Below are 72,089 nucleotides of genomic sequence, written 5' to 3' on the forward strand. Positions count from 1 at the left end.
GGAGGGATGTTCAGGAAGACTGAGTTGTGTGAACTAAAGCAGAGGGGCATGACAGAGCATCTGGAATTTAAAAAGCAGTAAGTCCTTGTGTGATGCTTGAACATAGAGTACTAGAGACAGATGGCAGAGAGAAAGAAATGTCAGAGAGGCTAGGAAGGAGCAGATCTCCTATAGTCTTATACTGCATAATAAGAAATCTAGACTTTCCTTTTATAATGAATAAGAAATTATGGCAGAAAGCTCAAGCAAGGGAGACAAGGAGAATATGGCAAGAAGCCAGGTAAGGAATGATGGGGGCTGAAACTAAGGAGTATCAGTGGAAATTAAAAGGAGGATACAGATACAAGAGAAGGTAACAATCTATGCTTGGAGGTCATTAAAATAAAAAAGTAAACACACATGATCTTCCGATTAAAGATTTTATTTATATGCGAAGTTTCACAAAATTATTTAAAATATGAAGTCATGGTTATACATTTAGCTATTTGTTTATTGATAATAAAAGATTACATGAGATTAAGACTTTCCCAGAAAGTGGAGCAGGAGGATTCTTTGATCTGTAGCCCTGGAACCCGGCAGAGACACTAAGCCTCTGGAACTTTATTTCTACGGCAGAGGTCAGCATTGGTCTAGGAAGCTCCTAGATAACCTGATGTAATATGTGTACATATGGACTAGTGCAGAATGAAATCCCTATCTTTTAAAATTAGGATTCATGTTCTAAGTAAACTCTAGGTAACTCGGTCAATTTCAGGTACTTCTTTAATTTCGGAGTTCTGATCATGTTAAGGAGCACATCTATGAACAAGTGATTGGCTTAAAAGAGTTCCACAGAACCCCATAAATATTGGAACAAACAGTATTCATAGGTACAGGTTAAAAGTACCCTATGGTCTATGTTTTTAAAGCCACATTGCACTGTCCTGACAGATAGGGATTTGCATGACACCAAAGTTGTCATTTGCTGGATCTCTTGCTCCTCCCTGGGTCTCAAAATTCTATCCTGGCATTACATTCTCCTGTACCAGTTAAGGGTTTATTTATTACAAGTTAAAGATTTAAAGAAGCCACCCAAAACCAAAACAGCAATAATAAGAGTCAACTTCCTATATATCAAAGCACCACATCTAAAAGGTCGAGGATATAAAAAGTGACCTTTTACATTTTAAAACACTATACAGTGTTTAGTTATTATTTTCAAGAAATTATCAGAAAACATAGAAACCTTCAAACAATAGTTAAAATGGATAGGAAGTTTTAAAAAGTGTTTATTCAGAGTTTAGTGAACACTTACAAATCTATGTTACTATAAATTTCACTCTCCATAACTGTAAAAACAAGCTAAAATGTAGGAGTACATGTGATCTAATTTAAATTCTTAGCCTTACTTAATATGTAGCTATATGAAATATATGAATCTATGCTAAAGTGAAATGTAAAAGGATTATTACTTATAATATTTTTTAAAAGTAGAAAACATATAACTGGAATAATCTGGTGCCAGTCTGTTGCAGTATACTCCATTAAGAAGTATAGTGTCTCTTAGCGTGATGTCTTGAAAATAATGCAACTAGTTAAAAGACTGGTCTTGGTTGAAGAGGAAAGCCTAATAAAAACAGATATAAAAAGCAATTAAAAAAAAAAAAAACACTTCAGCATTTGTCAAGGAAAAACCTGGACCTCCAAAATTATCATTCACAAGTTCTTGTTAATTATAATTTGAGATAAATTCCCAGTTACTTCTAGGTTATGAATGTCTGTCCAATGACAGTCTTGTATTGATAGACCAGAAAAAATGGGGGGGGGGGGCAATTCCTGACAGTCACTAGAACAGTGAGAAAAGATTACATTAAGAGGAAAAATCTTATTTTGCTAAAGCCATTCAAAGATAATTCAAGGGGACCTCCAACCAAGTCGCCATGTATGCAGCCATTCCCATGTTTAAGACACAAAGGTCTCCATTTCTCTAAGGGAACTGCTTTTTCGGCATGACACACTCTCTCTCTTGCCTTGGAGCCAAGTAATTGGAACCCTAAACACACGGCGGAGCTTCTGTTGGAACCGGTTTCCAACAAAACAATACAAAAAGGGATTAACGCAGCTGTTAGTGAATCCCAGGAGGATGGCAAAAGGAAGTGCCAGGTCAATGACTGCTATAACTTCACAGCTATTAATGACACCCATCCAGGCCAGAGCATCCAGGAAGGTCAGAACATGGAAGGGAAGCCAACAAATAATGAACGCCAGAACAACAGCAGCTGCCATCTTCAGGACTTGGTCTCGAGTAATTCTGTTCTTCCCATAGCTATTGGTCTTCAGCAAGTGTTTTCTGATTCCAAAATAGCATGTTGCTATGAATATTAAAGGGATAACAAAACCAAGGATATTTTTCATTAAGGCAATCCCAGCCGACCATTGGGCATATTTCTCAGGTGGGAAAGCCATAATGCAAGCATTCACCCCTAAATATTCAACGGTTCTGACATCTCGAAAATAAAATGTTGGCAGTGAAGACAGACAGGCCATACACCAAACAAGGGGAACTATGTAAGACGCTTGCCAGGGATTTCTTCTTTGAGACAGAAAGGGATAGATAACAGATTGGTACCTATCAACACTCATGCAGGTGATAAAAAAAATGCTTGCGAACATGTTCAGGGTCAGGAAAGAACCAAACACTTTGCACATCACCGGTCCAAAAAGCCAGTCATATCTGTAAGAATAATAGGTTGCCCAGAGAGGAAGAGTAGTCAAAAGCAGTAGGTCAGCCACAGCCAGGTTGAAGATGTAAATGCTGGAAACCTTTTTAGGACCCTTTTGACAACAAAACAGTGTAACCACAATAGTATTGACAATAAATCCAATCACAAAAATAATGTAGTAGAGAACAGGAATTGCATCTAAATGCTTATCTGATGGCTTATGTGAACAGTTAAAGGTAGACTCATTGCCAGAGAAGTTCAGAAATCCGAAGTGAAGACTGCTGGTGACGTTTTTGTTGACAGTGGCAAGGGTGAAGTTGTCTTTCATATTGAAATGTCAGCAGCTCCAAAGTTTTACGGACTTCTGTGAAAAAGAAAAGGAACTCTCAGAACACATACAGAGTTTAGGACCTTGAGTCATTAGCATTTTGAAAGTTTGTTGAAAGCAAAAAAGGTAGGTGATTGTAGAAAAATCAGGAAACAGAGCCATTACATAAAATAAGAATGAGTTTTACTTCTTGGAAAAAAAGAATTTTCTCACTAGTACCAACAAGTTAAGACATTGCAGCATCAGGGACTGAAAATTCTGAAGAAGAAAAAAAACCCTACATTTTCCTCATCTTTTCTATCATATTTTCAAAAAGTTTAAAGAAAATTAGTATTCCAAAAGGTTAGCCAGGATAGGAAATACATGAAACAGACAAGAAGGAACCAAGAAGTAAGAAAAGTTAATATTTCAAAAACACTTGAGCACATATTTGTCTTTATACTTTCTAGAAACCACATTGCTGTCTGCTATTGCATAGAAAAATGCCTTATTCAAATAACTAATTATATATAAATCATTACAGCTATGGAAAATATAAGTAGCATAAGCTATGGAAAAAATAAGTAAGTGCACAAAAGGTTGCAAGAGAATATGCAAAAGGAATATATTGGAATGGGAATGATGCTTGGTTTTTAGTAATTAAAAAATAATGCATTAGTTCTATTTTTCCATTGTTTTCACAATAATATAAATAAGAGGAAGTTATGGAACATATGCATATTTCTAAAAATCCCCTATTCACATTTTAATACAGACTATGAGTTTTAGATGTATTTAAATGTAATCTATTTTTTTAAATAGCCAAATCTGATTTAGGGTCAACTAGAAATAGTTTTAATTGCTTAATGAAATGAGAGTTGAACATCAAAGATTAATCATATATAATTAAATCATTTTTCTTCTGGTATCTTTACAGTTTAACACACCTAAGTAGTAACATTGCTAGATGGCTCTCAAATGTTATACTCAATATTTCAGTTTTTGTGATACTGTTTTTTTAGTAGCGACATAATTTTAAAACAAAAGAAAATTAGCTGAAGGTAAAGACAGTAAGTGAAAAACTGTTACTTTACATAGTTTGAAAATACATATAAACTACTCTATGAAAAATGTAATCACCAAAGAATCTCCTAAGAAATAGCAAAGTTATCATTTTTACCTAAAGCTCATTCTCTCATAATCTTGACCTAATAATTTAACATAAAAGAATTTAAAATAAACCCACTTGAAGACTTACTGGTTGTTGGAGTTTAAAACTTAGTTATCGTAAATCAGCTTGCCTAGTTGTTAAGTGCACTCCTGTAAGAGAAACAGCAGTTAAATAATTTAGGAGTTTTGCAAATACAGTGTTAAAATACAAGGGGAAAAAAATACAAGGAAAAAGTAAAGTTCATCCATAAAAAATATTTTCATTTAATGTATGTTCTACTTTTTAAATACAGTATATATAAGTTGCATAGACCTACCTTAAAATTTCAGGCTGAAGACTGCTTTTAATTCTGTGCTTATTCGTTCTCTAAGACTCAGGAACGTAATAGCACCAGATCTCTGGTTTCCTTCTTATATGTTCGGTCTGTCCACTGGGAGCCTTCAACCTACATAATTCTAGGGCTGACTTATGAACACTTGCCAGCTTTCCAGAGGGCTTTTTTTTTTTTTTTTTTGCTTTTTTTTTTTTTTTTTTTTGCTTTGGCTGCAAAACATTAATCTGAAATTCTCACTGTCTCCAATCATAACAGCTCATTCAAATAAATCTCAAACAAAAAAATGAAGTTTCCACAAATGTGTTAGAGAATTTTGAAGTCAGTGACTTACTTGAAAAGACAAATATAATTATTTGCAGAATTTTCTCTTTTTCCCTGATACTGGCATTCTAAAATGCATTAAGGAGTGGAGACTAGGGAATTTATTCTAGTAGCAGTGTCTTTGCCCACCAATGTCCTTTACAACCTTCATTACTTTTTGAAATTTTTACCCCTGTTTATTAAAGAACAGTAGCAACGTGACTTAAGGTCCACAATTTCTAAAATTTCTCCCTTGCCTTAAGCAATTTCTGTTGGTTTGTTGCTGGAGGGCTGGTGATATGAGGGATATAATTTCATGTCTTGGAAAAGAGGTATTAACATTTAGTGCTCCCTTTCATAGGTCTCTGTCATATTTGTGGTTTAAATACAAAACACACAAGGTGAAGAAGGAGTAGGCAACTACTTCAGCCTAGATTGCATTGCTTTCTCTTCTGGTGGGGGTGGGGGTGGGGGTGACCGACCTTCCACTATCAGTCTAACAGAAGCAAGAATAACAAAAGGCAGGAACAACCATGGCTGGTTTGGCTCAGTGGTTAGGGCGTCAGCCTGTGGACTTAAAGGGTCCCAGGTTCAATTCCAGCCAAGGGCACGTACCTCATACCTCAATTGCAGGCTAGATCCCCAGCCCCAGCATGGGGGAGGCAACCAATTGATGTGTCTCTTTCTCTTTCTTTTTTTTTTTTTTTTTTAATATATCTTTATTGATTTCAGAGAGAGGACAGCAGAGGGAGAGAGAGAGAGATAGAAACATCAATGATGACAGAGTCATTGATCGAGCCCGCAACCCGGGAATGTGCCCTGACCGGGAATCGAACCCCCACCGCCTGGATCCTAGGTCAACGCTCAACCGCTGAGCCACACCCGGCCGGGCGCACGCTCGCGCTCGCGCTCGCGCTCGCGCTCGCGCTCTCTCTCTCTCTCTCTCCTTCTCTCTCTCCCTCTCTCTCTCTCTCTCTTTCCTCTCTCTCTCTCCTCTCTCTCTCTCTCTCTCTCTCTCTCAAAAGCAATGGAAAAAATATCTTCGGGTGAGGATTGAAAAAAAAAAGGAAGAAAAGGCGATGGTAGTGGTAATACTAGTTGACAATAAACTCTATGTGCCAAACACTGTGCTAGATGCTTTATGCTCAGTAATTTAATACAGAGGCAATTTAGCATACTGGTACGAAAATGGCCTCTGGGATCCAACTGCCTGGCTTCACAAGCTCAGCTATACCACTTACTACTTCTATGACCTTGGCCAAGTTACTTTCCCTCTTTGTGTCTCAGCTTTCTCATCTGAAAAATGAGGATGATGTTAATTACCTACATCATGGAGTTATGAAAATTAAATAAGCTAATGTATTTAAGGTGCTTAAACCCGTGCCTAGCACATGGTAGGTGCCATTATAAGCTATTAATATTAACTCTGTTTTACAAAGCAGGAAACTAGGGCTTACAGAGTTTAACTTTTATGTGGTCACATAGCTATTAAATGAGGACATTTGCATTTAAACTGAGGCAATCTAATGCCAGAGGCCATGTTCTTAATCTCCATACTACAGGAGGGAGCACTAACTGATCCTTTAAACTCACCTACTGTCCTGGGAAAAAAAAACAAAAAAAACCTGCAACATTTACAGAAAGTCACTGCTGACATTCATAAACTGTTACAAAAGCAGTAAAGCAAGGGAAAAGCATCTGAAGGATTGTTATGTCCGAGATATTTTTCTTTCTTTTTTTCTTTTTTAATCCTCACCCGAGGATATTTTTTCCATTGCTTTTCAGAGAGAGTGGAAGGGAGAGAGGGAGAGAGAAAAAAACACTGATGTGAGAGAGACACATAGATTGGTTGTCTCCCGCATGCCGGTGCCAGGGATCGAGCCTGCGACAGAGGTACGTGAGTGCCCTTGGCCAGAATCGAACCCGGGAACCTTCAGTCCATGGGCCCACATTCTAACCACTAAGCTAAACTGTCTAAGCCCAAAGATATTTTTCTTAATTCTATTCCCAAAATGGAGACCACAGGTAGACAAAATGAGTAACAGTTTGTTACAATGAGTACAGAAAACCAGAGAACCCAAGACACTTAAATGGCTATAAGGATTCCAGTTATTTCTATGGACCATATCTTTCTGGCAGCAGTCACAGCGACCTTATGCATACTTGCAGGGCTGGAGGTAGAGGGGGAGAGGCCCTTGGGAAATATCTAGGGATTTAAGATACGTATTCAGCAGAAGGGGGGCAATGAAGAAGAGAGGGTAGGTGACAGAAGACAAAATCACAAATGACATGAGACAAAACAGATGTTTTTGACATGTCTGTTTCTCCATTAACACTGAAGTCAATCCTACAGCACACAGGCAGATGGGACCAGTGAGAAGCTGTAGATTCGAAGGTTTGCAGCACATCATTTTAGCGGCTAATTTTGGTAGACCAAGTTTGAATATTGAGACAATGCTCCTAATAGGCATACACACCATTTTATGAAATCTCAAAATATTTTGTTCCTATGCTCTGGATTCAGGTGGAAGCTCTGATGCTTGGGAAACAAATGAACGGGCACATATGGTCATGGGCAGAAGAGTTAATATGGGAACTGGTTTCATTCTTTGTGTAAGCCTGGTTTCTCCCTCCATTTCAAATGTTTGTTTTTGCCGAATACAAGGGAATTTTCCAGGCCAGAGCCTCCTGAGTGGTCACCATGGGTCAGATTCCCACCCTGCTCTATTTCTAGCCCCCTCTCATGGCCCTTGCAAAGAAACAGTCAGGAGGTGAGCTATAAACTTGTGAGAACAAACTGCAGGCTCGCCTCTGGGAGACCTAGCCTTGAACACCCCAGAGGAGCAGGGGACCTTGTCTAGGGCTTTTGTCCTTCATTACAGTGAGTTGTGACGTAAATGAAGTTTAAAGAGGCACACATTTCCCAGAAGATTAAAAAAGGGGCATTTACTCTGTTTCTTCATAATTTTAGGAGTAAAAATTTCACAGCAAAGAAAAATTTTGTAACTGCAGGGAATTAAAGCAAAAGGGGGGGATAACAATAATATTGACACCACTTGAAGCAAGAAATACAGCATGTTATTGATTCAGCAGAGAACTCTAAGTTAATCCAACAATGTAAATACACTTGAGAGTCAAATAAATGTCAGTCATGGGAAGCAGTACAAGACAAAAAAATTCATTCTACTGGGGGCAGCGGATAATTTTTCTTCTGGAAAATTGAATTTAAAAGCCTCAGGTCATTTGAATAAATTATGCAGCTTTTCAGGACAAGTGCAGCTTGGCTAGCAGAATTAAACAATGGTAAATCACACTAAATTGATGGGGAGGTGAATTCCTATTATTTATTGTGAGATTACTTAACAGTATACTTTAAAGGACCAGGCTTTTTTAAAAAAATTAAAAAGGCATTCTTGAGAGGAATTTAACCCCTCTAGAAGGATACACGGTTCAGAAAACAACCTTATTTGTCCCTCTCACCCTCACTCACACACACAATGAGGCTCTGAAGGAGAAAAAGAATTATTAAATGCAAAAGTCTGAATATACATGCCCTGGTTATAAGGGTGAGGATGAGAAGTGCATATCATGGAATGCTTAAATATATATGGGCCTTCCTTTTTAGTTTAAGTTTTTCACAGTCATTTTACTTTTTCCCCACCACAGCCACCTCTCTGAGTCCCTACCCAAACCGATAGCATTTCCACTTCTCCCAACTTTAACTCGCGCGCGCGCACACACACACACACACTTTATAACAGTCTTTCTTCATAGGGAACCCCTATTTTAATTGCCATTGGACTTTTCCAAACCTGGGGGTCCCTGAAAGGAAGATAATTAAGAAGACTGCCCATTATTGATACATCTTTGCAGATTCTTTTTGTGCCTCTCTTTAGTTTCCACTATAATGAGAACAGGAGCATCAGATTGAAAACAAGTGAGAAAAAGATAAAGCTAACAATCAGATTAACCATTTTATAGAAACCAGCCTAAAACTTCAGTAAGATGGCCACTATGAGTATATCAAATTGACTGGCTGCCTAGGCTTCACATAGAAAGTGACTGAGAGGACTATTAAATCAATTAACAAGGTTGAATCCATGTAGTGAAATGAGTCAATGCCTAACTCAGTACATTCTTGAGACCAGTTGCTTCCAGCTGAATCTGGTCCCAAGAACATAAGGAGAGGGAAGAGTTCCAATTTTTTCTGCCCCAAAGGCCTATGCAGGCCTGAGCATCATGTTTAAACCCGGATCTCACAGAAGGCACCCTAATTTCACCAAATAGCATCTCAGTGCTTTGCAACCCAATGGGGGGGGGGGGAGATTATAAATTGAAATTGTCTATATATTTGGTTCACATTCAAAATATTAGCTAACTGATCTGACATTTTCCCCTACTTATCTAACTTGATTATGTAGAGTATCAGAATATGCTACCCCAAAATATGCCACTTTGGTATAAAGATTATTTTGAGCTAGAGACAATTGAGGAGAAACATATGCAAGAAAACTCTCTGCCCTCCCCCACTTGCCTAAAAGCAGAACATAAATTTGTAAACATGTCTCCCTTTTCCTTATCAGAAAGAACAGAACTCTAGACTCTTACCAGCCCAGAGATGGGCACCAAGAAGAATCTATACAACAAACTTTACTAAAGAATCCTTATCTTCTGTTAGTTTCCCCCATATACTTGCCTTCCCACAGTTTGCCACTTTAAAAGCCTAAGCCTGTCTTCCTTTCTCTTGTCATTTCTCTAAAAATATATTGTTCTTTTGTTAAGATGCTATATAAACCCAAGTCTGACCACCCTTTTGAGTTGCTCATCACTGGGTTCTCCCACATGTAACCACAATGCAAATGCTAATAAACTCTGTTTTTGACTACTCAATCTGTCTCTTTTTCTCTACTTAATCTGTACTTTCCAATGACCATAAAGTGTGTGTTCCTTATCTAAAGCAACCTCTCCATCTCCTTCCAATTATCAATGAAGAGAGGAAATCTAGCTTGGTGACTATGCAATCAGACCAGAAAAGCTAGTTACTGGGAAATTCTTAGAGCAGAGATTATCATTCCAGAAGCCAGATTGATGAATCCCCCAAACCATTCCCTCCACCAATTTTGCCCCTCCCAATCCTAATTTCTGGTAACCACCCAATTCTATTGATACATTGTTTTAAATATTACTATTACTAGTGAACTAAAGTCAAGACCCTCCTCCAGAGACTTGACCTTCCAGCTCTTGTTTGGTTAATAAGACAAACTCTCAAAGTTGGAGAATGGGGTAGGCGAAGCAATGCCTCACTGTTTGTGCCTAAAACAAAGAGAGAGGGAATAGGGTAAAATAATATCTCTTCAAAACAGGCCATCAGTTCAGAGAAAATGGTTACTTGGCTTTGTTTGAGGGGCTCATTTGCCCCAACCTCTCCCTCAGGCCCATAAAAGGATAGAAAAACAATATAAAGTTGTACAGCTTTGAATATATTTTGCTTTTGAGGTATAAAATGATTTAGAAGAATTAGCAGATAGAGCAAGATGATAGAAAGTTTGGGGGTAGGGTTCTAGAAGGATCCTGGGGTATTTACTCCAAGGAAATGAAAAACAGGAAACTTATAATTGGGAATTCTGAGACTGCTTGAGTTTTTAGATATTTATCCTACAGATATTTGCATTCATGGTTTTCAATATGGATTTATAAAATCTATAACTAAAAGCAGAATTTTTATTGTAAATAATATGCAATGCATCCCAAAAGAAAACAGTTCATGTTCAGACATACAGAGGTTGATAGAATTCCTTATAATTATGTTATTGTATATATTTCAATATTAACACTCTTGTTTTATATTGGTCTTATTTTACATTGGTCACACAATTGAAATTGTTCACCTTGTATTTATTTTTTAAATTGAGATATGATTCACATACCAAAAATTTACCCATTTAAAATGTATGAGTCAGTGGTTTTTCGTGTATTCACAAATTTGTGCAACTATCACCACTATATAATTCCATCACCTCTAAAAGAAATCTGATACCCATTAGCAGTTGCTCCCTACTCTTGCCTCTCCCCAAACTCTATTCTCCTTTTATTTTAAGGGGGGGAAGAGCTGTAGCCTAGAAACTCCAAAATACATTGTCTAGAGAAAAAAAAAATAACAAATCAATATATAAATGAACTTTAAGAACAACACTGCATTACTATTTTCTTTTTCTAATATATCTTTATTGATTTCAGAGAGAGGAAAGGAGAGGGATAGAGAAATAGAAACATCAATGATGAGAGAGTCACTGATCAGCTGCCTCCTGCACGCCCCCCACTGGGGATCAAACCCGCAACCCGGACATGTGCCCTGACGGGAATTGAACCCCGATTGCCTGGATCCTAGGTCGACGCTCAACCACTGAGCCCCTCCCGGCCGGGCTGCATTACTATTTTCATTGTGCTTTAATTATTTTCAATGGCATGAATCTGTGGCCCCACAGGTTGCAGTAAACTAAACACTCATTCAGTGAACATTTATTACTGTTAGTGTAAGTCTGCTTCCCCCTAACTGTATACATTCTTGTTGAATTATTTGTACTAAACTCCCAGTCAAAAGGTTTCTTTGGCATTAATGCAAAAAATAAATGTTATGTAAATACCTCCAGGGTTGATTCCATCTGAAGGTCCCCAACCTTTTTGGTAAGAGAAGCCACTTTTCATTTCCCCTGGACATGAAATCCCCTGGGGGTTGTTAGGGCAGTGCTGACATTAAAAAATTTTGAATAGAGTATGGGAGAGGACACCAGGCACTGTGGTGGACACTCCACATTTCACGTATACTTCTCAATAATCCTAACAGTCATTATCCTCATTTTATAAATGAAGAGAACTTAAGAGAATGGAGCACAAAGAGGTTAAATAACTTGCCCAAGGTTAACAGCTAGTAAATTATAGACCTGAGGCTCAAACCCCAGCCATTATTTTCGCTATGCCATTCTGTTAAACATGAGGTACAAGACGAATTAATTTCCCCAATTAAGAGGGACTTCTAAGCTTTCTGGAAATCTCTGGGTTAATGTCAATCAGAAAAATATTTTAAAAGATTAGCAGGGTAACTCAGCAAATGAGAATAATTGGTAAATATAATATACTCAGAGCAAATCTCATGGGTAAAATGTAAAAAGGAGATTTTTCTTTACTGATTTAATTCAAAGGTAAATGACCATCCCATCTATAGCTAGATGAAGTCAATAAGGTATAAAGAGCTTGAATTGCAGCAGTTTAGGTGTTTGTCAATATAAAGTAATTGTATAGATCTGTTCAGAGTAGAGAAAGCTTTTTTTTTTAACCTAAAACTGTATCAATATATAATATAAGAGAACGATATATACATAATTTGTCCCACACTTTCAAAATAAATTTATTTTTTTCTATCAGGTTGTAAATTTCTAAAGATTTCTATTTTTCCCCCCTTGAAATTTTGACAAATATTCTAAGAAGCTCTAGGTCCTACAGGCACTCCAATTTAAGACTTAGGACAAATAGGAGTGAAAGAGAAGCGAGTGCTCCATTAAGTACCCAGCTAGCTAACTTAATAGTGTCTTCCACTGTGCAGACAGCAAACCCTGGGCAGTGAAGAGCAGTAGAAGAGACGGTGAAGAGGATCTAAGCTCATTGCTTCAGGTGGAAAAAGTTCAGTTGCCCTGCCCTGGCCGAGTGGCTCGGTGAGTTGGTGCATCTTCCATGCACCAAAATGTTCCAGGTTCATTCCTGGTCAGGACACATACCTAGGTGGTGGGTTTGATCCCTGGTTGGGGCACGTGCAGGAGGCAAATCATCGATGTTTCTCTCCCACATCAGTCTTTCTCTCTCTCCCTTTCTCTCTAAACATCAATAAAAATATATCCTTGCATGAGGATTTTAAAAATAATTTTAAAAGTACAGTAGTCCCCCATATGTGGTTTCACCTTCCAAAGTTTCTGAAAATATTAAACGGAAAATTCCACAAATAAACCATTCTCAAGTTTTCAATTGTGAGCCATTCTGAGTAGCGTGATAAAATCGCAGGTCCTCCTGCCCTGTCCCGCCTGAGACGTAAATCATTCCTTTCTGCGTAAATCATTCCTTAGTCACTTAGTAGCCCTCTTGGTTATCAGATCAGTCGAGGGGGAGGGGGGGGAAGAAAAAGAGAGAAAGACCACATTCACGTAACTTTTGTTACAGTATATTGTTATGTGTTTTATTTTATTATTGTTGTTGTTAATCTCTTACTGTGCTTAATTTATAAATTAAACTTTATAATAGGTATATATGTATAGTAAAAAACCATTATTTTATATATATATATATATATATATATACTATCCAAGGTTTCAGCATCCACTAGGGGTCTTGGAACATATCCCTTTCAGATAATAGTTATTGTAAATCTTTGAGAATAATTAATTGATTTGGGCTGGTAAGTTAATTGTGGTCCTGTACTTGTTTGGAGGTTCAAGCATGGAAACCAGGGAGAAGAATTGTCCTCCTCTCTCTAGGAAGGAAAAACATGGAGAATAAAGGAAGGAAAGGTTTATCTTCTTCACCAACCAATTGGGTAAAATATGGTCAGTACTGAAAAAGTTGTATTCAACATTTTATGCTACCCCGTGTGTGCTCATGTAGGACACTGTTGGCATTATCCACACCATCTTTCTAGCCTGAGCTTCACTGAGGCACTCATTCTTCCAACAAACATTTTCTTAAGGCCTATCATGTACCAAATCTTGGACCAGGTGCTAGAAATACAGAGATAAATGAAACGTGTTCCCTGATTTCCAGGAGTTTCCAATCTAATTTATTTCAAAGAATGAACTTTTCATTCAAATATCTTTCTCTTTTTGACCTTCTGAATATGAGCAAACCTTAGGGGGAGTTTTTAGTATAAGGAGATTAGTGAGAAGGAAAGAAAAATGAGGTTCGCCAGTTGTCTGGAGTGTTTTCTACTAGAAATGGGGAATAAAAGCAGTATCTTTCAGAATCCACAGTAGACTGGTGGCCATTGAGAGGCTAAGGGTAATATATTGTTAGTTTACCGCTGGGAGAGTTTCTTTCATTTTCTCTCTCTCTCTCTCTCTGTCATATCCCTTTCTTTCTCTTTGCCTTTCCTCTTCTCTCTCAGCAATTCATCTTTGTATTTTTGTCCTTGTTACTGTTTTTATAACTTGTGTTGGACAGACTGAAATGACAAATATATTTTTCCACATGTTACATATTCAAAGTGGGGCACACCATGGCTATCATTTGTCTCAAGGACCAGACAGTTAAAATGATTAGATAAACGATATATGGATCATGTGGACAGATCAAGGTAATAATGTGGCTGATTGTCACAGAGGCTGACCTAGAAGGAACAATGCAATTGTGCTATAGGTTTATAGAAACAGGTTATATTACCACTCCAAATGGATTGAAGCATCCAACTGAGGATGGCTTAATGTTCACAGATTAAAAGTAAAATGAATAAAGAGGGGTTTGAAATAGGTTACACCAAATACACTTTAGAAGATTTTGAATGCGTCAATATATTTTCACCCACATTTAGTCATATAGAAGTAGTTAAAAACACAGGCCCTGGAGACAGACGAACATAGTGTCTGTCCCTGTTCTACCACTTACTAGCTGTGTGACCTTGAATAAGTTACTTCGCATCTCTGAATTCATTTCCTTGTCTGGGTTATTGTATGGATTAAATGACATAACGCATATAAAGCATTTAGTATGGTAGATAGAATCTAGTATATTCTATTAATATTTGCTGTTGGGTTAAGCCACAGTTATTGCTTGTCAAAGGAAAATAAGCCAAATAAATCGCTATATTATTGTCACTTTATACCAAAACAAGATAAATGGATAAGTGATTCCTGTTCATGTTTCTGCAAATGTAAAATAGGAAAACTAATAGTACCTCCTCACAGGTACTTATGAGGATTATGTGAAATAATGTTCTATATAGAGAGACTATACAAAGCAAACATTTAGTAAGTGGTAGTATTTATGGACATTGTTGCTATTTTTGCTATTTTTCTTATGATGATGCTTAAAGTTAATACTATTATTATTAAACATAATTATTGTTAATAATAATTATTTAAAACTACCCAAACTGTTCTGATCGTGCTCTTTGACTTCTAAACATGGTCATGAAGTGTGGCCTAGAAATGATTAATAAAGAATTCAGAATGAAAGATGCAACTTACATGGGCAATATGTAAATAAATGTACGATCACGTAACTCCTCTGTTCAAAAGTCCCCAGTAGTTTCTCCTCTCTTAACATGGCTCACAAGGCCTTACCTGATGTAGTCTGCATGCCCCCTCCAACCCACATACACACCACCATCACCACTGTTTCTAAGACCTCAGCTCCTACCTCTTTCTTCAGTTTATTCCACTCCAGTCACACTGACTTTCTTGGTACGCCTCCTATTCCCCAAGCACATTGCCCTCAAAGCCTTCACAAATGTTATCCCCACTACATGACCCTCAGTTCTTTCTCTGCTCAAATGTCACCTGATTAAAGAAACTTTCTCATCCCTCCCTAACTAAAATAGCCCTTATCGCCATGTGATATAGAATTCTCTCTGTCTCTCTTTCTCTCTCATATATATAATTACATTTTGTTTATTCACTTCTTTTCATACAAGAAAGTAATATCTATTAACAGGAACTTTGCCCCTTTGGGTCACTAATATATCCATAGGTCCTAGAGCCAAATCTGACACCAAATGAAACTTTAATAAATATATGTTGATTGAATGATTGTCACTTAAAAAAATGTTCTTTAATTAGAAGTGCTTTTTATTAGTTTGAAACAAAGAACCAGATAGAAAATTCTCATATCAGTCATACCTAGATTTCTGACAACTCTCTATTCAAAAATATGAATTTTTTTAACCTAGTATGGATCTAAAGATTTCTTTGCTATTTGTTTTCATTGGTGTTCCTACATTCAAAATAATACCACCTGTTATGGCAAACATTTGTCATCATTGGGCTTTGATATAATAACATTTCAAAGTCTATTTAAAGTCATGTAATTGAAATGCAATCTGAAGGTCTCTTTTGCCAGACAAATTCATCAGCTGTAGGGCACAGAGCTTTATTTGTACTATTCAAATTTTTAAAATTTTACTCCCAGTACAATATTAAAGATGGATTTTAATTATTCAACTACTAATAAAAGAAATAATACTTTATAGTATGAACTGTTTAGCAAAACTCCTAATTGTTCTTACTGAATAAGGAAAATTGCTTAATATCTATGCTCCAAGGTAGAATTCAACCAAATAATTTCTAGACTACAATATCTATTTATTTCATCTGATGTTATATAAATGCCAAAGAACTTCATCAACTCACTCAAATAAATACTTTTTATTCAAAAAGTATTTCTTGGGCACCTAATTTTATATGTTAGACACTGTGCCAAGCTCTAGTGTGTGATACAAAAATGACCAAGAAGTTCTCAACCCTTAAAAGAAAATCTAAATTGATTGCAGGGAATTAATACAAATATTAGTATTCATCATGCATACAAAGTGTGAAAGGAACACTAACATTGTTTAGGCCAAAATTTCAAAGAGGAAGAATTTGACCCAGGTCATGAAGGACTGGTAAGTCAATTAGGCCTAAAAAGGGGAAGAAAAAAATTTAAATAGAAGAATGCAAAGGTGGGGAGGTACAAACTGAGATGGACTTTTGAAGGAATGAAATGACATTTGGTGGAATGGGCCTTAAGTCACTGTTTGTCAAAGTGAGACCTGATCATCAATTGCTTTACTTGTTAAAAACTTCAATTCTTAGAAACCACTGCCAGATGTCAAAAGACATGGCCCAAGAATCTATAGTTTTTTTTAATGAGCTTCTGACCTGATTCTGATACACACTAAACATAAGAACCAGGTATACAGCAGGGATAGTTAAAGGAGAGGAGGAAAAGTAGATGTAGAGAACAATAAACCTGGAAAATACAGTGTGAGGCAAAAGTAGGTTTAGAGTTGTTTATATGTAAAGTAATGCAATAATTAATAAATAATACTAGAATAAACTATGTGTTTCTTGTACTCCCAACTGTAAACCTACTTTTACCTAACCCTGCATATGTCAAAGCATTATTACATATGGCCTTCATAACCCTACAGTGGGGTTTAGGTTTAATCTACTCATAATGGGGAAGTTTCAGGCAGAAAATTAGCACACTTAGATCCTTTTAAAAAATTATTGGCCAACAATGGGCAGGATGAATGGGTGTGGAAGAAATTAGAACTATGCAGACATCTTAGGAGGTCTGGTGTAAAAGTTTACATTCTATGCTCGTCACCACCTCAAATATGACTTGAAATTCATCATAAAAACGAGTTTGAAAAAAGTCTATGGTCGTGGCATGTACAGAATTTGTTGTTTGGTTTGAAGGAAATGCTGTTTAGGTTAATAATCCACTTGCTGTCACTTCGTAAAAATGTCTGACATTTCCTCCTGTTATGATGCAATCTATAGAAAGACAATGTTGATCTGTGAAAATAAATCGATTCTAGTTTGCATCTGGATTTATTCTGTGAACACAATTGATCAGAAAAAACTTTTGATTTACATTCTCTATTGATTACTCTTTAAGGCTAATAACTTTAACCGGCTCCTCAATCTCATAATTTTTTAAGAACCTTAAGCTTAGCATATTTCTGACCAAATGTCTAGTTATAACTAAACTTCATTCCTCCTGAATTTCTAAATCTTCATGTTTTCTACCTGTGTGAAGGAACCTCTGTGAAGTTTGAGAGAAACGATTCACTTTTCCTCTCTAGTTTGATACAGTTTTACCAGCTAAAGTCCTCAGACTTTGCATTTATGAGGTTCCTTTTCAAGAGTATTGTTCATGGCACTGTTACTTAGGTAACCATCATGGTTACTTCTATTCACGAAAACAGATGCAAATTTCCTATTATACTCACTGACTGATATATTAATACTGCTGCTGATAATAACGGTGTTAATAATAGCTACTATTTCTTCTCTATTTACTATGTGTTAGGAACTGTATTATAGGAACTGAATTAGGCATGTTACAAGCACCATTGTCTCTCATTTAACCCTCAAAACAATACTTTGAGGAAAGAACTACTATGAGTCTCACTTTACAGGTAACTCAGACAATCTGAGCAATGTCAATCAGCTGATAAGTGACAAACACAAAATTGGCATTCAGGTCTGCTTGCCTCAAGAAATGACATTCTTGACCCCCATCCTCCACCACATTGGCTCTAACTCCACCCAGTTTCCTTGTGATAATGAGTCATTACCACGCTTACATTTTTTTGTTCTAAGACGTCAAAAGGTCCTGTGATCCTGACTTCCAAAGATCCAGGTATTAGGGATTTCTCTTGAGACTACTTTAGCTTATTATGAGTTTTTCCCCATAAATATATGCAAACTTTAATTTTCTTACGTGTCCCAAATTGCTTCATGTATGTGTTCTTTCTCTAGGAATACCCTACATCAAAACTCAAATCTTACTCCGCTCTTCACTTTAAATCACTGCTGACATGGAGAGTTCTCTAAGGGAACCATAGCCCACACTGACAGCATCTTAAAATTTAGATTATTAGGGAAAGGGATAGTAGATTTTGGATGACAGCATTAGTTATAGGGATTTTTAGCATCCACTTTTCCTCATCATAACAGTAATAGTAAGAATACCGGACAATAATGTTTTTCAAATTCTGTCACCTCTGTTATTTTAGTCAATCCTCACAAAAACAAAGTGAGGAAGATAGAAATTATCTTGACTTTTACATGCGAATTAACACTCAAGAGCAGTTAAGTGATTTGGTCAAGGTCTTACGACTAATATGTCTCCTGTCCCTATTCCAGTTGTCATCCAGCCCCTTTAGCATTTCTACTCAATATAATTTTTCACAAAAAAATATGATAAATAATTCACACAAAGAAAAATAATAATAGATATTATTCATTTAATCAGTCTCCAAGTTAGGCTTTATATATGCCACATATATGACCATCAAAAAAAACCTTACACAGCAAGTGTTATTATACACATTTTTTCAGCTGCAATACCAAAACTAGGAAGTGACAGAGCTAAATTTAAATCTAGACCTATTTGGCCCCAAAGCACATGGTCTTTTCACTAAACGAAAAGAATAAATGAACACAAAGAAGTGTTCATACCCCGTAATAATCAAATAAATGCCAATTAAAGCAATCTTTGATTTTCTTTTTTTTAGCTTAATAGTCAAAAAATAACACTACAAACTGATGAGATTTTATTAATCAATGGTGGGATTAATAACTGCCACACTTTTGGAAAGCAATATGACCATACTTAGCAAAAGTCAATTATTCTACTCTTAATAATGTTTTCCAGAGAAATAATTCATCAGAAATAATATATACATGTAGGAGGCCATTGTGGCATAATATATAATAACAAAAATTAGAAACTACTGCTAACTGGTTTTCAATATATTACTATTACAATATTGATATAACAAAATATGATTACTGAAAAGCTATGTATAAAATAAAAAATGTTTTAATATTTAGTTAAAATAACATAAGCTAAAATTGAGTCTACTGGGTAGCCACCTGAAAAAATAATACTAAATCAAGTTGGATCCCTAATTCCCAACTTATACCAAAATAAATTCCAGGTGAATCAAAAATTTAAACATAAAAAGCCAAAGTATAAAAACAGTAAAGAGAGGTCTTTTTAAGCATAATGCAAAATCCAGAAACCATCAGATGAAAAACTAATAAATTTAACCACCCAAATGTTTTTGTAATTCTGCATGGCAAGAAAATACTTTTAAAAAGTTAAAAGAAAGTTATACACTGGGAAAATGGATAACTGCAATACACACAATGAAAAGCTAATTGCCTTAATATATAAAGAGCTCCTACAAATCAATAAGAAAAAGAAAACCAAACCAATAGAAATATAGAGGAAAGACATGAACAGAGTTCACAGAAAAGAAAAGAAATAAATGGCAATTAAACAAATTTTTTAAAATCATTGAATTCACTAATTATTACAGTATCACAAATCAAAACTACAAGATATTATTCCTCAACTATACTATTTGAGATTTTTTAAATGTTTGATCATATACTACATTGGTGAATTGGGCACTCTCACACATCGTTGGATAGAATCTAAATTGTAACCATTTCTATAGAGGAATATTTAGCAATGACGTCTACATCTTTTGCACCACCAACTTATTCTAAGGATCTATCTGCATATATATGCAAAAAAGTATGTACAACGATATTCATTACAGTATTGTTTATTTTAAAAAATTGAAAAGAACCTAAGCACTCATCTATAGTACAGTATTAAATGATAAGATATTCATATAATGGAATGCTATGCACCTATTAAAAAGAACAGAGAGGTGCTGAACATTGTGATATGAAACAATTTCCAAGATAAATTATTAACTGAAAAATACATAGGGCAGATACTTCTCATTTCTGGTCCAGCATGAATGGAGCTTGGATGTTGTCACTTCATCCTAACAACTAAAAAACTGAACCACCTAAAAAATCAAATATTTTTCTTACCTCTGTCAGAGAAGTAAGGGAAAACCACTGCCCTCAAAATTGGAGTGGCAGGGAGGCAGATACATATAATCACAACTTATTGGAGCAGAAACCCATATGGAAACAAGTACCAAAGGCAGGAAAATCTGAACTGACGAACTGATGAATTTACAAATTGCAGGAGGCTCAGTGTGGACATGTCTGAGAGTTAAAAAAACTCCAGGGAAGGCCAGTTCATAGGGAAGTCCCCACACTTTTGTGAGTTTTACCTCAAAGAGTTCTACCAGGTTCTCATAGTACATATGAAAGAAAAATCTCCTTGTGCTTCCCACAAGAGAAGTGAAAATGTAACCATTACAAATTATACCAGAGGATTTTGCTCTTTTTAACAAGGCCTTCCCTCAAGAGAAACTATTTATCCAGAGCCTAAGGTCCCCGGGTTTTATCAGAGTCTAACAGAACTGGAGGAGGGGAAATACCCAACTTCTGCTCCCCTGGCCATCCTGTCTCAACTAAGAAGAGGATAAATCTGAGAAGCACTTTTAACGTTCACAGCCCAGGAGCACTGGCTCAAAAAAGACTTAAACCTGATCATAAGACTACAGAATGCTTCCTCTCTCCCCATGCCTTACCACCACATCACTAAAGGTCTATGTACCAGAGTTCCTTTTGCACAATATATTATGTCCACCTTTCAATGAAAAATTACAAAGCATACTAAAAGGCAAAAAACACAGTTTGAGAGATAAAAAAGCATTAGAACTACACTCAGATATGGCAGGAATGTTGAAATCATCAGACTGGGAATTTAAAACAGCCATGATTAACGTGCTAAGGGCTCTAAGGCAAAAAGTAGACAACATGTAAGAATATATGTGAAATGTAAGCAGAAAAATGGAAAATCTAAGAAAAAGAAGGTCTGCCCTGGGAAGCAAATGGTCCCAGCCCCACACTAGGCCCCCCAGTCCAGGGTTCCAGTGCCAAGACAAGAAGTCCCCATTATGTTGAGTTGTAAAAACCAGTAGGGATTTGAGGCTGAGTGAGATGGAGGGCTGCTGGAGTCCCAGGTAGTTCCTTCTTAAAAGGCACCCACACGAACTTACTCAGACTCATTCACTCTGAGCTCCAGCACTGAGGCAGTAGTTCAAAAAATGGGACATCTGTAATACTTTCAACAATAAAGTTAAATTAAATTTAAAATAATAATAATAACAATAATTAATTAATTAAAATTTTAAAAGGCACCAGAGACATACAGGGAGAAACTGAATTGTCTGGCATCAGAATGAGCTAAAAGGGCAGCTTTCTCCCAGAAAGAAGTACTAACAGAAGATATTGTTTCTTTTCTGAGTCCTCCCCTGCCACAGAGCTGGCAGAGGGTTGCCATATCTGAGTCTACATGAACCTGGTTAATGCTGTTCACCCCACCCTGGTGATTCCCTGAGACCCTACCCCAACCAACATCTGGGCCCTCCCAAGCTGTTTTCAGTGGCTTTTCCATAGGAATGGCCTGTCTTGGATCACACTTCAGACTTTCCTAAACTCTCTCAAACAAGCAGACTCTGACCTTTGGGTTATCCCTACCTCTCACTAAGTGGCCCCAGGCCTGGCATTAGCAGCAGCCAGCCTTGGTTCACAGCTTGGCCTCACCTGGGCACCTCCAAGCCCAGCACAAGAAGCAGCCATCTACAGATCACTTTGTAGCTCATGCTGGGTGGCCCTGAGCAGAACACAGATGTAGACTGACTTTGACCTGCAGCTCCTGGGAGGCCCCAGAGCCAGCACACCTGATGAACAGCTTTAGGCCAACTCTAACCGCCACAAGTGACACACAGAAGGGGCAGACTCAGCAGACCCCGTTGAAGTTAGTCCTGCTCTGTGGGTCAGCCCTGCACAGCTGATCCTCCACAATGGTCACAGCCAATCCTCACAGCCAATTGTCCTGGGGGTAAGTCCCTTCCACTGAGGTGCCAACAACAATCAAGGATAACAAAACAGGAGGGTATACACAGCCCACACAGGGGTTTGCACCTGGAGTGCCCAGCTTGGGTGATCAGGGAGGCTGTGGCACTGGACCCAACAGGACACCTACTACATAAGGCCACTCTACCAAGCCTGGAAACATAGCATCTCTTCCTAATACATAGAAACAAACAGAGAGAGGCAGTCAAAATGTGGAGACAAAGAAACATGTCCCTAATAAAAGATCAGAACAAAACTCCAGAAAAAGGACAGAACAAAATGGAGGCAAGCAATCTAGCACATGCAGAGTTCAAAACAATGGCTATAAGGATGCTCAATGAAACTCAGTGAGAACTTCAACAAAGAGAGAGGAAACCTAAAAAAGAACAAATCAGAAATGAAGACCACACTAACTGAAATGAAGAGCACAATACAGGCTATCAACAGCGGAGTAGATGAAGAAGAGGATCAAGTCAGAGATTTGGAAGATAAGGAAGCAGTAAACAGTCAGAACAGCAAAAAAAGAATAAAAAATATAAGGATAGTATAAGGAGCCTCTGGGACAACTTCAAGAGACTCACTTGAGATAGAAAGACACACACAGACTAAAAATAAAGGGATGGAAAATGATATTTCATGAAAATGGAAACAAACAACCAAAAAAGCTGTGGTAGCAATACTTATACCAGACAAATAAACTTTAAAACAAAGGCTCTAACAAGAGACAAAGAAGGACCCAGCAATTCTACTTCTAGGTACTCATTCAAAGAAACCCAAAACACTAAGAGTCCATCAATAGATGAATGAATAAAGAAGAAATGGTGCATATGTGCAATGGAATATGACTCAGCCATAAAAAAGAATGAAATATTTTCACCTGCAACAACATAGATGGTTCTAGAGGGTATTCTGTTGACTGAAATAAGTCAAACAGAGAACGATAAGTGCCGGATGATTTCCCTTATATGTAGAATCTTAAAAAAATAAATAAATAAGCAGCACAGAAACAGACTCATAGATGCAGAGAAGATTTTGATGGTTGCCAGATGGGAGGGAGTTTGAGAGTACAGGTGAAAAAGGTGAAGAGATTAAGAAGTACAAATTGGTAATTACAGAATAGTCATGAAGATGCAAATTGCAGCATAGGAAATATAGTCAATAATATTGCAATAACAATGTATGGTGTCAGATGGGTATGAGATTTATTGGAGTGATCACATAGTAAGTTATATAATGTCTAATCACTGGTTGTACACCTGAAACTAATATAATATTGTATGTCAACTATAATTTAAAAATAAAAATTATTTTTTAAAATGCTAGAGATCAAAAACAATGTAACAAAAATGAAAAATGCCTTTAAAGGGCTTATTACTAGAATAAACACAGCTGAGGAAAGAATTCCTGGGCTTGAGGATGTATCAATAGAAACTTCCAAAACCAAAAAGCAAAGAGAAAGAAGACTAAAAAACAAACAAACAGAACATCATATCCAAGAACAGTGGGACAACTATAAAAGGTGTAACTTATGCGTAATGGGAATATCAGATGAAGAAGGGGAAAAAAAGAAAAATATTGGAACAATAGACTGTGAATTCACACAAATTAATGTCAAGCACCAAACCACACAGTGCCAAGAAGCTCAGAGAACACCAATGTGGATTAAATAAAAAACCCTACATCTAGGCATATCATATTCGAACTTCAAAAAAATCAAAGAAAAAGGGAAACTCTGGAAAGAGGGAAAAACCTTTTACCTTACAGCAGTGATTTTCAATCAGTGTGCCACAAGAATTTTTAAAACATGCAATACCTGACTATTCAATAGCCACCCAGTGTGAATGAATCAAAATTATAGCTTTTTTCATCATATCAACAAAAAATATATTTTTTTGGTGTGCCACAGAATTTTAGTAACTAGTTTATATGTGCCATGAGATGAAAAAGGTTGAAAATCACTGCCTTAGACAAACAAAGCTAAGAATTACATCAGACTTCTCAGCACCATACAAACAAGAGAGTGGAGTGAATCATTTTAAGTGTTTAGAGAAAAAAACTACAAACCTAGAATTCTGTACCCTGAGAAATTATTCTTCAAAAGTAAAAAAGAAACAAGAATGTCCTCTGACAAAAACTGAAGAAATCTGTTGCCAGTAAGCCTGCCTTACAAAAAATGTTAAAAGAAGTTCTTAAGACAGAAGGAAAATGATATATCAGAAACTTGAATCTACATAAAGAAAGAAAGAGCACTGGAGAATGAATGAAAGTAAAATTATGTACATAAACAAAAGAAGGGATAGGAGGAAAGAATGGGGAATATTTTGTTATTACAGGTACTTGCATAGTGAAGTGGTATAATGTTATTTGAAAGTGGATTTGGGTTAGGTGGAAGCGTGTATTACAAACTCTAGGGCAACCACTAAAGAAAGTAAAGAAAGAAGTATAACTGATATGCTAAGAAAGGAGGGAAAATTGAATCATACAAAATACTTTTTGCCACAAAGGCCAAAAAAAGGATGAAAGACAAAGATAGGAACAAAGAACAGGGGCAACCAAGAGAAAACAATAACAAATATGACTGATCTTAATCCAACCATATTACTAATTCATATACTATATGATTCATCCATTTAAGGGCACAATACAAAGTTTTGGGATATAAAATTAAGTTTTAGATTTTAGTTAAATATATGTAACATAAAATTTGCCATTAAAAAAATACATGGTGCAGCCCGGCCGGGCGTGGCTCAGCGGTTGAGCGTCGACCTGGGATCCACGCGATCGGGGTTCGATTCCCTGTCAGGGCACATGCCCGGGTTGCGGGCTCGATCAATGACTCTCTCATCATTGATGTTTCTATCTCTCTCTCCCTCTCCTTTCCTCTCTCTGAAATCAATAAAGATATTTTTTTTTAAAAAATACACAGTGCAGAAAAACATATGTATCATGCTACAATTAGTGTAAACAGTAGATATTTATACAGAAATGCTTTAAAAAGCATGGAATGTCCCTGAAGGAAATTGCAACAAGAGGGAGAATAATGGAAGGGAAAATAATTTCTCATATATTCTTCTGTACTATTTTCGTGGTTCACCATGTTAATATAGTACCTATTCAAAAAACCCCATGAAATTAGAAAAAATAATTTTCTCAAATGTATTAAATATGTGCATTTTTTATTATTCTTCCTTTTCACAGTAATGCCCAAATCACTAATCACTCAGGGTACCCTTTCCCCCTAAGAACCCTGATGAAACTTCAGAATCCTTCTCAACATAGAGCTCCAGGCTTTCACTACCACTGAACCACAGCAATCCCAAATGAAAAATATAATTGCAAATATGTAAAGAAATGTATGCACTGAAAATATATTACATTAGAGATCTCTCTATATACAAGGTTTTCCAGTCAACTTGGCTATTACATTAAACAATGTACCTTTTAAATGGTACTTTCCCAGAAAATATAATTAAAACAAAGATGAATAAATATGCTAAATATGAACCTTGTTGCTACAATTTCTGATTGTATGTTTACATTTCTTTGCCAGATTAAGGACAAGAAAAACAGCATTTAAGAACTTATATACTTACCCATATGTGGAATATTCCAAACTATGTACCATTTCAACATATCCTGGCATGTTATCTAACAATGCTGCAACATTGTTAAAGTAGTTCGACTGCCAAGTCTCACAGTGTGGGATCCAGATGTGGAAGGTATTTGGAAGCGTGTATTTTCTTCTAGGCAAACCCAAGATCAGTTCATGTGAAAGAATTCCAGCTTCCTCACCCCTGGAGTGTAGGTTAGTAACCATGACTGGTATGCATTGCTAGTGGCTCTGGAACAAGTATGATCCTATCTTGCATTTGCAACTAGCCAAAAATTTGTAAAGAGCCCTTCTTGGCAGAAAGTCATTTTCAATCTAAGTCAAATGCTCAAGTCCATGGCATTTCTTTATCAAAGCCAGTAGCGATTATAGTTTTGCAATCTCCAACACGCACACACACGTCCAAGCACGGACAAGAGTGCACACACACACGCACACCCCCTCCATCGCTCTAATCCCATCCTCCCTTTAGGAGAAGCAGAGAGGTAACACTTTCTCAGATTTCATGGGATAGAGTTAAAATTTTTTTGACATGATTTTAATCCAAAGTTTCAGTATTATACCCAGAAGGAAAAACTCATAGCATCATTCAACAATAGGTGTGGTCTTATAAAAAGAGGTGTAGCTTGTTTCCTCATCTGTAAAATGAAATAATTTCATTGGGAAATCTCTTTTGATGCTGCCTAGTTTGGACATTCCTAAATAATAAGAATGATTTACTGTAAATAACTTTACATGAAGAACAGGAGCAATATTCAACCCCTGTTAACAATTAATATACCTTGAGGCTGGGGTGCAAGGACAGGCCATCTTTCATCTTTTACAGTCTCTTTCAACTCTAAGATTCTATGGGCACTCTGGGCATCAGGTAAGGTAATATATCTGCTTTGTAAGGTAACATATCTGCTTTTTTTTTTTTTTAAGAACACTGAAAAAGATCAATTCATTGGAGTTGAACACTTCAGACCTTGCTCTATTCAACAAAACATGAATAGAAATCTAAGTTATTTCTATTAACAGTGGTAAACACTGAAGTTGTATACTGAGGAATGTAGCCATACATTCCTAATAAAAGCAAACAGAGCTTTACCATAGGATAAACCAAAATTTCTATTCCCATCTTATCTAGATCAGGATTTACCTTAAGACCTTCAGCCTCCTTCAGAATCAGATCAATATCAGCTGTCTCAGGGCCACCTACACCCAGAAAATAATATATTACAGAAAGTAATATAAAATAGTTTGTCTGATGGGATCAAAATTCACAAATCCTGTTTATATGGGAAGCAATAAAATAGCTTTAAAGGAAGAAAGATGAGGTTCAGATTCCAAATCTGTCACTTATTAGCTGTATCATCCTGGGCAAGGTATTTAACCCTTCCTGGTCTCAATTTCCTCATTAGTTCAATAGGTATAGTAATACCTTACTCTTTTTTTTCTTCAAGGTGCTCCCTTTATATTTTATTTTTAAATTTTTTTATTTATTGATTTAAGAGAGAAGGGGGGGATTTGATATTCCATTTATTTATGCATTCATAGGTTGCTTCTTTTATGTGCCCTGACCAGAAATCAAACCTGCAACCTTGACATATTGAATGCCTCATTCATTTTTTTAAAAATATGTTTTTTAATTTATTTTAGAGAAGGAGAGAGAGAAATATCAATGGGAGAGAGAAACATCAATCTGTTGCCCTCCTTATCCCCCTGATGGGATCAAACCCGAAACCTTGGCATGTGCCCTGACCTGGAATAGAACCCTCAACCTTTTGGTGCATGGGACAACACTCAACCAACTGAGCCACACCAGTCAGGCTCAAATACCTCATTCTTAAAGCTAATGTTCCTGCGACACTAAAGGCACTCAAGATATAGTAACTATTATACCAATCAATGTCTCCTTCTGGACTGTAGGCCATATATCTTGTCCTACCTTAGCAAATCTGCAGATGCCATTCAGCTCTCTCTCTCTCTCTCTTTGAGCTTTTGTAACTACCCAGGTATGGGATATTTTATAGATCACTTCTACTTATCTAAATCATGAAGCCTAACCTCTCTGGCCAGTTCATGGGCTAGACTGACACTAATAGAGAAAGTCAAAAATGTCCATTGTACCACTTCTTCCTCTGAGATGAGTGTATGTTATTTTATTTTCAATCAATATTACAATTGCTGGCCCTTAATGCAATGTAAAAATTTATCATTCATAACACAAACATTTACAGAAGAAACCTAAGAATGGACAGGGCATTTATCCTAACACACAGTCTATCAGCTGCACCGACAGAAACCAGGTCTGAAGCCTAGAACAAAGATTAAAACTTACAAATTGTGTGTGACAAAACATCTGCCTTCCTTCTAGCAGTAACTTCTCTTGTGGCAAAAAGAAGTATTTATAGACCTGAATTCTATAGTTTTATTTGGAATTGCAGACAATTTTGGAAAGTTGGAAGGATGTGAGTGGTGAGCTTTGAAAGTGCAAGCTTTGCACAGAGGAGAAAACAACCCTTCTCTAAAATCTTGCCTATTTCAAACAATATCTGGACAAGTTCTAAAAATCAGTTGAATACAGCATACCCTTATTTTTAGAAATAAGCATAAAGACAATGACAGGATTTTTAAATGAACATGATGCAGAAACTTTCTGACAACTACTCTCTTTGTGACTCTATCATTGCTTTGTAAAGAGAATGCTGAAAGGTTGGTGGAGGATTCTATTCTAGTTCACAGGGGTATAGTTAACACCAGTCATAAGGACTCCATGTAAACTGTGCAATTTGTAGCTAGAATTTTTTAAAATATGTTCTGGATACAATTTCATTGTGAGACATATGTGCTGCAAATATTTTGCTCCTGGTCTGTGACTAACCATTTCATTCTCTTAATAGTACCTTTCAAAGAGCAAAGGTTTACTGTTCTTACTATTGTGTTGAAATTACTGTTGGAGTCCAATTTACCTTTTCCTCTGGCCTTGGCTAAAGGTATATATATATTCTAAGATATATTTGCCTAACTCATGATTACAAAGATCCTTTCTATGTTTTCTTATAAAAATTTTATAATTTTGTCTTTAACTTTTAGATCTTTGTTCCATTTTGTGTTAGTTTTGGTGTGTTGAGAGGTAAGGATAGCAGTAAAAAAATTTTTCCTAACAGATATCCAGTTGGTCCAGCAAAATTTGTTACAAAATATCAATTTTTCATTGAATTATGTTAGCGCATTTGTATAAAATCAATTGGACTATTCTTCTAGTTCTATTTCTGAAGTCTGTATAAGGTATTTTTGCAATAAGTGTTGTAACTTGGAGATGTAAGTTCTCCAGTGCTTTTCTTTTTCAAAATTGTTTTTGGGTATTGCTAGGCCTTGGCATTTCCATATAAGATATATAATATCTTATTAATTCCTACCAAAAAATGCCTCCTGGGATTTTGTGTTTGACTCTTCCATACATGAATACACTATATATTTCCATTCATTTAGGGTTTTTCAAAATAATTTCTTTCAATAAAGTTTTATAGTTTTCAGTGTACATACCTGAAACATATTTTGTTGAATTTATCTTACATATATACCATTTGTGATGCCATTGTAAATGGCTATTTTTCAATTTGTTTCTAGTATATAATAATACAACTGATTTTTGTGTGTTGACTGTATCCAACATTCTTACTAAATTTACTTCTGATTTCCAGTAGGATTTTTTAAAAATATATTCTATGAGAGTTTCTATGTATACAATTCTTTTTTTCTTTAAATACTAAGAGTATACGTTTTTATTTTTAACTTTATATATTTTAATTGTTTTTCTTGCCTTATTACACTGGCTAGGATATCAAGTACAGTACTGAATAGGAGTGATGAGAACATATATACTTGCCTTGTTCCCAATCTCAAGGGGAAAGCAGTCTTTCAAGATTAGGCAAAACATTAGCTAAAGAGTTTGGGGTTTGTTTTGTTTTGTCTTATTTTGTTTGTATATACTTTTTATCATATTGAAGGAGATCTCTTCTATTCCTAAATAACTGAGAGCATTTATCATAAATGCATGTTCAATTTTATAAAATGCTTTTTCTGAAACTTTTCTGAACATAGTAAGTTTTTACACTTTGATTATTTTTATATGGTGGACTGAATTGATTTTTTTATTCTGCTAAACTATACATAACATAAAATTTACCATTTTGAACATTTTAACTGTATAGTTTAATGACCTTAAATACATTCACATTGCTGTGCAATCATCATTTCCATCCATATCCTGAACTTATCTTCACAAACTGAAATTCTGTACCCATTAAACATTAACTGCCCACTCCTCCTTTCACCTAGTCCTTAGCAAACACTATTCTACTTCCTGTCTCTATGAATTTGACTACTTTTGGTACCCCATATGTAAAATCATACAATATTTGTCCTTTTGTGTCTGTCTTGTTTCATATGTCATAATGTCTTCAAGGTATGCTCCATTTTGTAGCATGTCAGAATTTTCTTTTTTAATTTATCTTTATTATTGAAATTATTACAGATGTCCCTTCCCCCCCCCTTGATCTCTTCTACCCCACACCCACCAACCCCCAGGCTGTCAAAATGTTCTTCCCTTTATAAAGCTAAATAATATTCCATTGTATGTATATACAATATTTTGTTTATCCATTCATCCATTGATGGGCATTTGCATTGTTTATTCTATTCCATTGGTCTCTATGTCTGTCTTTATGCTAGTATCACACTTTAGATTACTGTAGCTATGCAGTATGTTTTGAAATCAGAAAATGTTAGATTTTCAGCTTTGTTCTTTCTCAAGATTGTTTTGGATATTTGGGGACCCTTGACATTTCGTATGAATTCTAAGATGAATTTTTCAATTTCTGAAAACAAAAAGCATCACTGTAATTTTAATAGAAATTGCATTGAATCTGCAGAGCATTTTGAGTACTATTGATATCTTAACAATGTTAAGTCTTCCAATTCATGAAAACACAATGTCTTTCCACTTATTTGTGCCTTCTTTAATTTCTTTCAGCAACATTTTTTACATTTTGGTGTACGAGTCTTTTAGCTCCTTGGTTAAGTTTATTCCCAAGGATTTGTTGTTTTTTTGATGCTATTGTAAATGGAATTGTTTTCTAAATTACCTTTTCAGATTACTCATTGTTAGTGTATAAAAACACAACTTATGTTTGCATGTTGATTTTGTATCCCCAGTCTTTCTGAAATTGTTTATTAGTATTAAGTTTTTTTGCAAGTAGAATCTTTAAGATTTTCTACATATAAGATCATGTCATCTGTGAGCAGAGATCATTTTACTTCCTCATTTCCAATTTGCATTATATTTATTTTCTTTCTTTCTTGATTTTTTTATGTTCTGGCTAGAAATTCCAATACAATGTTGAAATGAATTTCTAGAAGCAAGTATCCTTTCCTTTTTCTTAATCTTAGAGGAAAGGCTTTCAGTATTTCACCACTGGGCATGATGTTAGCTGTGGGGTTTTTAATATATGGCCTTTATTATGTTGAGGTACTTTTATCTTTCCCTAGCTAGTTGAGTTTTTTATTATTATTATAAAAGGATGTTGAATTTTGTCAAATGTTTTTTCTGCATTGTTTGAGATGATTGTGTGTTTCTTTTCCTTCATTCTGTTAATGTCATATATCACATTGATTGATTTTTGTATGAACCATCATTTATAAGTGTTGCTAAATTTGGTTTACTAATATTTTTGTTGAGGATTTTTGCACTAATATTTATAAGGGATATTGTTCTGTAGTTTTCTTGTAGTGTCTTTGTCTGACTATGATATCAGGATAATGCTAGCTTTATCAAGAGTTAGAAAGTGATTCCGCCTCTTCAAAGTTCTGGACACTTTTGAGAAGGGTTCATTTGTGTTAATTCTTTAAATATTTTGTAAAATTCCCTAGTGAAGCCACTAGTGCCAGGGCTTTTTTAAGGGGGTTGATGCTTTTGATTTCTGATTCATCTCTTTACTAGTTATATATCTATTCATATTTTCTATTTCTTCATGATTCAGTCTTAGTAGGTTTATGTTTCTAGAAAATTGTCTGATCTAAGTCGTCCAATTTGTTGGCATATATTTGTTTATAGTACTTTCTTGTAATCCTTTTTATTTCTGTAAAATCAAAAATAATGTTCTCATTTTTATTTCTGATTTTAGTTCATTTCAGTCTCTTTTTTTGTTCTTTATAATCTTAGCTAAAAGTTTGTCAATTTTGTTGATCTTTTCAAAGAACCAATACTTGCCCGGCCAGGCGTGGCTCAGTGGTTGAGCATTGACCTAGGATCCAGGAGATCACGGTTCGATTGCCTGTCAGGGCACATGCCAGGGTTGGGGGCTCTGTCCCCAGTTAGGGGTGTGCGGGAGGCAGCTGATCAATGACTCTCTCATCATTGATGTTTCTATCTCTCTCTCTCCCCATCCTTTCCTCTTCCTGAAATCAATAAAGGTTCGTTTAAAAAACAAACAAAAAAAAACCCGCTTGATTTTATTTATTTTCACATTGTATTTCTACCTTGGCCCCTCTAATACTCAAGCCATCACAGATCTGTTTTTTTATTACTATAGATTATAGTTTCTATAATTTTATACAAATGGAATCATACAATATGTACTTTTTTTGTCTGGCTCCTTTTAGCATATGTATTTAAATATTCATTCATATTATTGCATATATTGATAGTGCATTCCTTTCAATGGCCAAATAATATTTCATTGTATTGATACACCACAAACTGTATGTCCTATCCCTGTTCATGAACAATTGGTTTGTTTCCAGCTTCTGGCTATTAAAAATGATGTTGGAAAAATAAAATAAAATAATACTGCTATGAACATTAGTCCACACATTTGTATGTGGACATATTTTTTGGTTTCTCTTTAATTGGAATGGTTAGATCATATGGTAGGTGTATGATTAGCTTTTCTAAAGAACTGCCAAACAATTTTCAAAAGTGATTGTACTATTTTACCGTCCCATAAGCGGTATTTGAGAAGTTCAGCTTTTCTACATCTTTACCACTTGGTATGGTCAGTCATGCTAATAGGTGTGCAGTGATAACTCATTTTGGTTTTAATTTGTGTTTACTCCCAATGAATAATAATGTTGACCACATTTCCATGTGTCATCAGTATATCTTCTTTAGTGACATATCTATTCAAATGTTTGATGCTCTTAAAATTAGAGTGCTTGTTTTCTTATTACTGCATTTTGAAGTTTCTCTATATATTTAGAATACAAATATTTAGCCAAATACTTCAGGAGAACGCAAATGAAGATCTTGGGAGCTCATTTTCTATATGACTCCTCCTTCTCCAGTACTCTGCCTTACAAATTATAGTCACATGAGATTCCCCTAACTCCAATCCCTGTCTTTTCAACTCAGCAAGATGCTGTATTCTGTTTGGAAGTTGCTTCACACAGAATACAGAAAGCACCTACAGGCAGAAAGGCAGGAAATTGTAGGGTTCACCTTGTTTGTTTTCCTTCTCTCATGGTTCACTGTGTTGTACTGCATATTTCCCAATATATTAAAATGATTAATTCATGTATTTTGTCTAGTTTTGTTGTTTACAGTGGAAGGACAAGTCTGGTATCAGATTCTGTGTCATAGCTAGAAGTGTAAATTTGTTCCACCTATTTTCTTTTATTCCTTTTCTCTATTATCACTTCGTCTTCAATGTAAAATTTTGAGCTACTGCTTTAAGCTTCTCTACATTCTTGCGTTTTCATTAGTTAATGGGGTCTTTGCATGATGCTGAAGGAATTTCACTCTTACCCCCTTGCCTCCACCTCTCTCACCCTTATCCTCTTTAGAATTATTTTTCCATTTTTGTATATAAAAATATATTTCCTAGTGCACTCATACATATAAGAGTTTTCTTCAACTGTACAAATTGAGATCCAGAACCTTGTGTCTAGCACAAGGCTCAGCCCATAGTGGGCATTCAAGAAATGTTTGTCCAATTTTTACAATGTCAGTGTTCCCAAAAGTCATTTTTTTCCTTCCATCTTGCCGGACTTTAAGTAGGAGCATAGGGAATGGGTAAAGTAAATTTGTACTCATCATTTCAATTATTTTCAAAATTGTTGCTGTAATATTTGCAGTAATAATAAAAATAATGATAATCTGGATTATGCCAAATGGTAACAGGTCTGACATAATTGAAGCAAGGATACAGGGGATGGGACAGTAAATGGTTTTAAAATGTCTATAACAATACATCAAACTTCAAGTGGCCTCTTATTCCAAGCTATTTTGTATTTTAACCCATATGTGAGCATTTCCCAAAATGTGTTTCAGCTAACACTAACTTGAGACTGTTTTAATAAACATTCTGTGAAAAAAAAGTTCCATGCTCAAATACATGTGGAAAATGCTGGATCAAATGACAAAAGCAGGACATCTTAGAGCCTTGGATATAATAATATATGAGTCTCTTCAAAGAAAACATAGCATGCAGAATTTCTAAAGTAATTTGCCTCAGAATTCTTTATTTTAGGTGGATCATGCAGTACTGCTCTTCATCAGAACAGACCTTTTATGTAAAGGATGACAGAGATTAATTTTTAAGAAGATAACTCTGGCTGTCATGGTGAGGCTGACCTGGAGGGGAAAGAATTTGGTTTCTAAGAGATCGCTGAGGGGGTTATTAATAACAGCCTGGACCAATGATGACCTGAACAAAAATAATGACACCAGTACAGAACAACTGGTGATCCTTCAAATGTGGTAAAAGTAGATGATGATTGAAGAGAAAATGTTAAAATACTCCCGTGTTTTTAGTTTGGGCTAATAGATAGATAGTTATACTAACAAGGATAGAGAATAAAGGAGAAATGGCTAAGTGGGAAAAGATAATTAGGTAGTGAGTGACTCACAAAACTATATATCCAATCCCAACCTATATTCTAAATTTCAGATTCATTCTTTCAACTGTCCTTCTGAGAATCTACAAGTAGTGTGCTATAAACACTTCAACTTTAACAAGTTATAAACCAACTTCCAAAAAGGGAATATTCTTGCTCAGCCGGAGTGGGCCAGCTGGCTGAGCATCATCCTTTGCACTGAGTGGTCGCCGGGGTCGCCGGTTCCATTCCCAGTCAGGGCACATGCCCAGGTTGCAGGTCAATCCCCAGAACGGGGTGTGCAGGAGGCAACCAATCAATGTTTCTGTCTCTCATCCATGTTTCTCTCTCTCTGTTTCTCTCTATCTCTCTCTTTCTCTCTCCCTCTCCCTCTCTCTCTAAAATCAATAAAAACATTTTTTTTAAAAAAAGAGAATATTCTATTCCTTCAGGGGTCCAACATATTAAGGGCATTCTCCTCATTCTACTTATATCTGTGGGGATGTTCTTTCCTGAAATAAGTAGTCACAGATTCCGGTTGTTCTAGGAAGTCTTAGATCATAGAAACCTTTTGGAAGAAGATTACCTCTCCTGGTGACTGTTCAACATGGCCTAAGAGAGTTTATTGCCTTAAAGTTATCACACAATTTCCTCTAAGGAATTTCCCAGTGTACCTAGACTCTTGAATATGAGTTAAAATCTAGTTGGAGCTATTTGTGGGCTCCTCCTCACCATCTTGGAAGACAATTGAGCTAATCAAAACTATTCAATCCTTCTGAGCCAAAGGCTGCTTGGAAATTAGCAAGTTATACCCTCCTGCTAAGTTAAAAGTTCCATGCAGGAACTTCCAAGTGAGCATATTCCCCAAGTCCCAGAACTAATATCTGTACACTGTGTGCTCTGAAACTTCTTCCGATAAAATAGATCTGCTCTTAAGAAGTTTAGATACCCTTAGAAGTTCCATAGTTAGACTGAAAGTCTTGAAATTCCTGAAATAACTCATACAAATTAAAATACAGGGTGGGCAAAAGTAGGTTAACAGTCGTTCATATGGAAAATACTACAATAATTAATAAATAATACAAGAAAAAACTTTCACATACTCACAACTGTAAATCTACTTTTGTCCACCCCTGTATGTGTAGATGTATAATTTTGTGGGGAGAAAGTCCCTAGTTTTCATCAAATTTTCACCAGGGACTATTATTCTTTTAATACTGTTATTTATAAAAGTCAGGTAACTAAGAGCTTTGCTCTGTCCTGAAATATCACAGCATTGGATCAATTTGCTTTCAAGATAAAGCTTGATGAATCTTAGCTAAGAGGTTACAAATTTTGGTTGTTCTTATGTGTAAAATGCAAGAGATGCACTACAAAGATCTCAAATTTTACTTTCAGTTAACATCTCTTCAGTATTTTCTTAAATAGAAATTAGAACCATCTTTCCAGATGCAGTTTCAAGGCACTACTTTTCATTTGTGTTTAGATCCTTTCCATCTAAAATTGGCATTGACTAAGCTTCATATCACAATGTCCTCTGACCGCTCTGAAATTGAGGTTTTTTTCTCCTCATTACTAGTGCAGAGCTATGCCAAGTGAAGTACTCAATAAATCATTGTTGAATTATTAAGAGTTTGTAAACCTCTTACTATTTTCCTATTATTTTGGAACTTTTACTTTATTGCACAGTGGAATCTCACCGTTTTCTACCTTAAAATACTTTCAAATATGACATGCTTCCATAGTTAACAATAGCTCATTGTAGCAGCAGTGCATACATTTGTGGTCTGGATTCATGGATCAACACATACATCAATTATGTGAAGTTAAAATTTTTTAAAGGTTATGCATAATCCTCAGTGGGTTTTTAATGCCCCCAAGAGGCTCATGTCTCCCCAAAATACATCCTACTGAGAACAATTTTCATTAATCAGTTTCTTGGTCATATACCAGATTATTTCAAAGGCTTGAAATTTGGTTTCCCTTTTGGGATATTATAGGAATTAGAAACATGACCTACATTGAGTGCAGCTATTGGCTGTCCATGTGTGAGTAGTAAGTAGTCATTCCCTGATGCTCACTAAGAAAAGTTGTTCTTTACCTTATGCTTCTTTGTAGGCCCTCTCAGACTCAAAAGTAGATTAAAACCTTTGTGTTGGAAGGCCTGCATTGTTTCTGACAGCTGCTCAGGAGACTTACTGTCTTTTTCCATTGTTTCCCAATCAGCCTTTCTCCCTTGTAAAGGTAATTCCTGAATGCTCAGCTAAAATGTAGTAATACCAACCTCTTATTTATGCTAATGTAAATTTCCCTTTGCTTCATGGTGGAGTATCATTATTTGTACTACCACTATTATTAATCTCATCATATAATGCAACACTCAAATTGTTTCGAAGCTTCAGGAGACCTATATGTGATGCAGAGAAGAACAAGTCAGGAGAGCAGCTACCTGACCAGAGGCCTTTCAGCTGCAGTTTACAATGACTCTGAGATTCTCCAGCATTCCACACATGACATATATTTCTTTTCCTCTCTGAAATAATGTGTTTCAAAGCAGGATCCTCTAGCCCCACACTCAGCTTTGAAGGACATAGTGATCAAATGTGGACAAAAGAGAGAGAGAACTAGAGGAATTGTTTGTTTATATATTAATAATTGCCTGTTTTAGTACAACTGGAAATTTTCATGGCTTTGTGGTATCTTCAGTCTGCCTCCTATAGCAGAAATGAAAAGAAAAGACACAATTCTTGAGTGCAGCTATTGGCTGGCTGGATGCCATGCCAACAGCATATGCCCCAGTTATTGAAGGTGAACAGATGGGGTATTCATGATCATCCAGGGTAGGCTCTACAGCCTCGACCTGGGAACATTAAACCTAGGAAGAAAAACAGAAGCTTTCTTTGGGAAACCAAAATAGAACTAATTTGTTTCTCTGTTTCTAATTACTGCTAAAATCTAAGGAACTGAAACAAAATCAGATCTATGAAATAAGTATTTAGGCACCAGTTCTGTTTTCACAAATCATCTCTTTCAATGAGTGTCATCTACAAAGTGTGACATTAAGTTATTGGGATTCAAATGAGATGCAACATTTGTCACTTACCATTGATTGCTAATGAAATGAAACATATGCCAGGCATATAGGCATATGGTCATTTATTCACCACTTATACTTGCATCACAATGACAACATATTGTGTCCACCCCCACACTTACCCCAATACAATGTAGTTATGTATCCATAAGTAATACACTGTAAATTCATTCTAATGCCATCTTGCAGGTACTAAACAAGGCAGGTCTATCTGAGATCACAGTCAATAAAGTCTACTTAATATTGTCCTGAACAATCCTCTTCTCTGGAAGCTTGGATACCTAAACACCTTCATAGAAATTACCAGTGGACCCTAGTACACTGCTGGTGGGAATGCAGACTGGTGCAGCCACTCTGGAAAACAGTATGGAGGTTCCTCAAAAAATTAAAAACTGAGCTGCCTTTTGACACAGTGATTCCACTCCTAGGAATGTATCCTGAGAATCCTGAAACAGTAATCAGAAAGATTATATGTACCCCGATGTTCGTAGCAGTACATTTACAAAAAGCTAAGATCTGGAAACAGCCCAAGTGCCCATCAGTAGATGAGTGGATAAAAAAGCTGTGGGACATTTACACCATGGAATACCACGCAGCTGTAAAGAAGAAGAATCACATACCCTTTGGGACAGTATGGATGGACCTGGAGAAAATTATGCTAAGTGAAATAAGCCAGGCAGCAAAAGACAAACATCACATGATCTCACTTATACATGGAATCTAAAGAACTTAATAAACTGATGAACAGAAAAGATTCAATGACATGGAAGCATAGATGAGACTGACGAATGTCAGAGGGATGGAGGATGGCAAGTGACTGGTGGGGGAGAGACTAACCAAAGAATTTATATGCATATATGCACAACCCAAGGACACAGACAATGGTGGGGAGAGGGACTGGGGAGGAGGGGTGGGACAGGGTGGAATGGGTCATTGGGGAGAAAAAGGGACATCTGTAATATTTTAAACAAACATAAAATTTAAAAATAACAGTGAATTTAAAAAAAAAAAAGAAAGAAAGTACCAGTGGAGCATAGTAAATAACTGGATATTTGGGCCCGGCCAGGTGTGGCTCAGTGGTTGAGCATTGACCTAGGATCCAGGAGATGGTGGTTCAATTCCCTATCAGGGCACATGCCCAGATTGTGGGCTCGATCCCCAGTCGAGGGTGTGCAGGAGGCAGCCGATCAATGACTCTCTCATCGTTAATGTTTCTATCCCTCTCTCCCTTTCCCTTCCTCTCTCTGAAATCAATAAAGATATTTTTTAAATAAACAAAATAAATATTTTATTTGGGAATCCAGAATGGTAGAGCTGTTAAGAGTTTTGGTGTCAGAGTGAAGGGTGTTAAGATCCATCACTAACTATGAATATTTGGACAAGTTACCAAATATCTCTGAGCCTTACTTACCTCATCCATTGAAAAATAGTACCAATCTTTAAAGAGTAAGTGAGCCCGGCCGGGCGTGGCTCAGCGGTTGAGCGTCGACCTGGGATCCAGGCGATCGGGGTTCGATTCCTGGTCAGGGGCACATTCCCGGTTGTGGGCTTGATCGATGACTCTCTCATCATTGATGTTTCTGTCTCTCTCTCTCCCTCTCCTTTCCTCTCTCTGAAATCAACAAAGATATATTTAAAAAAAAAAAGATATCTTAAAGAGTAAGTGAAATGTATGTAAAATACCTAGCACTATGCCTTGCATACATTAGAAACAAAATAAAGGGGTACCACCCATCCCTTGTCCTGTGGGCAATCAGATCAAAATACAACTCATATGTATTTAATGTACTAGTTATGTACAAATGTATTGTTCAACATGCTTAAGTTAAGATGACTTGCATCACTGAATATAAATTTTTGGGACTCTGAAAGATTCTAAAAAGGGAATAACAAATCACAGAGATTTTACTTATGAATTAGAAGGCTATTTTATTAAGACAATATCCAAGAAGGAATAAACAATTCTGCAATTATATAACTGAGTGGGGTTAATTGTAGAAAAGAAGCTTTAAGTTTCTAGCATCAGATTTCCAAAAGCCTCAGAAGTGGAGGTCTCTGTCATGAATGTGTCTTTATTAATAACAAAAATAATAATTGCTGGTATTTATTAAGTGCTTACAATGAGCCAAGTACTGAGATAATTACTCTACATAAAACTATTTCTTGTAATTTTTTACAATAACCTTGCAAGACATGTATGATCTACACTTTACAAGTTTCCTCAGGTCATCAAAGGCTAGGATTTAAAAAAGTAATATTGACAGTTTTCACTATATTTCCTTAACATATCACTACTCACTTTTGCAGGATCTTCAGTCCTAAAAATCTCATCCCAATATTTTTCATTACTTCTAATAATAAAAGTTTATTATTTGCCAGGTCCTATTTAAGTACTTCACATTTATTATATCTTGTAATCCTCACTATTTCCATAGGAAATAAATTTTCTTATCCCAATGTCACAAATAAAAGAAATTTTAGAAAGAGGCAAGATCAAAATTTGAACCCAAATGTGCTTGACTCCAAAGCACTTGCTCCTAACCACTATACTTTGTCTTTAAATGTGTTTGTGACTGTTAGAAAGTGGAATAGAGTGGGAGGTGATGAAATCACATTGTTGATTGCCTGTCTTTAAAAGGATCTGTACAAAAAAAGAGAAAGAATATAACATAGCCAAGGACAAAAACATAGCACAAACATGCACAAACAATATCAATAAAGCAAAATCTCTATGTGAGCCGAAGCTAGAAAACATGTTAAAGACTAAAAAGGATCTCTTTCATTTTTTATCTACATATGAGACAAAAAGTACAAAAATTGGCAAGGTAACTGCTTGGATCAGATGGTATAGTATTATCAAATGACAAAAAGTAAACAAAATGACAAACTTCTATTTTTCTTCTTCATTTTCCATCAAAGAGAGTGGACTTCAACTTGAAAAGGTAGGAGAAATGTGGTTTAAAAGGTCGTTTTAAAATAGATAAATAGTAAGAGAAATTTGTCACTTTAAATTAGACAAAAGTATGGATTCCAATAAAGTCCATCTCAGTGTGACAAAAAAAATCTTATAGATGTAAACACAGGACTATTCTGGAAATCTCTCAATTCAGTTAAACAAGCATATATGTACCAGGAGCAATACTGATCTGTTTGGTAAACAAGAGATGAATCAACCAGAGTCCCTTCTCTCGATGGCTCATAATCTGTTTGAGATATTTTCAAAACTAAACTACAGAGCAATTTGTGAAAATTTGCTACTTTTGGGTTAAGAGAGAGAAACATCAATTCCTTCTATGAGACCTCAAGAGGGCTAATAGTGAATATCTTATCTAATCTGGATTTTTAAAATAGGTAAGATCTCAACAGGTAGAATGGGGTAAAAGGATGCCCTAAGTAGATGAGAATGCCCCAGTCATGTCATTGGAGCATAGAAGTGGAAGGGTGCAGGGTTTACCTGGAGAAGTGTAAATGGTGTAGCTTTTGGAGAAAATCAAGAATGACAGATTATACAGGTTACTAGAGAGTAAGATAGGAATTTATCTTATTTATTACTGTATGTCCAGCATGGTGCCTAGTCAAGATTAGTACCCAATAAATAAAGGACAGGAAATGTGAATTTGAATATAGGCAAATGTTTCCTTAATTTTCAAAACTGGTTAAAAATTGGATCTCAGAATAGTTAAAACAGATTGATTTTCAAACACTTAAAAAGAAAAGTAGTATTCATGAGGAATTGGCATGGTTTTATCAGTAGCTAATCTTATTAGATTTTCCTCGCTTCTTTTCCCCCCAACTTTCTTATTTTAAAAAATTACAAAATTATAGAAAAGTTGAAAGAATAGTTCAATAATTCACACAGATATTCACTTACATTTTCCCAATGTTAACATTTTGCCACATTTGCGCTCTCTCTCTCCCCCTATATATACATTTATGTTTTTCTTTTCTTTTTTAATGCCAGTCCTTTAGAGAGGGGAAGGGGGAAGGGAGAGAGAGAGAGAGAGAAACAATGATGTGAGAGAGAAACATTTATCGGCTGCCTCCCGCATGGGCTCAAACTCACAACCTGGGTATGTGCCCTGGCTGAGAATCAAACTGGTGACCCTTGGTCCATGGGACAACGGTCCAACCAACTGAGCCACTCCAGCCAGGGCATTTTTTTTTCTTCTCTGTTTTTATATATATATATATATATATAATTTTACTTCTGAACCATTTGAAAGTATGTTTCAGACATCACCACTTCCTTTAAAAAGAATTACTAAACTGGTATTAACAAATCTAATGTATCCGGGCTTTCTAAAACATTTGGCAAAATTATTCCTGATATTTTCATGAATGAAATGGAAAAATATGACTTCAGTGATATGACTAGGTGAGCTCCCAATTACGTGGTTAAATTAACATATCAAAGTGTTGATTAATGGGTCAATTTCACCAGGAGGATAGTCGTCAATAGGACACAACTTGACTGCAATTGGAGTAAATATTTTATCTCCTACTGAAAGTTTATCCCTGGATAATATCTAATTCAGCTCTTTCCAGCTGTAGTTTATATCAATCTCATATGTGGTTTTTAAAAATATGTTTATTCTTGCCCATCCCCAGAGTTTCTGACTTAGCGTGACTAGGGAGGGGCTCCAGGAGTCTGTGGCAGACTCTGACTGAGAATCATTGATTTATGGTAACTCTCTTCACCTGGTTGAATCTCCAGTTATCCCTACCTCATTGCAAGTAATTTAGATTTTAAAACCTTCAAATATTTCTAACACAAAGGATAGTGTACTTCAACCTGAATGAAATAGATTTGCCAGTTTCAGGTCATCTCATTAAACCTGCAGCTACGGTTTCAATTAAGGCTTAAAAAAAATTCATAGTTGTACCTTCTAGACAAAGTAAAGGTCATTTTTTACATTTTTCCAATGGCTAAGATTTTGATCCTGGAATGTGGTTAAACTGGGCCATTAAAGATACAAATTCTCATGTGTAGGCTCTTCTTCTGAGTGTTAGTATCAGATGTTTGAAAGAGACCTATATTTTAGAAAATAAGTCCCCACATTTTCAAAGCTTTTAAACATTTTACTTTCTACATATAAGATGAAAACATGTTAGTACAAGACCAGGCACTAAGCTTACTTACTGTCTGGAGGACACTGAGGAACATCACGCACTCATACAGCAAGAACCTTTTCTTTCCTTCTATGTCGTGATCTCCCTAATAAGATAAATATAATTTAGGGTTTTTATCTTCTCCTAAGAACCATGCTGTTTTTAAGGATCTGACTACACTTTGAAAATCCTTTAATCTCTATGAACTCTTTGTAAATTATAAGATTATAATCAGATGACTTCAATGTTGTGGTGGGTGGGAGGTTATCAAGACCTTGCACATGGACTCTCTGTGGACTGGGAGGTTAATTTCCCTATAAATCCATCATCTAGAGCTAGCTATATAAATCAGAATGGGACAAGAAAAAAAAAACTTCTGAATTTAATTCTTTTAAAAGACAGTTTATGGAATAAATCTGGAACAAATTGCACACTTTATCTGTATGCATCGGGTCAGTATTATTGGATTACAGCTTGCCTTTCCCTGCCAAAGTAAAGAAAAATAGACCAGAGTGGGAATAAATTGTGTAAACAAAACAAAACAAAATCTTAAATCTATTTTGCTATTGAGAAAGGGAAGTTATGTTAACAGAAATATGTGAAAAGTACTTTTTTCATTTACAGATAACTTTCTAATATTGTTTATAAAATTTTAAGAAAACGATCACCCCAACTTCTGAGTCCTACGATAATAACTAACACCTATCAAATGCCTAATATTTGCCAGACACTCTTATGATTACTTTAGATCAGGGGTTTTTAACCTTGGCTGCAAATTAGAATCATCTGGGGAGCTATAAAATTCCAGATGAACAGGCCTCACTGAAAGGCAATTAAGTTAGAATATCTGGGGTTGGTGTCAGTCCAAGAATTAGTAGTTTTTTAAGCTCACCAAGTGATTACAATATGCAACTGAAGTTGAGAAATACTGTTTCTGATACAACTTACTTAATCCTCCCAACAGCCCTTCAATATGGGGTACTTTTTATTTTCATCATCATCACCATCACCATCTCTAAATTATAAGTGAGAAAACTGTGACAGAGAGATGTGAAGTTAATTTCCCAAGGCCATCATCTTCTAAGTGATAGAACTGGGATTTGAATCCAGGCAGTCTGACTCTATTGTGCAATTATTATATTATTGCCACCCAAATTGAAAACCACAGATTTACAAAATGTCCATCAACCTCCAAAGTACCAATCATAAATGGTGCCCTAGTAGCCCTTAAATAATTTTAAGTTGTTTGGTTGAAAGTTAAATGTAGCAAAAATAATGTCTGCTGAGAAAATTAATTCCTCTTTATCAACATTATGATACACCCAAATCATCTGGTTCCTGAAGCATATATCTACTGCCATCCAGCAGTGTAAAACACTAGCACTTTCAGGCCCTCACTCTTTCCTAAGGTCTCAAACTGAGTGCTATAGAGTTCCTACTTTAAACCACCTCAGAAAAGTTATATTTATAGGAGATTGAAGCAAGACCCATTCTTCTAGATATTCTATGTTGTAGCCTTCAACTAAGTAAATTCAGATGAAAGCTCACTATTTGACCTATGCTATTTCAGTTCCTTGTAGAATTACCTTTACTTTAGTATTTAAAGATTTCTTATCTGGAAATGACAGTCAAAGATTTCAGCAATGTGATGAAGCAAATAAGATTAGAATTTAACAAGAATATATTTAGCATTCTTGCACTCAGTTTAAAAAAAAAAAAAAGACACAATATAACACATTGAGTCAATTCACTGTATATTTGGACAGAACTGGTTGTTAGAAAGTTTCTTCTTGTATTGAAATGACAGAGCATCCTTGTAACTTTTGCCCACTGGTCTTAGCTTTTCCTACTCAAGCACACAGCAAAATATCAAATGACTTGGCAAGATATCTAATCATACTACATAATATCAAATATTTGAATACATCTATCATCTCAGGGAAACAATAGACTAAAATAATTAAGAACTTGAATTCAGGCTACAGATATACTACAGTCAGGTCTGAGTATGGTGACCAAGTATCCCAGTTTGCCAAGGAATAAGAGGTTTCCTGGGGTATAATACTTTTGGTACTAAACTTTGGAAAGTCTCAGACAAACTGGGATGAATTGGTCACCTTAAATCCTAGATCCACTATTATGACTTTGGGCAAGTTATGAGACCTCTCATTTTCTTCATTTGCAAAATAGGGATAATACTTTGCTTCACAAGGTAATTGATGTGAGGATAAAAAGAGTTAACATATATAGAGCACAGTGCTCAATATATGTTAGTAATAGTGGAGTCATAGTAATATAGGATGGGGAGATGTTCATGTGATATTCTGAAGGTACTAGTGTCAATGCAAGAACCTGTAGAGAATTTTTATGAGTTTATTTGAGCCAAAATGACAACAGTTGTTGGAAACAAAATCTGAATGGATTGAGAAAATGCTCCAGAAAATAGCAGTTTTGCAGCTTATTTTATATAAATAAAATGGGGAGATATAAGAGGGGTTACATGTAATCCATTGGTGGTAGATTAAAGGGGTGGGAGAAAGAGAAGGAGGGAAACCTCTAGGATTGGGAGACGCATACTTCTTTTACACTGGTAGGTACCAGAGAGTTAATTCTTAACATTTACAGCACATAGAGATGGTATGCAGGGAACAAGATAATAATGTAGGGTTCTGCGGTCTCGTGCTCTGGTGCCAGTAGTTGTACCTTGAGGGATCTGGAAAAGAAGATTACTCTGACATTTCAAAGGTATGTTATCTTAGACGCAAAAGGGCAATAGACAGGCTCACTTACGGTAAAAACTGATTTTTGTCAGGGAAACTACACCTAGGACGTGACTAACCACCATGATGTGCTTTTAGTTAGGAATTTTTATGTTCAGATCATCATAAGTGGTTACTTTAGGTCTCTGAGTCTGTAAGGCTGCCATGCAGGCCTCCCCAGAGCTTATCAGGTTTAGTATGTGGGCCTCCTTTTCATCCACATTAGTTACCTACAAAATTAATATGAGAGAACACTGTGACGTGGCTACTAAAATACAAAAAGCCAATGCAACATTAGGTTACATTAATAGAGCTACATACAATATTCATAATGAAATATCTTGTTCTACTGTTTTGATCAGCCAACATCAAGAATATTGTGATTAATTCCAATGTCCAATGGAGACAACAAGGATGGCAACTGATTTTGAAGTCATATCACTTGAGGTAAAAAGAAATGTGTATTTAACTTGGAGAAGACAAGATTTGGAGGAAAAATAAAAGATATCTTCAACCTTGTGAAAGAAATTTCATTGTAATTGTAATGGGATAACTGCAGAGCCGGATAATTTTCTGAAATCATCTAAAAGAAGACAGCAGAGCCCTAGCCACTTTTGCTCAGTGGTTAGAGCATCAGCCCTTGGACTGAAGGGTCTCAGGTTCAAGTCCAGCCAGGGGCACATACCTCAGTTTCAGGCCCCATCCCCATCCCAGGTCTGGGCACGTGCAGGAGGCAACTAATCGATGTGTCTCTCTCACATCAATGTCTCTCTCTCTCCCTCCCTTCCACTCTCTCTGAAAAGCAATGGGAAAAATATCCTTGGGTGAGGATTTAGAAAAAATAAGTAAAATAAAATAAAGCAGCAGAGACACGGAAGTGTTTAGAAATAGAAAAGGTAAGACTCAGGGAAACAGAAGAACCACAGAGATGTGAGATGTTCTCTATTGCCACATTTACTGAGAAACAATGGTCAATTCTGAGTGCAGGTAGAAGGCTAAAAATCCATTGCAAATCCTAGTGCAATGCCCAGAGGAGGACTATTGCAAGGGGACACAAAAATCAGCATGGCTTTTGGCAGCAATTTAGAAAGGGGAGCTCAAGTATGCAGTCAAATTTTCCCTCAAAATATATGCTGCATACTGGGGATGCATGGTACAGGAGGCTAAAATCATAAACAGAATGCCTCTGAAAATCAGAGCAGTTTCTCCAGCCGTCATATAAGACAAGATTAGGGTTCCATAGATTTTTTAAAAAAAACAAAAAAACACTATGCAATCACTAACCCAAAGAAATCTGGTATAGCTATATTAATATCAGACAAGTAGATTGGAAATCTTCAAAATATAAAAATGACCAATCCACAAGTAAAGTATAAAAATTGTAAATCTGTAAGCACCCTATGTAATGAAGAATTAACTTGACCTAAATGGCATTCTGGCCATTGCCCATGGCTATTGGGAGGTAATCTCTAGTTCCCTGGAATGTTCTTCCTTGTAGTAGTATCTTTGTTCGCCTGTGGGTTTTAGCCTCTAGACAACCTAACAATGTGGTTTATGATGCGGGCTAGGAGCCACACCTTATCAGTTCTGACCTCTGGAGGAACTGAAGATGAAAGGCATTGCCCTGAAATGCTGGGAGGGGCTGGAGACTAAAGATCCAAGCACAATGTGATCAAGCCTCTGGTTGGCAATATTTTCTAAGGAAGATGGAAGCTTCACGTTAGGAACCCTCCCAGACTTTACCCTATGCATCCCTTCCTTTGGTTGATTCTAACTTGTATTTTTTTGCTATAACAAAACTGTAATTATAAGTATAGTGTTTTCCTGAGTTCTGTGAGTTGTTCTAATGAAATATTGAACCTTGAGAATGATTGGGGGAACCATCAAATTTGTACCCCTCAGGGTTCCCTGAACTTATGGCTGATGTCTGAAGCTGGGGTAATATTTGGGGACTGTCCAGTATATAGGTGTGCCTAATTCTTTACACACCCTCTAACAGAATTTTGAAATACAAAAAGCAAACACTGACAAAAATCTCTCAGAATAGCTCATGGAAGAAGCAGGGGAAAAAATCTGTAAGGACATAGAAACCCTGAAAAACACAACTGACAAACAACCTAATATATAGATTTAATTTACATTGATATACAAACTATAACCAACTATACATTGTTTTTAAGTATTTTCCAAAATTGAATAAATGTGATTGTAAAATGAATCACAGCAATATAAAATGTTTGAAATCATTTAAAATATGCTCTTTGAACACAGTAGAATTAAATTTAAAACAATAAAAATTTCTATTAGAATACTGTCAAATGTCCAGAAATTAAGGGATACACTTCTAAACACCTCAATGGACAAAGAAGAAATCAGAATGTAAATTTAAAAATATTTGGAGCAAGGGAGGCGGGGTCTAAGATGGTGGCATAGGTGGAAACTGAGCTCACTCCCTCCCAAGAACACATCAAATGTACCCCTCTATTTAGAGCAATTCCTCCTGAGAGGACCCTGAGCCAATTAAACAGCTTCTGCACAACAAAAGAGATAGACTACGTAGAGGGTTGGGAAACTGTGAGCACTCTCCTGGACCTGAGGGAATAATCCACAACCAAGTGGCGGGAAGGATTAGCTAGCTCCATGAGATGATGAGTTTAATGTCAATCTTAGTATGTAAGAAAACTCGATTAAAATCTAGTAGAACTGTACATTCTTGGAACATTAGTAAAAGAGACTGAGGATGTGATCTTGAAACACAGGAAGATATATAAGAGAAAATAGTGTCACTAAGGACAAGGAAGAACAATATCAAGGAAAGAGTGGTCAACTCTCAAAAACTACACAAATTAAGTAGGATTGAGGTTAAAATTAGGCCACTTAAATAAGGACAGCAAAACTATTTATTAATATAAAAGTTCAGGACTCTGAAGAATAAGACATTGCATCCATAAATCTACTAAAATGGTGAATTCCCAAGAGATTAAAGTCAGAAAGATGTGTTTTGTGTTGTTTGTATGGTTTTCCTATCATTTTGAACCAAAGGCCTATTCAAATGAGTAAATACAATTGTCAACCTTTTTTTAGAGGTTTGATATTATTTGTATTTTGAAGAAGGCTTAGTCTGATATTTTCAATGTCAAACAAATAAAAGTCAGGCACTGACAAGATTGAATTGTCCATCTTGTAAGCAAACTTTTGCCTGGAATTTCACTTTGTCAAGCTAGAAGGTTCTCCTCTCAAGCCAACTGGATGCCTCTCTGTCAAAAGCCTGCATATTTTCCATCCAAAGGAATTGTAAACACATTTTAGGGGTAAAGTAGATACTACTGTTTACAAATGCAGATATTACTTGAAATCAATGTGCTTGCAATAATTGTAACTTTTATCTTCATTCTTAAATTCTAGATTATAATTATTGAAAGACCCATCAGAGATTACTTTACCCTTTTTATCATGCCCTTTCTTTTTTTAATTTTAAAATGTCTTTATTGATTTTATAGAAAGAGGAAGGGAAAGGGAGAGAGAAAGAGAAAGATCAATGAGAGAGAAACATTGATCAATTAATCGGCTGCCTCCTGCATGTCCCCCACAGGGATTGAGCTCACAATCCGGGCATGTGCCCTAATCAGCAATAGAACCAGAGATCTTTTGGTGCATAGGACAATATTCAACCAACTGAGCCACACCGGCCAGGGCTATCGTGCCCTTTCTACTTCTGCTGTTAATTTTACTATATCTCATCAAATGCTCAGATTTAGACTAAAAGACATATATAAAAAAGGATAACTCTTTAATCTTTAGCTAACAAAATTTAGTGTCAACCCTGCAAAGATATTATATGCAATGTTATATTATTAAGGATACAAATCAGTCCTTGGTCCTTACACTTTCCATATCTATCCTTTCCAAAGAGATCAATCTCCAATACTTCAATTACTTCAATATTATTTTCTGCATGACATAAAATGTCCATATTCATGCATCCATTGAGCCCTTATGCTACTATTTAGTTTCATTATGGCCTCTACTACACTGGCATTTTACATCCCTACCAAATCAAGCTACTTAAAGCTCCACAAGTGTGATATTATCTCTCGTGCTTCCAACTTTGAACAAACTATTTTCTCAACTACAAATACTCTTTCCCCAGATCTTCAACTAAATAATCCATTCAGTTTTATTAAAAGTCGGTCATGACCTGACCCACATGGCTCAGTGGTTGAGCGCCAACCCATAAACCAGGAGGTCACAGTTTGATTCCTGGTCAGGGCACATGCCCTGGGTTACTGCTCGATCCCCAGTAGGGGGCATGCAGGAGGCAGCCAGTCAATAATTCTCTCTTATCATTGATGTTTCTATGTCTCTCTCCCTCTCTCTTCCTCTCTCTGAAATCAATAAAAACATATTTTTTAAAAATTTAAATTTAAAAAATCAGTGATGGAATCATTTTCCCTAAAAATTTATCTCCATGTGCTCCTATTGCATGAAACATCCTGCATTAGAATCTGTTAACCAACCCTATTGAGGGATTATTTACAAAAAATAAATTATACTTTTTAAATATACAGCTTGATGAGTTTTGACAAGTGTGTTTGTCTGTATAATCATCACTTAAATCAAGATATAAAGCATTTTCAGAGACAGTACATGGATCTCAGCATGGGAGGACTCATTTAAAGCAGGAGGAGCCCATGGACAAGGCCTACTGCCTGAGCTGGAGCTAAGACCACCTCCCAGGGACTGCCCAGAACTCCTCTGGTACAACCCTTTTGCTGGCAAATCCACAAGCCTCAGAGGGAAGGGAGCTGTCAGCCAGGCAAAACCAAGAATGCTGTCACCATGACAACCAATCATCAGCCCCAGGACAGGTACAAAGCCATTTGACTTATCTTCTTTACGCTGGGTCTGGGGACCCTGCTCCCCAGAAATTTTTCATGACAGCCACTCGGTATTTTACAAACCACCTGGACCAGTCCTAGAATGTATCCTTGGTAACTGCTGAACTGAGCAGGAACATCCAGGCCTCGGTCACAACAGCACCCTCTCTGGAGCAGAATTCTCTGAGTGCCATCTTCAACAATGTAATGATCTAGTGTGCCATGCTGTCCCTGCTGCTCTTTGACTGCCTCAACTCCTTCTTGCATCAGAGGATACCCCAGTCTGTTAGGCCCGGGGCAGTCTGGTGGCCATCCTGCTGGTGTTCCTGATCACTACTATCCTGGTGAAGGTGCACCTGGATTCCCTGTCCTTCTGCATTATCACCATGATCAAAATCATGCTCATTAATTCATTTGGTGTCATCTGCAGGGCAGCCCTTTAGTCTGGCTGGTCACCTGCCTGCCCCTACAAGGCTCCCATCATGAGTGGCCAGGGCCTGGCAGGCATCTTATTTTTGCCTCAGTGGTGGTGATCTGCACCATCGCCAGTGGGCCAGTGGCTCAAAGCTGTCAGAAAGTTCCTTTGGTTATTTTACCAAAGCCTGTGGGGACATCATTTTGACCATTATCTGTTACCTGAGCCTGCCCAAACTGGAATGCTACTTCTACTACCAGCAGCTCAAGCTTGAAGGGCTTAGAGAGCAGGAGACCAAGTTGGACCTCATGAGTAAAGGAGAGGAGCCAAGAGCAAGCAAAGAGGAGTTTGGAGTTTCAGCCTCCAACTCTCAGCCACCAACAAAAGTCACTCAATCCAAGCCATCCTCAAATATCTTAGTCTTTGTTCTCTCTCTGCTTCATCTTCACAGTCATCATTAGGGAGTTTCCCAGCATTACTGCTGAGGTCAAGTCCAACATTGCAGGCACTAGCACCTGGGGAGACTACTTTATTCCCGTGTCCTGTTTCTTGACTTTCAATGTCTTTGCTGGGCTGGAGCCTCACAGCCATATCCATGTTGCCTGGGAAGAACAACCACTGGCTACCAAGACTGGTGATGGCCTGGCTGGTGTTTGTGTCCCTGTTGCTGCTGTGCAACATCCAGCCCTGAGGATATCTGGCTGTGGTCTTTAAGTATGACTCCTGGGTCACTTTCTTCATGGCTACCTCGCCAGTCTCTGCCTGTGCTTCGGGTCAAAGAAAGTGAAGCTGGCTGAGGCGAACACAGCTGGAGTCATCATGGCCTTCTTTCTGTCTCTGGGGCTGGTGCTGTTTTTTCCTTCCTGTTCCAGGCAATTGCAAGACCATGGATGGACAGAGGACTGCACTGGCTTCCTACTCCTGTCCCCTTTTTCTCCTTCAGGTATGGACAGGAGTGGGCTGGAGATTTTCTCTTCTAGCCGACTTCTTTCTCACAGCCTATGCTGGACTTGGGTGTCCAGGCCCTGAGGAAGAAGCCTCTGGATGAACAGAAGTGGCACTGTGGGCCTGAGGGTCAGAGTCAAGGGAGGGGACACAATCTCTGCATATACTCAAATTCCCCCACACTTGGCTCTAACTGATCCCTGATTGAGCAGGACAGCAGAGGCTCCCAGGCTCTGAGTGTTTGTCTGTGCGTCTCTATGTTCATTTGCCTGTACCAGGGGTGGCTAGGGGCCAGGATTGTCTGTTCTAAGGTCCAGTGTTATATTTACACCTCCCTTCTCCCCCTCTGCTTCCTCCCCCAATGTCTCCCTGTCCCTCCTCTGCTCTGCCTGCCTTGTTCCCACCTATCATGCACCCTGTACAGTTGCCATTTTACTGCCTTTTTTATACTCAACCAGGTGCCTTCAGAAGCTCTCTGGCTAAATAAATCTTTTTTTATTTTCAAAATATATATATAAAGCATTTTCATCACCAAAGAAAATTTTCTCATGTTCATGTCCCTTTGCAGTCAATCCCACACACATAGGAGATACTAATCTTATTTTATATAAACATAATTCGTTTTTCTTATTCTATAACTCAAGTAAATCAAATCACATGATTTTTTTGAGATGGGCTTCTTTTGTTTAATATGACGTTTTGAAGAACTCCATATTGTTGCACGATTGATAGTTCATTTCTTCGTATTGTTTCACGGTATTCCATTGTATGCACCTACTATGCTTTGCTTATCCATTTACATGTTGATGGAAATTTGAGCTGTTTCCACTTTGAAGCTGTTATGGAAAAAAAACCTGCTATCAACATTTGCACACAAACCTTTGTATGAATATATGTTTTCATTTCCTTTAGGTAAACAACGAGGAATAGAATTGTTGGGTCATATGGCAGGTATATGTTTAATTTTATAAGAAACTACCAAACTATTTTATAGTGTTTGTTCTATTGTACACTTCTACCAGCAGAATATGCATGCTCCAGTTGCCCTACAACCTGGACAACATTTGGTATTATCAGATTTTTAATTTTTTCCATTCTCCTGGAACAGAGGTAGATGATAAGGATGATGCGTATGAGGGTTATCTCACTGTGATTTTAATCTTTGTTTTCTTGATGACTAACAATGTTCAACATCTTTTCATCTGCACTGGAATTTATTTCTTTACGTGTTTGGAGAGTCGGCAAATCATCTCTGAAAGAATCTGACTTCAGAGTAAGAAATCCATGCTTGAATCCCAGATATGACATTTGCAGTTGTTTGATCTTGGGCCAGTATTCAACCAGTCTGAATTACAGTCAATTTACCTATAAAACTCGGATGACACTGTCTCATAGGTAGATCTCACAGGTAGATAATATATGTGAGGTGCCTGGCCCAATGCCTCTTACATATAGATCTTAATAAATGGTAATAATGATTATTATTATAGAAATTGATTTAGAACCTTTAGCAGTTTTCCTTCCCAGGATATAGTCAAAGCTGCAAGCCTTACTGAAATCATGTTGTTGGAGCTCAGGGATTTGCTCTAAACTCCTCCAACCCTTGATTTTCTCTACAGTTTTCAAACTTCAAATTTTTAATGATTTTTCCAGTTTGTGTTCCACTGCCCCACTAAAAGCCCCATAAGGGAAGTAATACATCTGTATTATATACCTCTACATCCTTGGCAACTAGAACAGTGCAATTAATACTTGCTGAATGAAGAAAGGAATGAATACCTACATCCTACCTCTTTGTCTCACTTCTATGCATTGATGCACACATTGATTGATATGCCTGGTTTTCCATTTTAATTTCTCCAAGCGACATAAGATTCTTTCTTTTGTAATTGCCCATGGATAAATCCTGAATCACTGCCACCTGGCCTAGAAACTCTAAACACTGAACCCTGGCTTAAATTAACTTCCAGGTTCATGTTTATCTAGAAGAAGGCAACAATTTGTAGCCACAATTCTCTGATCACCCAGGTCACAATGGCTTTTGCTCATTCCCATCACAAGCTGAAGTAAATTCATAAGCATAATTGATTCTAGTGCAATATAACTTTGTGTTAAGAACAGAAAGAAAAGAAGAAAGAAGAAAGAAAGGAAATAAAGGAAAGAAAGGAAGAAAGGAAGAAAAGAAAGGAAGAAAAGAAAGGAAGAAAGAAAGAAGAAAGAAAGAAAGAAAGAAAGAAAGAAAGAAAGAAAGAAAGAAAGAAAGAAAGAAAGAAAGAAGAAAGAAAGAGAGAAAGAGAGAGAGAGAGAGAGAGAGAAAGAAAGAAAGGAAGAGAGAGAGAGAGAGAGAGAGAGAGAGAGAGAGAGAGAGAGGAAAGAAAGAAAGAAAGAAAGAAAGAAAGAAAAAAGAAAGAAAGAAAAGAAAGAAAGAAAGAAAGAAAGAAAGAAAGAGAGAGAGAGAGAGAGAAAGAGAGAGAGAGAGAGAGAGAGAGAGAGAGAGAGAGAAAGAAAGAAAAAGAAAGAAAGAAAGACAGAAAGAAGAAGAAAGAAAGAAAGAAAGAAAGAAAGAAAGAAAGAAAGAAAGAGAAAGAAAGAAAGAAAGAAAGAAAGGAAAGGGGGAGGGGGAGGGGAGGGGAGGGGAAGGGGAGGGGAGGGGAGGGGAGGGGAGGGGAGGGGAGGGGAGGGGAGGGGAGGGGAGGGGAGGAGAGGGAGGAGGGGAGAGGAGGGAGAGAGGAGAGCGAGAGGAGAGGAGAGAGAGGAGGGAGAGGAGAGGAGAGGAGAGAGAGAGAGAGGAGGAATAAGATGAACCTATGATAGAGATTAAACTCTACCACTTATTTGCTATGTGACTCTTGACAAATGACTTAATTCCTCTAAGCATCAAATTTCTCCTCTTTAATGTAGGTAAAATATTTAGGTAATGCATATAAATAACTCAGCATAGTTCCCAGCTCTTAAGTAAACTTTCAGTAAGTGTCAAAGACGACTTCTCTGAGGAAGAAATGTTTGAGCTGAGATTCGAAAGATAAACAGGAGTAGGCCAAGAAGAGAGTGGGAAAAGAGCATTTACTACAGGCAAGGGAACAGTATGGACAATAAGTTTTGGGTGACTCTCCACCAGTGTATGTTTCTACTAGTGCAAAGTAATGTTTGGAAACAGGTAATTGTGTTTAAAATCCTTAAAAAGTTTCTTCAAATTGAGATAATAATATCCATAGGGGTATCTGGCAGCTTTGTGAAACAGGCCCTAATCCAGACACCTGGACCAATCCAACGAAAACTATTAGACACTTACTGGCAATGTCAGTGGAAACCAGTCCCATGAGAATACCTCAAAAGAACTGACTTTACGGTACTAGCTGAAGCTATTCATTGCAAACTGCCTCTATTTCTTCTAAGTTCTTAGCCTCTTTTGGCCAGAGCCTCACAATTACTTCCTGAAAAAACCATACCCTCTCTTTATATCAGAAATCTGTTACAAGTACAAACAATATCTCCCAGCAGACACCAACATACATTCTTGCCATCCTTAGTCCAGGGCTCCTGGGTCCTTGATGATAGATCCTCACATATAAAGGTCAAAGAGTTTCTCTAAATCACATTTATGACTACAAAATCAGTCTGGTGCCAGAGCCCACACATTTGCCAAATAGGCCTACTCTATAGGTCTAATTTCATGGCCAAGGCTCTTCAGCAGTATATAGACACCAACTGTTCATAACAACCATTACCATGCTATGGGAAAGTCATCTCCTTCCAATATTATGTAGATTATAATAAAGCTACCATTTGAGAATAATAGCACTTCTTACTTCCTGTATAGCAGTATTTTTAGTGGTCTTCATAAAATTAAATCTCTATCATCAGTATCTTAGAAAGGTAGCAAATGGAAAATGGCCTTCCACATGCACTTTGATCATCTGAATGCCTCATATTGCCATCTGACCTGTGCAAAGTCCCAATCTTCTTCTAGAAATTAATCCAAACATTCTTATACAACATCTTTCCCCAAGCAGGAGTTTCACCAAAGAAGTGAACTCCTCAGGATTTTACAGAGTTCAACACTCTGAAAATGGGAAGTTCCTTGCCCAGTGTACTCAATATGGGTTTGCAAAATGAATTAGTTAATATAAGGATAAATGAATACATGTATGGATGGATGGATGGATAAGTGGAAACAAAGGAAGAATAATTATACTATAACTATAACATGGAATTTTAAAGTTACCTATAAATTATATCTCAAGTTATTTTTGAGCATGTCCTATTGCAAGTACTTTGTATGTATTATCTCATTTAATCCTCACAAGCATGCTATACTGGTACATGCTAGTACTAGTTATGTACCTAAGGAAACTAAGACTCAGAGAGATAGTAATTTCCTCAACATCACACAGATGTGGCAGAATTGGCATATGATCCCAGGCATTTGGGCTCCCGATCTTAATTTCTTTTTTTTTTTTTAAATATATCTTTATTGATTTCAGAGAGAGGAAAGGAGGGGGAGAGAGAGAGAGAGAGAGAAACATCAATGATGAGAGAGCCATTGATCGGCTGCCTAGCCTGCAACCCGGGCATGTGTCCTGACCGGGAATCGAACCCCGATCTCCTGGATCCTAGGTCGATGCTCAACCACTGAGCCACGCCCGGCCAGGCCCGATCTTAATTTCTTAACCTCTAGTACAACCCCCTCTAGTACATAATAAATTTGCAAAAATGTATTATTTTAGCAAGAAAAGATAATATATCTAGCCCGACCGGCATGGCTCAGTGGTTGAGCATCGACCTATGAACCAGGAGGTTACAGTTCCATTCCCTGTCAGGGCACATGCCTGGGTTGTGGGCTCGATCCCCAGTAGGGGGAGTGCAGAAGGTAGCCGATCAATGACTCTCTCTCATCACTGATGTTTCTCTCTCTCCCTCTCCCTTCCTCTCTCTGAAAGCAATAAAAAATATTTAAAAAAAAAAAAAAAGAAGAAATAGTATATCTAAATATGATCACATAATAGGATGAAAGAGGTACTCAAATTTGGGTGGGAAATGTAGGAGCCAAGATTTAAAACATAAAAGTATTCCTATAATGAGAAAAGGTACTCAGTGCTGTTCAGGAGCTCAGACTTTGGGATTCCCTACAAATCTGGATTCAAATTCCAGCTTTGGAACTAATTTAGCTTTGCAACCTTGAACAAATTAGCAAATCTCTCTGGGTTTCAGTTTCCTCAACTGTAAAACATAGGCAATATTAGAACTCGCATTAAATAGCAGTTGAGAGGATTAAATAATGCAAATAAAGCCCAAAATGTCCTAGACAGGACATAGCAAGAACTCAATCATGTTAGCTATTATTATATTGTTATTGTTATCATTATTGTTAACATTCTAATTTCCCAATTGTACAATAAAAATGTAAATGGTAAATTATTTTGACATTTTCAGATATCTATAATATTTGATATGGTGTTGACGTATCTTAAAAAATCAAAATTAATTCAACCTCAAGGAAGACAAAAAGCAAACTCATCAAGATGATCTAATGAGGGTGGGAATAGTTAAAGTCATAAATAAGTGGGCAATAACAATATGTGCTATTTCAGAAAAAAAGTGGCAGAATAAAATTAAGAAGCATATTTATCTAAAATGCATTGATTTTTTTTTTATGGAGCTTTCATTCTTTAAAATTCTTTCTTCTTATCACCAAGGACTATAAAGACCTGATTAATGAGAAGGCTAGTGTGCAAGATATTATCTATAATAACACACACACATGCAAACATCCCACTCAAACTTAGAAGATGACTCCTCAGCTGGGAATTGTCATAAACAAGAATGCCCACTGTGTCTAGGCAAGTGTTGCTGTATTCTTGTGTGTGTTAAGTAGTTTCTTTAATTTTAAAAAAATCACTTGTAAAGCAGGTGCAATTGGGCCCATAGACAGATGAGGAAACTAAGTTCATTAAGATGAAATAACTTGTCCAGCTGGTGTGGCTCAGCGGTTGAGCGTCGACCTGGGATCCAGGCGATCAGGGTTCGATTCCCGGTCAGGGCACATGCCCGGGTTTCGGGCTGCAGCCAATCAATGACTCTCTCATGATTGATGTTTCTCTCTCTCTCTCTCTCCCTCTCCCTTCCTCTCTCTGAAATCAATAAAGATATATATTTTTAAAAAAAAAAGAAAAGATGAAATAACTTGTCCAATGCCACATAATCTTTTAGTGATGGAGCCGCTAGGTCACATGACTTTAGAGAGCTTGATCAATCAATCATCCCCAGTACATTTTTCCTGATCCTTGTGGACCCCGAGCCACCACCACCACACTTAAGTGCTTCTTTAAGCTACCAAAGTTATCTTTGCATTTAGTTCACTGGATTCTAATTGTGTGGGCCTGTGTGTCTTAGACGACATGAGCTCCTTGGAGTAGGGGGCATGTTTTTCAAACCTGAGCACACGAAAGAAGCACACAAAAATAAGTGGCTATTAACAGTGGTCCCAAAACATATCTATTGTCCTAGCTTTGCACACCCTCCAAACTAGAGTTATGTATGCACCTACCATGGAGCTAGGTACTAAATTTCAGTTTCCTACTGACCCTCTCAGCTCAGGATCCTAGTACAATTATGAGTTCTCCTTCTGAACTGATTTTTAACTGTCCTATCAGGTCAATATTGTAAGTTACTTCAAAATCTCTTGGGAAATAAATGTGCTTTTATTTATAAATGAATGCATGTGTATGTGACAGTTTAATAAAATCTGAGGAAAGTAAAGTTTTAAAGCTAAAAGGATCCAGGCAGTGGGGGGCAGCTGGTTTACTTCTCCCTTTTTGCAAATGAAAGAAGTATGGTCTGTACCAAACTCGAAAACTAGTTCCTGAATATGTTTTGTGTTTGGCCCACAGGATTTTTTTTAACTTGATTTTATTGTTCTTTCTGGATTAAGGCTCACGGATATTAATTACAATGAGTTTAGAATTACAAAAACAGCAAAGTGTTGCTGTATGCTAACTTTCACCAACCTTAACCCTGACTGGCATTTCATTAAAGTCCAGGTTGCTGGTTACATGGCAAGTTTAGCTTGAGATTTTTGATCATGTAATATTGAACAAGGAAAACCAAGGAGAAACACAGTTAAACAGAAAAGTCATGGATTTTTTTCACTTATATTGTTTCAGGTGCCACAGAAAATCAGCAAATCCATGACACACCAGGCAGTAAGGCAGTATGTGTCAGGCAGGCAGCCAGAGACAGACAACAGAATCCAGAGCCAGAGACAGAAATGGGTGGAGGGCAGGTCATGAGCAGATCAGGCAGCCTCTTAGGAGCAAGTGTGAGCATGATCAGGATAAGCATTGAGTCATGGCCAAATAGGCAAATTGGAAGCCCTACTTTAGGATCCTGAGGAATAGGATAGAGAGAGGGGAGGGAGGGAAGGAGGGAGACTAAAGAGTGAGGGGATAGGGAGAGATGCTGAAAGCCAAAAGCAGAACAGGAACAAATTACAAATGGAGAATGCAGTCACATTGCGTCAGAATCAAGTGGACTTTGGCAGCTAAGGCAGGTCACTGTTCCAGCTTCAGCTGTTCTCCTTCCCCTCCTGCCACGTGAATCTGGCCTGGGGGCTTACAGCAGAGGCAATGGAAACAGCTGGCTAAGTAAGGAGTGTGGGGGTGAGAAGCTGAAAGCAGTTTCTGCAAAGAAAGACTATGTTTTGTTTATAAAGGAAATTAGAAATGTGCTAAAGGAGGTATTTGAATATGAATGAGTTATTTGGGTATTTCAATACCCAAAAGAAAATTACTCAATAGCAAGAATGCCTAGGCTTAAAAAGATTTAACAGAACACAAGCACACACTTCAGTAAATGAGTTAATGAACCATATAGCTAAACATGCCTGGCATTTTCAATTCATGCTTCAGTCTAGAAGCCTCCCAATCATCTCCCACTCTTTTAAAGGGCAGAGAGCTGTTTAACAACCCTTCAGTGTTCCAGGCAGCAAACAGGCTCTCAACTATTAATGGCAGAGCTGCCAGAAGCCAGACATACCTGGGAACAGATGAAAGGTTTTGTTTGTTCACCTTCAACGTTACACTAGTTCCCACTCAGGATCTCTGAGCACATTACTGGAAATTTTTAAAACACACAGTTACTGGTGCGAAGAGGTTTCTGAAAACATACAAAGCACACATTCAACAAGAAAGTCCACCTGAAAATCCTGTGAGGGAAAAACTGGATTGGAACATTACAGCATGCCTGTTCTTTTTACAAAGACCAAAGCAAGTTCAATACTCTGAAATTTTCTTTAAAATGATAAAAAACATTATGTCAAATGAGGTTTCACCTTACATGCCAAATCCAACTCATTGGCAGTTGCTTCTTGAAGCCCATATACATGATCAAATTAGTGATGTCTGCCACAGCCTAGAGAGGAGGAGTTCTAGATATTCACCATCATTTAAAAGTCTGTCTTGCTTTGAGTCCTAGGCCATCTGGCCATACTACTTCTTGCCTAGAGGTGCAAACTGGTAGCTTGTGGGCTGGGTTCACATTGAAGATATGCTTTGGCCCTCACAGTAATTTTTAAAATGAGTTGCAAATATTTGAAAATTGGAGATTTCATATTTTAAAAAATTGAAAATTTCTCTTAAAAACGGAAATGTCTAACAATTTTAGGCCTGTCTTTCTAAATGGCCACGGTCACCAGGAGCTGAGTAGGGGCTGCCTCCTTTAGATGAGATATCCTCTCTCAAATTTGCCGCCTTTGCCCTGGCTGGTTTGGCTCAGTGGTCAGAGCATCAGCCTGTGGACTGAAGGGTCCTGGGTTCGATTCCAGCCAAGGGCACATATCTCAGCTGCAGGTTCAATCCCCGGGCCCAGTCTCAAGGCATGTGTGGGAGGCAACCAATTGATGTGTCTTTCTCACATCAATGTTCCTCTCTCTCTTACTCTCTCTCAATGGAAAAAATATCCTCTGGTGAGGATTAAAATATATATATATATATTTTATATATATATATATATATTTGTCTTGCTTTCACTCACTTACATTGCCTGTCTGGCCTTTGTAGAACATATGTATTTGTGACTCTCTATTCTATGCCTCTGTATTACTGTTACTTAATCAGACTCCTCAAAACTAATGAGGACTTTAAAGTTCACTGTTCCGTTTTCCATTTCAATTCTGTCATTAACCAGAATAACTTTAACTTCCTTCTTCTAATACCCTCATTTTTTGTTTTTGTGTTTTGCTAATAACCTCATATTAGTACAGATGTTTCTGCCTTTATTTCCAACAGATCTACCATTCTTTCTCAACCAGACGTTTAGTCACTTTATCCTTTCCATGTTTTCCAAATCTACCAGCGCCTTTCTTGCTCTGCCTCACTAGCAATTACTCTTCATTTCTTTTGTTCCTTTGCCCTTCTCTCACACCTGCTCGACAAACCTCATCCCTGGATCAATCCAATCATTCAAATCCTCCAGGGCGATGAACACTGCTAGATAAAATCACACTACAAATTCATGCTCTCCAGTGTCAATGAGTCTTAAGTCCCTAAATATCACCCTCTCCTCTTCCTCTCAATGGCGACTTCAAAGAGTTGCCACTCTCCTCAAACTATATAGTCTACTTCCTCTTGCCTCACTTTCAGAGGCAACTTTGTGTTCTATTCTCTGAGAGAATCAAGGCCATCAGATGAGAAAGGCCCCTCAGCTTCCTCCTCTACAACCTAAGAACGAACTTACATTTCCATGCTCTTGTTAGGGGCGGGAGGGAGAAATAGAATAGTGGGGACTAGCTATAGTTATAAGAAATATTAATCATGCTCTGTTAACCGTGATTATTTTGTTCTGATTAAAGAAAGCACATTCTGACCTGGCTGGGAGTTGTACGCCCCAGGACCCAGGAGTTAACCTCAAAATACAGTCCATGCTCCTTAACCGAGAACTGCCTGTCATCATGGAAGGATTAACAACCTTGTTGCTGAAACAATGGAGTCCCAGAGGCCCCCACCCTTTGCAACCCCCCACCCACATTGCCTATAATCTATAACCATTTTACCCATTCTTATTCTTTTTGCCCACTTCCCCATGTAATCTTTGTCCTTCTACCCAACATAAGCAGCTGGCTTATGGGGGGGAGGGGGGGAGTGCAGATGTTTGTGGATGACCTGCTGCTCTCCCATGCTGCCAGCAATATTGGAAAATAAAAATGCTCATATACGATTCAACCCTGTCTCTGCTTAATTGGCTCAAATAGTGACAAGTCAGCCCAGACCCATTTGTTGCCCAGTTTCACATTTGGACCTCATTTCTCAGTGAGAGAACTGTCCCTCCTCCATTTCAGATTAATTCTTCCCACTTGAGTGCCCATCCCCTTGATGTTAGCTCATCTTCTCCTCCTATTCTTTTTTTTTTTTTTAGTCCTCAATCAAGGATATTTTTTCCATTGCTTTTCAGAGAGAGTGGAAGAGAAAGAGGGAGAGAGAGAGAGAGAAATACTGGTAGGAAAGAGACACATGAATTGGTTGCCTCCCCTATGTGCCCTGACTGGGGCCGGGGATTGAGCCTGCAACCGAGGTACATGCCCTTGACAGGAATCAAGTCCGGGACCCTTCAGTCTGTGGCCGATGCTCTGACCACCAAGCCAAACTGACCAGGGCTCATCCTCCTATTCTTGAGCCTTGAATTTATTTGATCTTTTATACCCTTTCTTTCTTATCTCTGTGCCTACTAATTCTTTTCTCTCAAAATATAAACATGCTCAACTATCTTCCAACTAAAAACAATTCTCCCTCAACCTTAAGTACCCTTCTTGTTGCAATCCTATTTTACTGACCATTTCACTACCAAATTTCTTGAAGAGCAGGCTCCACTTTCTTGCCTTCCGTTTACTACTCCGTCTACTCATTTTTGGCTTATATCATCACCTCTTCACTGAAACTTTTTTAAAGGTCACCAACAACCTCCGAATAACAAATTCAGTAAAAATTTTTTATCCTTATCTTGTTTGATGTTGTAGGGGTGCAGAAATGAGTCACCCCAAAATGTGCCTCTGCTGTATGCAGATTACTTTGAGTTAAAAGCAACAGACCCTGCAGGCTCAAGGGAAAATTCTGTCCCACCTTGAACTACTTAGAAGAATTTAAATTAAGGGCCCTGCCCATAACAAGAGATTATCAGATAACCTTTTTAACCCATCTATAGGGCAGGACAAATTTCTAATTACAGAACATCTGTTCTTATTATCCTGTAATGACCTTCCTCCTCTCTAAAGCCCCAAGGCACCTTACCTCATTCTCAGCTCAGAATGCCATATATACCTCATTTTCTCTTTCTGTCTCTGAACCTCTCTTGTGTGGGAGGTCTCTGACTCTCTCATGTAGTGAGGTCCCCATACATATGTATGTAATTAAATTTAGTTATGTTTTCTTGTTAATCTGTCTCATGTAGATTTAATTATTAGACCAATCAAAAGAATTTAGGAGGGTAGAGGAAAGTTTCTTCCTCCCCAAAAGTCTGCAACATTTGCCCAGTGTTGAATGTTCCCTCTGCCTCCAAACTCTCTTCCCTTGGCAACTATGGTTTTGCTTCCCTTGGCAAGCACGGTTTCACAACCATGGGTGTATCTTTTAATACTTTTAAAAGCACTGCTTTTGCTAATCAACTATATGTTGTCATTATCCAGGACTCCAACCTCTACTCTATGTTCTCCTCATATAATACACTTTCCCTATGGTCCCATGCACTTACATAAAACTATTACCTATAAGCTATAGCATCCAACCCAGGCCTCTCTCTCAAGCTCAAAACCCACATGTCCAAGTGTGTCCTGGATACCTCTATTTGGATAATGTAAAGGCATTGAGAATTCCATATGTCTCAAACTGAACTTCCTCTCCAATTCTACTTTCCCATTCCATTAATGACATCACTACCTACCCAGTCTCTGAAGCCAGACATTTTTGAGTCTTTCTAAGGTCCATCCCCCTCTTCCTCACCCAAGTTCTATAATTCCAGATAAAAAATGTAAGTAGTGTAAAGGAGAAACAATGAAGATACCACCTTGGCCAAAAAGAGAAACAAAATCACCCTGTGAGACCTGTTTGTAGTTTGGCCCTGGGGAATCCATTCTCCTATAGCACTCCAACTTGAAATTTCTAAAATGCAACTCTGATCATGTCATTTCTTTTTCAATGACTTTCCATAGATTTAAGAATAAAAGCAAAGCACCAATTTAGAGCACCGGCCCTTCTTGAATCAGTCCTTACCGATCTTCACTTCTTAACTCTCCTCCATGTATTACCAGATAGGGGACCTGGCCCTGAGTGGGTCTGCCTAGGCCCAGCAGGCAGTGTGTGGGTTCTTGACTTCGTGCAGGAAAACTTTACAACATGAGTTCAGGTGAATTTTAGAGGATGTTTATTAAAGCTGGGGACAGTGAAACAAGAAAGGGCCTAGGATAACAGGAGAAGGACTAGGTGGGGAAATGAATCCAGGCTGGTCTGCTTTGGCTCGCTAAGAAGTCAGAGAAAAGGGGGTCTTGGGGACAGGTTCAGGGGGGTTGCCTAGGACAAATTGCTGTTGCCCATTGCTGCCCTAGTTGCAAGCCTCGTCTGGTCCCCTAGAGTTTAGGAGATGCATGCCTGTGGGGAAAGAATCATTGGGTGAGGCGTGGGCGTGCTCCAGAGAAGGAGAGCACAGTGTTGGGTCCTTTGTCTAGAGGCTTTTATCTCTCTCTTGTAGGTCGGAATCTTAAGGAGGATCTGGGGGTGGGGAGGTTCAACAGAATATTCACCAGTTTCTAGGTGTGCTCCTTCAGGGTCGTGGTCTTCACTTATTGGTCAGTGTCACGACAGGGGGTCATCAGTCATTGCAGTTGGTCCTGGTGTCACCCACCTGGTTTTGCTGCTTTTCTGGGTCTGGAGCTCAACTACAACTGAGGCCTAGATGCTATTTCTAGGGAAGTAACTTCTGTATCTGATGTAAATTGCTCTGCTAGTTTGTTCAGCTATCTGTCTCAGTTTCCCTCTCCCACTTGTCCTGGCTTACTGGCCTATCTCACAGGTGCCCTTTATGCACCAGCCAAACTGAACTGCTTGCATTTTCCTGCATGTATTACCCAGTTTCACATCTGTACTTTAATTCATGCTGTTACCTCTGCCTAGAATTAATCTACATTCCTATTTTTTTTTCTTGTCTGCTTGGCTAAATGTTAACCTTTCCTTCAAGACTTAAACATAAGCTCCTCCAGGAAGCTTTCCCTGACTCGAAGAGGAGCAGAATTTGCCACCCCAAAATGTGTCTCTTTGGCATAAGGATAACTTTAAGCTGGCTATTTTTAAGAAACAGCAGACCTAAGAAAGGCTCTGAAAATTGAATGAAATTACCCTTTTTTAAGAGACATTTACATGTGCAAGAGAAATCTTCATTTGTAAAGTTGTCTCCCTCTCGGTGTCAGGAAGAAAAGAATGACTAAATCTCTTGAAACTCTTATCAATGGAGAAGGCAATGACCTAAATCTGCATAACAATTTTACCCATGTTTACTTGCTTTACCTGGTAACCTCCCATATCTGACCTCCCTCCCAAAATCTTCTGTCTTTAGCTGGAGATGGTATTTAAGGTGGTGACTTGCCCCATTTCAGGGAGTTACTCAGTTTTTCTAGCTCTTATGTATACAGGAGGTATACATGTTATTAAACTTCTGTTTGTTTTTCTCCTATTAATCTGTCTTTTATTACAGGGGAGTCTCAGGCAAGAACCTAGAAGGGTAGAGGGAAAATTATTTTTCCTCTCCTATATTGTCCTTTTCTGCATTCCCGGTACTCTATGTATGTCTTTATTACAGCACCTTATCACACTGAGTTATGATATTGATTTACTTCTATGGTTCTTTTATCAGGCAGTAAAGTCCCAAAGGCAGGGATTGATTGGATATTTATTTCTTTCTGTCTAGTGCTTGTACATTATTTAATACATAGTAGATTTTTAATTAGTATTTGATAAATTAAAAAATTTGAAACAAGTGAATGGAAAGTTAATTAGGGACTAGAAGAGACTAAAAATCCATATTGCTATGATTTCTTTTTTACACTAACTTCAAATTTATATATATATTTTTTTAATATTTTTTTTTTTGAAAGGAGAGGGAAAGAGAGATAGAAACATCAATGATGAGAGAGTCATTGATCGAGCCCGCAACCCGGGTATGTGCCCTGACCGGGAATTGAACCCCGATCGCCTGGATCCTGGGTCGACACTCAAACCCTGCGCCACGCCTGGCCGGGCATCAAATTTATATTTTAATTAGGGGATTTTATTTTAGTTATGTACGTATAGAGGTAATTGAAAATTTATAAGAATTCATATCACTAGTCACTTTTGTGCTACTTTACCATGAGTAAGTTAGACTGTACTTGTATAATTGAAGTCTGCCTGACTAGACACTGGTGGGTTCTGTTAGGGTAAGGTTACATTATGTCACCAAGGATTTCTCTTTCAATTACCAAACCTCTACTGTCTTACAAGGACTAGCTATGCAAATTGTCCCCTAGCCACCATGTATCTAGGACTCTTCAGCCACAGCTCTGCCTGCCTTGCCTCATCTTGCTCATACATGCTGCTGTTTACAACTGCTACTTGAATAGAATGAGCCAACCAGGCTGTCCAAGCAAGGTAAGAAAAGTTTCCCAGAAGAGCAAAATAATTGTTAAGTCACAGGCGTTGCAGGTCAAAATTGCTTCTAACCTCACTCAAAGCCTGCTTTTGTGCCTGAAACAAATTTAAATAGTTGTGCTTCTGCTCCTTTTACTAAAGGCCCCCCTATACCCCACCTCCAAAATCAACACCTTCTTGCCAATGAATAGCCTAATTCAGACCTCTACTCTCCTTTTCAACGAAAGGGTCAGGAGGTACACTCTGCTCCCTTCCTGCCTACTCCTAGGCTGGTGTGCCCTGTCCAGTTATGCTACAGGCCCTCCTGAGGATGAGAATGCGGTGTCTGTATGGGAGGGAAGTTTACCACTATTATAAAGCCAGTAAGGATTATAATAAAGGGACCCTAGACAATTCCTCTGAGCTATCTCTTACAACAAAGGTGAGCCTTATTGACCCACAGTAAGCGCAAGTTACACGTCGCACACTGACAAAAATCCTGTCTAGTGACTCAACCTTTCAAAATATTGTAGCTTAACATTTTTGCATGACCCTGGGTGTGGCCTGCCTTCCTACGTGTATTTATGTGTTCTTAACTGTAACATAAGTATTTTCAAAAGGCTTTACTCTCTGTCCCCCTCCCCCGCCCAAAAAAATGGCATCTTGTCGTCAAAATAGTCATATGTATAACTTCCATCAATCACATGAACACTTTTGCCAGTACTTTTGAAAGTCAGTACATTCATCCACCTGACTCCCCTTCACAATCTCTGGTTAGACCACATTGTGTTGATGATGTACTTTTTACTCTGGATTATTTAATGCCTTCAAGATTTCAAGAGTTGCATCTCAGCAAAAATTCCCTGTTGACATATCTTCATATTGATACCTTAAATGATCTTTATAAATGAATCAAATTAATCACTCTAGTAACCATGAAATCTTTCTTTTTGCATTTTTAAATCTCTTGTCCAAAATTTTTGGTTTAATCTCTATTTGGATAACATACATCCCCAAGAGTCTTCAAAATTCTCAAGTATCGCCAGTTGCTTCCACAAACCAATCAATTATATTGAAGCCATTTTTTTACGAGTATCTGTAAATATTATCTCAGTTATTCCTGAATATATTTAGATCTAAGTAATTCAAACCTAAACATGGAACATATTAAAGCTCAATGCTTTCCATGTTAAATTTAGGCGATGACCAAATTACCAATCTTGCTAATTAGATTTTCTGTGGTTTGATTAAGCTAGAGGGTTTAAATCTTAATACTAACTAAATTGTCAGAATTTGTTCCCTTTTAAACAATTTTATTGATGGGAGAAATTTCGATGTGAACAGAAAAGTTAGTTTTGAAAATCTCCATTTTATGTTTTCCTATCTAATAAAAATCACATGTCTCCTCTTCAAGCAGAAGTAACTGAGGTGGCCTCCCAAGTCATCTGACCTGCAAGTTTACCTAAGCAGAGATATGTGCTTTTCAAAGCTCCAGTTCCTGGAACTGTGTCTGTGCATTGGCCAGGCTGTGTCAATGTAGGGAAGGCATAGGAGAGGGATTGTCCCAAGCTGTTCTATGTCAACCACTGGGTCTGGCTCAGAACTTTATCAGCACCTTGTTGCCTTTCTGACTGGCAAATGAAGATAAATAGGAGGACATCTACACAGCCATGGCTTCCATTATACCTGCCACAGCTGGCAGGTTTGGCATTAAGGCCTGAAAGCTATTTCCCAAGAGCAGTTGACCAGCTTCAGTTGAGTGAGACAAATATTTTATAAATTGTATATTTCTTATAAGAATTGCTAGGAAAATAAAACACTCCCCCTGTCATTTTATTTTGATAACATGGGGGAGAAAGAAACTTTACCCTCCTAGGTTCTTTTGGCTGGTTCTTTTGGCTGTCTATGTGAGACAGATTAGATTAACAAGAGAAAATAACCAAATTTAGTTACATACATATATATAGGAACCCCACATACATTAGAGAGTCAGAGACCCCACATACTTGAGAGGTTCAGAAACAGGGGAAATGAGGTATATGGGACATTTTGAGCTAAGGATGAAGTAAGGCACCTTGGGACTTCAGAGGGGAGAAAGGTCATTTGCAGGACAATAAGAAGAGCAAATGTTCAGTAATTAGAAGTTTGCCCTGCCCTATCAATAGATCATAAAACATTATTTCTGGTGACAATTCTTATTATAGGCAAGGCCCTTAATTTAAATTCTTCTAGGTAGTTAAGGAGGAATGGGACAGAAGTTTCTCTTGAGCCCGCAGGGTCTCTGTTGTTTTTAGTTCAAAATAATCTGCATACCACAGAGGTAACATCTTGGGGATGACTTGTTCTGAACTCCTACAATAATATGTTTTGTTGAATAAGGAAACAAACTATTTGAAAACTGTCAATAAGTAATTTGGTAACTCTACAAATGCTGGCTCCTACAACTTAGTTATATCACACAGCATACATATTTGGAGCAGGATACATTTGAATGGATCAAAGGGAATGGTGTATAATTTAACCCTAAATTTATTTTTGTGCTGCTAAACACCAGGGCTTGAATAATTACATAAATCATTAGTCAAAAGAGGTATTTCTCTCTAGTCAGTTATTAAAACAAGAATTTCCAGAGAGGCATGAAAGCATGTGTTGCCTTCATAATATCCCAGGAAGGAGGGCTAGAATCACACTGAGAAGAGTGGAATCAGAGCAAAGAAAAATTGGGCTGGGCCATGAACATAGTCAGCAAATGTAGGGCAGGATATAATGCTCCCCAAAAAAGGAAAGGCATGGTAATCTTAGAGACTCTGAGGTTGGAGCAAATCATATTCTGATCCTTCCTGCACTTCCCCTTCCCATGTACATCCAGGTTAAATTTACCAGTTAAATATCAAGGCCAATGCAAGGAAAAGGTGATTTCATCATCTTTACCCTATAGAAATATAGAGGGGGGCACTAATGACTAATAGTATAACAGATGGGGGTTCAAGGGCTTAGGAGTCTGTATCTGTCACAAGCATTCCCAAATGATCCAGATGCAGGGGTTCCACAGATCATGTTTTAAGTAGCACTGCCTCAGAGAATACTAAAACCATCATAATTATAGAATCCTAGAGCTGGAAGGCCCCCGGAGACTATCAAATCACTTCCAGCAGGCAGAGCCAGACCAAAAAATGGTGTGGGCCACCTTTGGGAGGTAGTAAACAGCCTATCACTGAAGGTACTCCAGCAGAAATGCAATAACCACTTAGCAAGAATATTGTAGTGGGATTTCAAATACCACATAGGGAAGTTAGTCCGGGTGATCTTTAGGACAGTTTCAAGTATGAGATTATATTATCTCTAGTTCTGGGAAAAGAAAGAAATCACATTCCCAGAAGTAGAAATAATACTAAGATATGTTCCAGCTTATCAGATCACGGGGGTGATGTTTAGAAAAAATTAAATGCAAACTGAAATAAGGCCAAATATTCTGAGAAACAAAATTATGTACTGATGTCCATGGAGAGAACAAGTCTAGAAGGAAGAGATTGCTTGGTCCAACTTGAAGAAGCAAGAGAAAATAAGCCACTATGGAAGAGTACTTTGTGACCTGTATCTGACAAGCTAAGAGCTTGATATTGCTCTTTTCAAGCTTTCATCATGAGGCAGAGGTTAGAAAAGAGGAGGGCAGTATCAACAAAACAAAGGAAACCGACTCAATGGGAGAAGATATTAGCCAATGATACAGCTGATAAGGGGTTAATATCCAAAATTCATAAAGAACTCATACAAGTCAACACCAAAAAACACACAAACAATTCAATTCAAAAATGGGCAAAGGACCTGAATAGACACTCCTGAATAGAGGTCATACAGATGGCCAATAGACAGATGTAAAGATGCTCAGTCACTAATCATCAGAGGCATAAATATTAAAACCCCAATGAGATATCACCCCATACCTGTCAGAATGGTAGTCATCAATAAATCAACAAACAACAAGTGTTTCCAAGGATGTGGAGAAAAGGAAACCCTCTTATACTATTGGGATTGCAGATTGGTACAGCCACTGTAGAAAACAGTACGGAGTTACCTCAAAAAATTACAAATAGAACTGCCTTATGACCCAGCAAACTGCCTTAATACCCACTTCTGGGTATATATCCAAAGAAACCCAAAACACTAATTTGAAATGATATGTGCACCCCTCTGTTCACTGCAGTGTTATTTACAATAGCCAAGATAACGAAGCAGCCCAAGTGCCCATCAATACACAAGTGGATAAAAAATCGGTGGTACACATATGCAATGGAATATTACTCAGCCATAAAAAAGAATGAAATCTTACCCTTTGCAACAACATGAATGGACATAGAAGGTATTATGCTAAGTGAAATAAGTCAGAGAGAGAAAGACAATTACCATATAATTTCATTTATATGTGGACTCTAAAGAATATACAAACAAACAAAACAGAAACAGACTCATAGATACAGAAAACATTCTGATGCTTGCCAGAGGGTCGGAGGGTCGGGGGACTAGGTGAAAAAGGTGAAGGGATTGAGAAGTACAGACTGGTGGTTAAAAAATAGTCATGGTGATATAAAGTATGGTACCAGGTGGGTACTGGAAATATTGGAGGAACACTTTGTAAAGTATGATTGTCTAACCACTATGCTGTATATTTGAAGCAATATTACAAAATAATATTGAATGTAAACTATAATTTAAAATTTTTTTTAGCCCAGCTGGCATGGCTCTGTGGTTGAGCATTGACCTATGAATCAGGAGATCATGGTTCAATTCCTGGTCAGGGCACATTCCTGGATTGCGGGCTCAATCCCCAGTAGGGGGCGCACAGGAGGCAGCTGATCAATGACTCTTATCACTGATGTTTCTATCTCTCTCTCCCTCTCCCTTCCTCTCTCTGAAATCAATAAAAACATATTTTTTTAAAAACAATTTTTAAAAATTATTTTAAAAGAAAATGGGCAGTGAGATGGTGAGTGAGTAGAAATGGAAGCCTAGAGGAATAACGCTGGCCCACAAAGTGAATTACTAATGAAAATATTCCATATACAATATCTATTGGGGAAGGGGCTGCAGCACAATGCCCAAATTTAATAATTCAGACAATTATATGTGTATAAGAACAGCTCTAACTCAGGGCAAGATTCCTGGGGGGCATGATAATTGTAACAGTTATTAAACACTTCCACAGTAGTGCCACAGTAGTGGAAAGAAGGAAAGAGGTTGGAAACCAGCATTTGTGAAGCACTCTATATATTCTGGGACTTCTACTTTGACATGGCATTTAACCCTCACAAGAGCCCTATGAGATGGGTAGTATTCTTTATATCCTTTTTACAAATAAGAAAACTGTCTCAGAGACACAACAATTAGTAAATGCCAGGATTCAAAGCCATGACTCTGATTCTAA

At 37.4% G+C, this 72,089-nt stretch overlaps 1 protein-coding gene and 1 pseudogene across 2 annotated transcripts; one reads left to right on the top strand and one right to left on the bottom strand.

Annotated features, from left to right (window-relative positions):
* Nucleotides 1-405: 405 nt before the first annotated feature.
* On the bottom strand, nt 406-4,585 carry AGTR2 (angiotensin II receptor type 2). The gene is made up of 3 exons (XM_081125344.1): nt 4,497-4,585; nt 4,268-4,329; nt 406-3,066 (listed from the first exon to the last, which is right to left on the bottom strand). Exon 3 carries the CDS (start codon nt 3,028-3,030, stop codon nt 1,942-1,944), a length of 1,089 nt encoding a protein of 362 aa, XP_080981470.1. The 5' UTR covers nt 3,031-3,066; nt 4,268-4,329; nt 4,497-4,585; the 3' UTR covers nt 406-1,941.
* Nucleotides 4,586-50,627: 46,042 nt separating this feature from the next.
* LOC308551735 (equilibrative nucleoside transporter 1 pseudogene) lies at nt 50,628-52,060 on the top strand (annotated as a pseudogene). The gene has a single exon. The product of its transcript is annotated as an equilibrative nucleoside transporter 1 pseudogene (transcript).
* The last annotated feature ends 20,029 nt before the right edge of the window (nt 52,061-72,089 follow it).

Source organism: Miniopterus schreibersii, assembly GCF_964146895.1.
Source record: "Miniopterus schreibersii genome assembly, chromosome: X".
NCBI classification, from domain to species: Eukaryota; Metazoa; Chordata; class Mammalia; order Chiroptera; family Miniopteridae; genus Miniopterus; species Miniopterus schreibersii.

What these genes read in the sequence shown, in the direction of transcription:
- AGTR2 (XM_081125344.1), bottom strand. Translation starts at nt 3,030, where the DNA reads ATGAAAGACAACTTCACCCTTGCCACTGTCAACAAAAACGTCACCAGC.